General features: G+C 41.4%; 1 protein-coding gene across 1 annotated transcript; it reads right to left on the reverse strand.

The window, feature by feature from the left end:
• Window positions 1-6,316: 6,316 nt before the first annotated feature.
• Window positions 6,317-31,454, reverse strand: ISX (intestine specific homeobox). The gene is made up of 5 exons (XM_072331637.1): window positions 31,286-31,454; window positions 24,296-24,538; window positions 11,489-11,640; window positions 7,257-7,373; window positions 6,317-6,553 (listed from the first exon to the last, which is right to left on the reverse strand). The coding sequence occupies exons 1-5, from the start codon at window positions 31,452-31,454 to the stop codon at window positions 6,317-6,319; spliced, it is 918 nt and encodes a 305-aa protein (XP_072187738.1).
• Between the last annotated feature and the right edge of the window lie 40,635 nt (window positions 31,455-72,089).

Genomic DNA, 72,089 nt, shown 5'->3' on the forward strand with positions numbered 1-72,089 from the left:
TGATTCTCTTCAAAGACTGATACTTTGTCCAGATGACAGTTGTCGGTGGCAGTGACAGCAAAAAGCACAGTTGACAGAAAAGGCTGCCTCTGTGCCAGATTTCAAGCTCCTGCTCTAAGCATCATTCCCTTTTGAAAGGGTACCAGAATTTTGTCACAGTGAGCAAAACAGCATGTTTTCCCAAGACTCTTTCTCAAAGAAGACCGAATCACTTAAAGTTAATACATCAGCCTGAGGCAGACAGGTAACACAGAAAACTGTTAACTTGAAGGTTAAAATCTGGTAAAATTCGAAGCATCTAAGAGTTGCACAGAGGGGCGCTTGTTAAATGCCATCAATAAAAGATAGCACAAACACCTGCAATGCAGGCAGAGATTTAAGATTCCTTGATGGGAACCTACATTTCTTTAAATATAGGAGGGGGTAACGCTGGCAATCATATGGTAGACCCCGAGCACTGCACACTTATATACCCATAGAATTGTAGAATCATTTGAGTTAGAAGGAACCCTTAAATGCCCTGTGGTCCAACTCCCCTGCAATGAACAGAGATACCCACACCTAGATCAGGGTGCTCAGAGCCTCTCCAGCCTGACCTGGATGTGTCCAGTGATGGAGTATAACCACCACTGGGCAGCCTGTGCCAGTGCCCCCACCATCCGGATTGTAAAAATCTTTTTCCTTATATTCAGTGTAAATCTCACCTCTTTTATTCCTCCTTTTCCATAAAAATTGTGGAGAAGGCCTCTCCTGAGTAGCTTCCTACACAATCAAGAGTTTCATGGCAGTAAGGAGATACTTTCCATTGCCTGATGCCCTTCCAAGGAGCCTGCACCCACTCCCACCCCAGGAATCCTGGCAGTATTGTGAAGGACGGCCCTATGTTCAGGGCAGTAAAAATAGTGTAGCCAAGAGAATAAAGCAAAAGCAGCAGGAGCATTTGTTCTCTAAATGCATATGAGGAGGCAAAAGAAAGGAGAGAGGGAATAGCAAGGCGTCAGAGAGTAGAAAAATAGTGACAAGCAAGGTTGATCTTGCTGCAGGCCCTAAACGATTTCTTAGCTTCAGCAGACACAAACAAAGCAAAGGGTACCATCCCTGAATCAAGAGCGTGTTTCCGGCAGAGAAAGAAAGAGAAGTGTTAAATTAGCTCTTTTTATTGTTGAGGAGCAGATGAAACAGCTCTTTCTGCTGTTGGAAGTGTTTGAAACTGTTAAAAGCTGACAAGGCCTGGGGGGTTTGTAAATAGCAGCACCTACATTTAATTGAAGATGATGAAGAATTCAGTGAGTTTCTGCTCTGTAAACTTGACATTAGCTGCATGACAAAGATGAGGAATGCAACGGCAAAGAATGTGATTATTAGAGAGATTTGAAATGCAGAAAAAGGGGCAGCTGCTATGAATTCACAGCACGTGGTTGGCTGGCTGATACTCTTTAATTCTTTAACAGGCTGCCAATCATTTAGGTGGCCAGCATGTATCACGTGATATACTCATCCCAGAAAGGCTTGCAGCCCCAACACAAGCTGTCCCATGAAGCCACACATTCTCCTTGAAATAACTGTGAAAACAGCTATTTGGATGATTAATTCTTTGCTACCTTGAGATGCAGATATTTATTTTTTCTAGCTGATAAAAAAAATAAATGTTTTGATTTTCTTCTAAAGCATTTACTCTAAAACCCCTTAGCGGCTTTGACACCAGGTTTATTTTTGATCAAATGAATGAAACAGCTCTGGAATCTTTTGAGAATCTCCCAGCTCTGAAGAGATGGAATGAAAGACTCTTCCCCTTCCTGCCCTTTCCATTCTGACAGGGTTCGGGAAGGCAGGGGTGAGCTTTTATTGCTAGTCCCTTGAAAACAACATTAGTCTGTGTGAGTATCCTTGGATAGACATTATAAATGATGGATTTCAGACAAAGTAAGAGCACATACAATGGCTGGAGAGTGAGCTAAAAACTGGCCCAGGGACAGAGCAGGCTTGCCTGAAGATACAAGCAAAGAGAATGGACCCAAGCAACATTTTTGGAAAGAAACAAGGATCTCCTGGCTGGATGAAGGCCCACCAAATTGTTCCATTAACCACTATGTTTTGACTTAAGTTCTTATTTGCATCCAGACTTTCTGGTTGACCTCCCTGAGATGCACGTAAGTGTGATCATTTGGTCCCTGGGTTAAACTGATATAATTTTCTCAAATACAAAAACGTGAGAGAGGAAAAGAGGAGATGCTTAAGTGAAACCTTCAGACCAGGCTAAGATGAGATGTGGGGTGATGGAGGAAAAGCACACTGCAGTTGCTTAGCAAAGTCAGGTCAGAGAACAGAATGGGAAAAGGATACAGATCTTGCTCAACAAGCATGAAGAACCAGATGTTTAGCTGCTTTAAATCACAGTTTTTTCTGACCCAAGGTCTAGTGTGTACCTGTTTGGAATTGCAGAGCAGGCTGCACTCTCTCTGCATGTTCCCTTTCTGACTGTGGTAATCACAGGAAAGGAAAAAAAAAAAGAAACTCTCAAAAGTAAACAACTCCTTGCAAACCTCAGCTCTCTTTTTCAGCCACCCCCACAGAACAACAGCAGCACTGATAACAGAAAAGCTTTCTAGAACCCCCTGGGCTCTCTTACTATGGTGATGGTAAAAGTCTGCCAATTGGGAAACTCCAGCTATGAGGGAAAAAAAAAGAAGAAAAGGTACAGCAAAATTAGCTTTTGATCAAAGCAGTGATCACTGCACATGTTCCTCCTTGCTCTGCCCAGTGGTGTCAATTTCAGTCTCATATGTAGCCAGTTTTCCTCGTTTAATAGTTTAAATAGGAGTTGGGCAGCCTCATAATCCAGTTTCTATGTGGTATCCAACTTTCCTTCTGTATAGCCATGCCCTCTTCCCCTCCAGCAGCACAGGGCCACCTCTCCCCATTAGCTGTTATGTGAACAAAACTGATCCTGATCCTGCCAACTCACTGCTCTCCCTATTCCCTTCTCCCGATGCATATTCATCAACTTCTTTGGACTTTGTTCCAGTCTCCACCTTCTTGATTGGTGCTAATTTATGTCGGTTCTCGGACCTTGGTCATCCATCTAATTGTTTTTGATCCAGTTGAGAATCTTGCCCTCAATACCTATGACCCTGAAGGATTTACATGGAAAGATTAAGGACACAAGATATCTAGGTGAGCTAAGCCAGGGCAGTCTGAAGGCTCAGGGGTGTCTACAGTGTGCAAACATCATTGACAGGGTTGTCCTCCTTGTGCTGAAGAGGTTTTTATGCTAGATTCTGAAGCAGTATAGTAAGAAATGAACACCTCTGACTCTTTTTCCATGATAAACCCCCAGACACTTACAAAGTAAGGTGAATCGCCAGTGCTTCTACTCTGAAATTAGGATTAAACCATTGCTGCACTTTAGCAGGTATTGCTAGTGTGTGGTCAGCTTCCTCAGACAACTTGTTCCTCTGACAACCCTTTGTCAGGCAGGTTTAAAGTATATGTGTGCCCAGAACAATCCTATATGTCTGAATGACTTGGTGGGGTGTAGGGTACCCCTGAATCCGAGCATGTCCAGCATGGTACTTTCTGGAAACACTAAAGTATAAAGCAATGCAAGAATGGCATTCTGAGTACCACAACAGGCATGAAATAAGTGGTATTTTCTACTTCCTTAGAAGATAGGTGCAGGGTATGGTGGAAGAGAAGGATACCAGCATCCTGAAGATAAGATGAAAACTGGAAGTGCTGGAATTTAATGAGATGCCAATGACAGGAACTGCCCCACTCCATGATAATTTGTTTTGGATGCACTTCAGAATAAAATTATGAAATCTGTGAAAAAACAAACTGTTGATATTAAATCTCTCTGGAATTTGACCAGCTGTATCTACATGAGTGGTAATGCTGCACATTTCCTGAAATCTAGGTCTGCTGTCAAGTGGGAGATTTAGGAATTTTATAAATAAACAAGAAATCTCAAGCAAAACTTCAACATCAAAACAGAATCTCCAAGTATTGGTACTGTGAGTCAAAAAAAAAGTGATTCCTAGTCTTTTATTTTTTCAAGATGAAGCTGATGAAGCTTACTCAGCAGCTCTGCTTCTCACCTCTCTGCCTCAACACAGGGCTTCTAGACATGCTCTGAGGCAGGAAGCGGAGTTTCCAGATCTGGGGCAGGAATCTGGCCATGTAGGGATCCTGGCATTTGGTTTATCAGGTAGACATATGGACTGGTTAGAATGTAAACAATAATACAGGAAAGTTGTTTGATTTCATTTAAAAGACTGGTGAAATTAAAACACTCAGTGTCCTAACAAAGATAAGTAATCACATTATGACAATTGCAGAATCATCGTCAATGCTGCACAAATTATTCCCCAAGATGAACTGTGCTGGCTTGCAGCCCTGGTCTGCTTGTTTGGAGAGTCATGCTCATAGTCATATAAAGTCTTACCTTCATGTGATTACAATGCCAATGTGTATCCCATTGGACAGGGACAATTCAGACCCTGGAAGCTTCACTAATGTGTGGACTTCATCAAGCCTAGAAACCTAGATGTGAGCATTTTTCCTTCTATAAAGTGAGACCAGGGTGATGCAATGCGGTCACCTGAAGTTGCAAGAGGTGAATAGCATAACTAATTCCTCTTGATTTTAATCAGTTGGGTGCTTTAACCCCTTTATGGTTCTGAACTTTAAAGCTGTATCTGACTTGATTGTCCTTTAGATGACAGATAAGATGCCAGGGATGAAGAGGATGTAAAGATTCAAGCAAATGCAGGAAAAAGGGAATGAAGCACCTGTGGGAGATTGGACAGTGTATTTGATTTCTGATGAATAGTTGTGGCCTGGAGAAATTAAGTCCATACAAGGCAGGGTTTTTCTCATTCATGTTTTACCCTGCGACAGTCAACTACTTTGTTGTTTGCAGGTCTCTCAAATGTAAAATACAGGGACAACTGGTACCAGCCAGATGGCAAAAACGCTATGAATTCACTATGAACCCTATGTAACTATCAGTGACTGGGAAAAGGCTGAAGACCTGGCAGCTGGATTCTACCCAGAGAGATTTCTTAAATGTACAGCTTATACAGAGGCATTAACCTATCTGTAGTTCCACATGCACACAGCAGGCTCTTCAGCAAGCATCTGGGTGGTGCTTTGCTTTGTATTTGGACTGCGTCACAACTGGCCACCCTTACAAGCGATATGTCTGGGAGGGAGACCACATTTTACTGCCTTTGCTCAGCAGTTTCCCCTATTGGTGTGCAATGTGTGTTGTGGCTGCAAAACAAAAAACAATGCAACCCTTGAAACAATGCCTTCCAACAGCATTTCCCATGAGTCAGTGGGGACATAAGCAGAAGGAGCACTGGACCCTCGACAAGCAGGGAAAAAGCCATATGTTGGAAGGAGATTAATATTATGCAAATAATAGGGCATACAGACATTTTGTAAATGGGCAGGCCGATCTCATTATTGATCTACAATTAAGCCAAACTGTGGGGTCATAACATCCTATTATGTCTAGTAGATTAAACTCAGTTAGGCCGTCTCTTTTTGTTATTGTTTCTGATGGAGTTTTACAGCTTTCTTAATTCAGGTCAAAAATTGAGAGGCTTCTTCATGAGCATTTTAATTAACCAACTGAAGAATTCTCTTGCCCCCAGAGACTCACAGTACCAAATTCAGAGCTCAGCCCTTCTGCCCCTCTCAGACTGTTGTATTTAAACTCAAATAGTGTTTCTGTCCCTTTATTCAAGTCAAAAACACATCCATCAAACCAAACCCACCCCCTTCCCTCACCAAATGCTTTGGAAAACAGAAATATCTTAAAAGTCTGATATTTTGACCTAAATATGTTCTTTGCCCCTCCCCAAGTAAAGATCAGTATATCCACAGAAAGCAACCTATATCTATGGAGGAGGAAAATCCTATTTGGCCTGACTTTGGGGCTACATACTCCTCACAGCAGGAATATTTCCTTCCCCAAGGCATTGGTGCAATAGAGTCGTGTGGTCTTATCTCAGGGCTGAGATAAAATTCTTTTGCAGGACCACTCAGTTTGGTGCACTCCAGGGAGAAGTTCTTGGTTGAGCGGCTTGGTTTCTGCAGAATATGCTGCTCCTCTGGTCAACATGGATCTCCTTCCCAGTCCATGATGGCTCTTGCCAATGTTCACTAGACTGCAGCTTCTTGTGTTGGTACTGACTTAATGCCATTTGTCATCCCAGCACATTTGCTTAAGGAGAGCACCTGCCCCCTGCAAACTGCTATGGGTGATAAAAGCATGCTCCCCAACTCCCCCGCTCCTCCATATCCTCCTCTATGTAGAGCTGGCACAGATACTGCTCTGTTCCATCTTGTGGGAGTGTGGTGCACTGTAGGCAGGGAGGACGTTGAAAAACAAGCACGGTTTTGGGAAAGGCAGCAGCTCCAAGTGGTGGGGAATGTAGGAGAGTGTGCTGGGCAGCCAAGTAGTTGTCAGCTGCCCTTGCAGTGGTGAGTAGTATCCTGTGGAAGGGACGGTGGCTGCAAGCTTCCTCGGCATCAAGCTAGGAGCCTTTCAAGAGTAAAAATGAAGTCTTAGGTAAATCAATACTGACTTTGACTTTTATTTAGATACAAATTGCAGTCAACCTTAGTTGTTTCCCTGGTGCTCAGTAATTAAGGGAAAAAAAAGTAGAATAGGCTCCCTGAAACCCAGTGAAGTGCTGTCACTCAGGGATCAAGGCAAAGTATTCTTTGTTATAGCTATGGAAACACTACTAACAGAGAAGGACTCTGTGTGCCAGCCTAGTCTAACTGTCCTGGGCCTACAAAGGGCAACAGTTGGGGGCAAAAAACACAGATCAGCCTAACAAGGCTGGACATTTTTTATAGATACTGTCTAAAGAAATACAGCTTTGTGGTTGGAAATGTCCTGTTCCTTCTAGTTTGGGACATTGCCTGCTGTGGTAGAGATGTTTTGACCCAAAGCATGATTTACAGGGAATGTAAATCCATGTAAAAATGTTAGTAGTAAAATAGGGTAGGACCTCCTCACAAGAGAGACCTCACAGCATATTTATGGAACAGGTTTAGGGATAATACTTACTGCTAAAAAGAATATGTTCATTGACAACACTTGTTGGGACTTATCTGGATCATATCACCATTTTTTGTCCTTCTGACTCTCTCTCTTGGATAGTCCCATGTGACGAGTTGATCTGGCGAAGGATAGCTGTCTCCCCTCACTGGCTTTATACATAGCTACCAGTACTCACTGTGATATCTGACTTGGGAGCAGGAATGAAATCAACTTCTGTCAGATGCTGAAGGCCTCCAAAGTTGCCAAATTTTTCGTGTTTCCTCCACTTGGCTCTCTGGTTCTGGAACCAGATCTGGATACAGGCAAGAAAGGATGCAGAAATGAGTAGCTGTTACAGAAGGAATTGCTCACATCCAGCTAATTTTTCTGTTCAAGTGAGGTTCAGAGAACATTGACCTCTAGCTCAGCATAAACAGAGGCTGAACCTAAAGGAAAACATTGTGTTTGACACAGCACCTCTTGCATTTTGCATAGCAAGTAGAATCTCTGCATGATTGGAACAGCCACTTTTCTCTCACAGAATCGCATATTCTAAAAATAAATATTATAATATATAAATATATAAGGTAATAAAGACCACGTCACCAGTTGAGATACGGTGACAGGGTTTTTCCTGTATTTGGCTTGTGACATTCTGAAATTCATGTAAGGCTCCTAAGCAAAAGATCCAAGAAGATGCCACCTTTTGAATCACTCAGCGCTCTCATTGTTATCTGCCATATCTTTTGCCCACGGCAACGAGCAACCAGTTTTCTCAAGGCAGTTTCTTTCATCTGTCAGTTTATTTGACCTGTCTGGCTTCTGGCTGAGGCACAAAAGTATCAGCTGTGTAGCCAAAGTAGTAGATTTTGTTGCAATGTTGTGAAAGTTGGATTCCCTTTCCATTGTAGACCACCTGGCTTAGGAACTTATTGTTTGAATGTAAGCATTTCTTACTTGGCAAGTGGCTCAAGTGAACACAAGGTGTTAGGGATCAAAAACAGATGGTGTTGGTTGTAAATATATATGCATTTTAAATCTGATAATGAACAGCTCAATTATTTCAGCATCTCTTGCCCAGGAAGTAATGGGAATGCCAGGAGACCTGTGCTATATTGCTGACAGTTAGCACTATCTGAGGTTACTGAAAGGACAGACTTGTTTATCTGGGTTTGCATGTGTTTGAGAACTGCTTAGTCTGTATGAACTGCTCTATTCCCTTTCGAGCAGGCAGAAGTTATATGGTGAAACAGTACCTTGAAATGATTCCTCTTTATCACCAATAAGTGATTGAGGGTACAGCAGTGTACTGAAGCCAAAAATTCAACCTTTTAAGTGTTCTTTCCAAAGTCTTCACGTTGGATAAAGCACTCACTTGAGGGATTTCTTCTTATTATTTAATATTGGCACAGCTGTGCTTAGAACCCAAACCAAAACCATTTTGCCCAACTGGCTCTCTAACACCCCCACCCTTGGAATGATTTCTCAGTGCGCACCTTTGTCATGGTTTTGCCCTACTGGGATTTAAGCCTATTCCTCCAAGTTTTATCCACCACATATAACAACCTACTGATACTACTCTTTCTCTGCTTACTATTAACCTGCTGTTTTCCAGTGCTTTTGAACTGGCACAGAGACAAAGCACAGCATTCTCACGTGTGCTTGTGAAAATGACACTGGTGCTAAAGCCAGGATCATCTATCTCCTTAATCTTGCCTGAGACTTCACAAAGCACTCATTTGCCCTCTCAGCAGTAGCATTTGTTGGGAGCAGGATGAAGGAGGGTGATCAAACGGATATTTGAGGAAACAAGGGCTAAAAGAGTGCAGAGGGAGGTTGGTGTGCCCCATGTTGCAGGAACAGCTTCTGTCTGTTACTCTGTGCTTGTACCCATATTATTCTCCTGCAGACCTATGACTAATGAGACAGAACACGCTGTACTAGAGAATCAACTTTTTCCTTATTTACCAGTCCCCTATCTTCTTACTATTTCATAACTTTATTATTAAAGATTTTACTGATTATGCAGTACAAATTGACCTTTGTGTCAGTAAATGGTTTCTATGAGAGACCTCCTTTGAAATGTCCTCATTTGTGATTGGACACCTGTTGCACATTCAACTTCTTGTGTACTAGCACATGGCATCTTGATCTTAATCCAAGAGCAGCGTAAGACCAAGGCAAGGTCCTTGCAATCACATGTCCTCAATGTTATTAATTCTATCAATCAAATCTATAATTAATAAAAAAAAAGATGAGTTTGACAACATTCATTTTCCATAAGCCAATGATGAAAAGCATTAACTATATTACTCTTCTTTTAATTCATCATTAACAGAGGCTCATATCAGCTTTATCACTGTTTTGCCAAAATCAATGTTTGTCTCACAGGTCAATCATTATCTGGTCATTCTGTTTACACTTCTAAACACTGACACAATATTAGCTCTCTTCCAGGTCCTGAAATATCTCCTGGGCTCCAAGACTGACTGAATATCAAACTGATGACCCAAGATGCTTCTCAAGCAGCTTTTAAATAGCTACTAGAAGCAAGTCACACAGATTTTGGATTTCAAAATGTCAGGCTGCAGCTGCTGTTCAATGTCATCCCAATGGAAAGTGTCTCATAACCATCATGTTACCACCACCTCATCTGACATATTTCCAAGGACAGAGATCTGCCATTTCTGCATTATCCTTGACAGTCCCGCTATGTCTATAGAGTAGCAGATCAATATAATTGTTCACTTCATTTTTTATTTTTATTTTTTAATTCTTTTTTTGCTCAGAATTTTCTTTTATTGAGTTTCCTTTACTTTTTTGACTACAGATTCGGCCTGTATAATTTTGCACTGCTTATTCATTTTTATAACTTCCTGTTTCTAATATTTACTCATCTAGCCTTTTTCATTTGTGTTGCAAGTAGGCACGCACATGTATAATATTGTTTTTCCATTTGTCCACTTGAACTGTTCTGCAAGAATCACAGATTTGTTTCTAGATTGGCTTTTCACACGGTTATGAAATGTTTCACATGGTTACTGCTGTGATTTCTCACTTTTTTTTTTTGGTTAAATTCTTCGAGGTGATTTGATTTATATCTGATTTTAGCCTTGCTAAAGCTTTCATTTCAAAGCATAAAGAACGTATGTGAATTCTGCACACTCCTTTTTTTGTTTATATATAACAAATACTATCAGAATTAAAATAATCTCGTACTTAAGTTACCACTAGTTCTTAGTCCTGTAGCCAATTTCCCTTTATCAGTCAAGAAAGATGGAGAACTTCCATGCCAGATTCCCTGTCTGCATAGGGAATTTGCTATCTGGAATTCAGATGGGCTTTTTCTTCTTTCTTCTACATTTCAGGTTGACGTTTCCCACAATAACTGAGCTTATTTCCTTCTTTCTTTTTCTCTACAGATTATAAATTATTATTATTATTATTTATTTATTTATTTATTTTTTACATGGAAGATGGTTCTGTTCTTTCATGTGGTTTGATTTTCAGGAACACTGGCCAGTAGCCCATCTCATGCTTCATGCCATTGGAGATGTGTTATGGGTGCACAGATATTGCTAGTGGGAACACTGCAGCTGTGCTGTTCCAGTGTTCCCTGTCTCTTTACTCTGAAGCAGTATCATCACAGTTAGTCCATAGTCCCAGGCATGTCATAGTCAATAAAATGCTCTATGGTGAACTTAGATTGTTAGAGTGGGATACATACATAGAAATACACTGGTGACTCCAGAATTATGACAAGTACAGAAACTCCAAAAATCATCACAACTGTTCTAAATAGAATACCAAATTCCAAAATCCAGTGATATGTATATTTCAATGCAGCATATTTCACATACAGCAGACATATGGGGTCAATGTTAAGCTCTGTCATCAAGATGATATTACAGCTGGGGGAAGCTAGATTAGTTTCCCTGAACTGAAATTACAGTCAGGGCATTTATAGTCTGTGATCTCAAATTACAAGACATTAAAAAACATTTTCATTTGGGTAGTTATTTTCACTTTTTTGAAAACCTGTGGAAGTGGGACAATGTGAATTGCAATGAATTATGTTGCCCTATAAAAGGTTGATAAATCGATATATATTTTTTTCATAAATGGCTGTTCCGTTGCTACAGAGTCCAACAGGTTGCTTATAACCATCTGTAACTTCTACTTGCAATGCATTTAATATACTTAAACCACCTGTTAACCCTTTGATTAATCTCATTTGGTTAATCCCAGCTGGGTGACAAATGCTTTTTACCCTATTTGTAAAAGGAGAATAATGACTCTGGCCTCCCATGTAAAGCAACACAGAGATCACATATTTCATTAACGTTGTCACTCAGGCATGGCATATTTAGAATATATCCTGAGTGAAGAATTGATGCAGTGAGCTTAGCCTCTGGAGACATAATGTACCTGAACTCTGGCTTCTGGTAGGTTAATCTTTGCTGCCAACTGATTGCGAATATGGACATCTGGGTAGTGAGTCACTTGGAAAATCTTCTCAAGTTCCTGAAGCTGCTCAGCTGTGAATGTTGTCCGGATTCTCCGTTTCCCTTTTCTCTCAACTGTGCAAAGAAGGAAATATATATTGAATTTCAATGGAAATAGCCAGAGAACCACAAGAAGATTCAGAGATACAGAAATTTCTACAAATTGCTGTGCAGTTGGGATGGCATCTCCAACACCTTCTAGAGATGTATATACCTCCGATGTGTGTCACCTGACCCAACAAGAAATGTGGACTTTAGCATTCAAAAAGAAAATGAACAGTGTCCACATGCAGTGCTAATTCCTCTGATTCACTGCCTGTCAACAACTGCAGAAATAAACGTATTTTAAAAACAAAATGCATTTTAACCACGTTATCTCTGCAATGATTTTGTCATCAGAGTCCTTTAGTGTTGGATGAACCTTTGATCTTTGTTGCTCATCTGTCACATGCATGCAACAATTGTTGCTAATTTGTAATCCTTTATTAACTATTTGTGAGCAAATTCTTAATGTAAAAACAATAAATAAGTAGATACTCCATTTTGTCTTGGTGCTGTTCTTGTGCCTGTGACATATCACCATTTTTCTTCAAGCTTATAAATCTTCCATGACTATCTTTTACTGTCATTCTGGTGTTACTACAATTTCCCTAAGCTCTGAGGTGGTTTGAATATTCAAGGTCATCTGCGGCTATTTGTTAAATAAAATAGAAGTCCGTATTTTCCTTGGACTTAAAATGTATTTCTCCCCACTTGGGATGCCATGAATCTTGTTGGGCAGTGAAGGGATAATGAATGAATGTGGAAACCTTTGTCCACAGATAAACTGTGTCAGGCCTGGCCTGCTTCCCCTCTCTAGACCAAGGCCCTTGTTCTCAAACTATTTCTTCAGGATATTTATCTAAGTCTTTGCAAGGTTACTGAGATCTACTACAAAGACTGCAGTTGTTCTTTGCTTCCTTATGCTCCTTGGCTCTGTTTGTGTGGACATGTTCACTGTTGCCTTAAAAGTTGTTGCTGAATTATTGTGGATAGGGACTGACTGTGAAATTGAGCCAAGCGGTTTTTAGACTACTGTAACCTTTGTAAGCAGAAAAAGAACTGCTGGGCCTCATGACAGTTACCTTATAATCAACATCTCCATCTTCCCTTTACCCCAGAGCACTAGTAACTTCTTTCCCATATCACCTTGTCACTGCACATCTCCAGCAGTTTCTTGCCCCATAACATTCTTTGCCAGTGCCACACTAGTTCAAGCCACTTTAAGCTACAGCCAGTGTTGGAGTGATTCATGGTTGGAGAACAAGAACATTAGAATAGCCAGCTTCAGAAACCTGTGGCACACTAGGTCAAATCTGCTGAGAAATTACATATTTAAATGAGTTTTTAGACTGCTCCAGTGTGACCTCACAAACAGGCTTTCCACTGAGCACTCCTACAGTATTTTTAAAATGCCCTCCCACATAAGGGTATTTTATGTAGATCATGAACTATGTATGCCACCTGATGTAAGTTAGAATAAAGTCTGGATTGGTTTTAAATGATGCTGAAGGACTGATGTCTTGCATGGAGTGTGAGAACAGAAACTAAACAGTAAGTCAACTGATCTGCAGAACATGGAGCTCAGCCTCATCCCATGTCTGGAATCCTCTCTGATGCACAAATGGAGAATGTTCCTGCTGACACTGAATGAGCAGTGCAAAAAGCCATGCCCCAAGCACTGTGAGTCACAGTTATTTCTTCTTCTGACCTGACTGCAGCTTGGTAGGAGGATAAAATTTCAAACCTCAGTATTGTCCTTGATGAACTTGCTACTCAACAACCTGAAGTAATTGGCATTGACACAATGTTGCTGAAGAAAACCCCCTTTTTGAATAACTGCTTTTGGCTATCCACGATCTGATGACAACTACCAATGCATATGATGTAACTAGATGCATTCATTTCTTACTGGGAACAGTTACCCAAAGACAGTTAGCTTACTCCCTCGACAAAAATTACATTTTATTCCTTTTTAGCATTAGCGTAAACTATTCCTAGTTGGGTCTAAATCAGTGAAAAGGTAACTAAACACCTCAGACAATATAAATCAGGACCTACCCCAACCAGAATATGACATTTTCCATTCTGTCGTGGAAATTTTATTGTGATTCTGTTGACACAGAGTATAAGGAATAAAAAATTCTGCCCATTGATTTGTAGGAAGATGCCTGAGATGCAATATTTGGGAACCTGTAAGTAAGTACGATCCATTCTGAATGCTTCCCCTTTTTAAAATACTTCAGTTATATTGATAAGGAGATCATTCATGAAAGAATAACTGAGGAGAGTCATTTATCATAAACACTGTCAATATTCCCATATCTCAGGAACAACCTAATAATGCTTATGTCCAACTGAGTTAAATCCATATCATTAGTCTTTTCACTGGCCTATCGAAGTACTACTCATTAAACAGCAGACCTGGCTTCAGCCCCAAGGGAAAAATGTCATTTAAATTGAATCTTGCTGATGCTACCAGGGAAGAGATTTGAAATGAGAAGTATTTTTTGTATATATACTGAAGATAAAAATGGTCATCCTCTTCCAGAAGCTCTAATTACAAAGTTGCATTGATCGAACCTTCCCAAAAGATGGCTGTAAGAAAAGAGGGATTTATTGCAGTATGAATTGAGAAGGGCAATATAAACTATCAGTACTGAGAATATGAATTTCAAGACATGTCCTTGAGGATAAGATAGTACTAAATTAGTCCACAGCATTTCTTGCGTGAAAGATTTTCACCTCACACCTCTCTGTGAGGATTGTCTTCCATATCTTCCTTGGAGATACTGCAGACAGGTAAGATTGAGTACCAAGGTGATATTTTGTCAAATACATTATGTTCTGTCATACAGTAATGAATCTCTCTGCTACATTTTTATCTTTACAATATACAGTATTCATATTTCTATAGCACAGGGCAATTCACATAGTGGGTCCAGAAAACAATTTTTTTGCCCTGATTTTGTAATGGTCTCAGAAATTTGAGGCCTTCCTGCAACGTCCTGCATGTCTCACTGAAAACTGATCTGAGCTCCTGCCTTTTGCTGGAGTGAGAGATTGTTCTCCAAACCTGGGAGAAACTGCAGTCTACCTCCAACATTTACATGGGGGGAGCAAGTGATCCAAGCTAAAATGTAACTACCTCCTTTTTTATATGGTCCCAACATAAACTTCTGGAATACTAGCAGAGTTCATGTCCTGCCAAGCTTTGTATTGCATGTCAATCTATGTAACTTCTAGCAAACATAAAGCCTTCAGGAGAAACAAACAAACACAACTACCTCCCCAAAGATTTCAGAATTAGCAAAGAAAAAGACCCATGTGTTTTTAGCTTAGGGTTTTTGTTTTTTTTTTTTTTTTTTTTTGTCTGTTTTTTAATTCCTATTTCAGTGAACTACAATATAATTGGATAACTATGCAGAGAAACTCCCTACATTTTTAAATCTAACATGTTATCTCAAATGAAAAGTGTTTTTTTTGTTTTTGTTTTTAGTATTCCATCAGAATACACAAATAATTATTTAATCCACTATAGGCCCTTCTATCTCATATGTTGACCAGACTCTATAGAATAAGAATGGCAAGAATGGCTGAAGTGGCCCATGATGAGAATTAAGTGATTGTCAAAGGCCATCTGGATCTGATCCCACCAGAGTGGACACCATATAAACAGCAATCAGTAGTTCTTATCAGTAAGCACCATACAGGTGAAATAAAAACTGAAGGCAAGACCTTTAGTTCCCATACCAGAGAATATTACTTGAGCTAGAAAAGAATGTTTTACATTACCTGACCTTGCTAGCTGCAGGACTTCTCCCTTGACAGAATATTTGTACACATTGTAGACAAAGATGATGATGTAAATATCTGTCCTGGGCTATCTGCTTAAGAATTTCTGGGTGCTGGCAGGATAGCTGGTGCAGAGTTTATTGGATTAATCAACCTGGACAGATGCAAGAAATCATCTGTAACAAGCAATACAATACTATCTCTACAGGGATGGGATATAGAAGACTTGGTAGTGAAGAACACGAGTCTGGAAGGAGCTGCAAAGTCTATCCTACAGAGAATATATGAGAATGAGAAGACAAAGGATGCGCATAGGAGATGTATATGTGAGAAGAAATGTAGTGAGAATTGAACATCTTATAGTACCTGTAAGTCTGATAGACTGCCTTGAACCATTCAATATTTCAAATTGTGCTATAGAGGGGACAGGGAAAGGATCTGCCAGATTGTCCTTCCCACCGACAGCTAAGAGACATTCAGGAATGGACAGTGCAGTTTAAAAGAGAATGGGTTCATGAGTTTTGAGTGTCTCCTCTCAGCATTTTTGATATGAAAACAACCCAGATATCTCAATGACAGGAAAAAGAAACACTCTGTCTCTCATCTTTTCCATATTTTTCCTTCTTGAAAGGGCATGTTGAACTGTTTCACAGACAAGACTTTTATGGAAGGGAAAGATCTACATAGTGCTCATAAGTGCCACTTCTGGAACCTGGTTTTTCAAAGTTTGCTCTCATCAGATTGAACAAAATAAAATAACAGGAGGTCAGGCATTAGGACAGTAGAGACTGAAGGACAGGCTTTGATTTCAAGTGGAAATGAAATTAAATTGCTAACAATAGAGACTCCTGTGAAGTAATCAAGGCTTCTGCCAGTATAAAGTGCATATTTTTCTATAAGTAATCAGTCATTCTACTTTTGATTAAAAAAAAAAAAAAAAAAAAAAAAAAGACAAAAAAAATCCATGAAAAATATATAAAAAATCTGGGCTTGTATGTTAACATTTTCTCTTGCAAGATGAAACTTTCTGTGACTGTAGCTTTGATACTTCTCTTTGCCTTGGGACCTTTGCTTAGAGATCCCATAGCAAACAACGGCATTCAGAATTACTGTCTAATAAAGAATGTGGGTGGAAGATGTAAGACTAGAAAGTGTTGGAAGTCTAACATTGGCTTTGCAAACGTAGCTTTAGAGTCTCTGGGGAAATAAGACTTTGTCTGAGTTTCCTGAGCTATTTTCTATGTAAAAGCTGGGATATTCAAGTGTGCTTTTATGCTCTGTGAAAGTCATTTACAGGTTAGCTGACTGCTGAAACCAAGCCTGGAAATACCAGGCAGCTAGATATGTCAGCATTTGCAGGTGTTTAAAAATACAGCTGTCTATACATTGCCTTACTGTTGACATTGGAAGGGCTAGATGCTCCACGCTGATAAAGCAGTACAGCTTCTTTAAATTCAGTAACAGGCACATTTGTCCTCTGCAGATCTGGCTTTATTACTAGGTCAGACTTGGAGCAAGTTGAAGCACTTGAGCTTTGTTGAAATACCGATTTTTCTTAAAGGCATGCTGTTAAAGGATAAGATCAATTGGTAGAAACTGCAGCAAGGAAAATTTTGATTAGGTAATAGGAAAAAATATTTTCACCATGATGTAGTGTGATCTGGGGATATAGTCCTGCAGAGGGTCTGAAGTCTCTATCCTTGGAGATATTCCAAGCCTGACTAGGCAAAGGAGTGAGCAATCTGACCTAAGCTGGTCCTACTTAAAGTTGGAGTTGGACAACTTGGTTTCCAGAAGTCATTGTGAAATTTGGTCATCAAATATCCGCCTCTGTCACTCCTTTCCTAAAAAGCAAGGCAATTTAAGGCTTTATACTACTCATAGCTGAAGGAGTTTAATTTTCAATTGCTTGTTTACATCACTTTAGCTTAGCTTAGTGTATAATGGCTCATTTTCACCACCCACTGTAACACAGCTGCAAGGTATTAAAGGTATGAGCAAATAAATACTGAAGATTAGTGCTTGTACCCAAGTTTGCTAAGTAAAACCTTTGCATCCACACTAACACTACTTTGGCAAATCCATTCTGGACTGTGGTTTGTAGCAGACAAATAGACTACAGCCTCACCTGCATACCCAAAACAGCTAAACAAGTGTTATCTCTGCAATGCTGCAGTTGCAACTCCCATTTACACTTAGCCTCTTAGCAGGCTAAGACTGTATCAAGCCTACTTGATCTCATTACTAGGAGCATTCGCTAGAGAGATAAGGAACAAAAATCCCAAAAAAGGGCTACTAGTCAGTGCCGACGCATGTGTTTTGAAGTATGTAATCTAGGCAGGTGAAAACTGGTGGGATCAGTTTATCTTGCTGCAATCCTCTGTCATTTCCAGACAGACCCTCCATCACAGTATGTGATAACCAGCTTCAAAGATTTTGCTGCTGCTTTGACAAGAAGAGAGAAAGCAGTTACATAAGCAAGTGGTGACTTCAGCTTCATATCCTCGGAAATATGTTTTTCTCAGTGTAACAAAAATTCCTACATCCCTTGTTTCTCAGAAGGAAACTCAGGAACCTTGACAAAGAGCTTGATTATATCTTGTTGAATTCTGTTTTTTCTTTCAGCCTCTTTGAAAGAAAAACACTCTCTCTTCTTTTTAATTTGATCAATTACAGATATTTGAGCCACCCAGCTGGTCCCTTCCAGTGACTTTTCTGGTCACTGTTCCCCCATGGTGACATTCTGCTCATGTTGGTCAAGCCAATAGCAAAGCAATTGTAACTCTAAAACAGAGTTACTACAGTGTGCTGATGGCATCAGGACAAAACATGCTTGTCTGGGTACTGCCCTGGCAGTCCCTCTCCTAGCTGAAGTGGTGTTTCAAGACTTTCAAAAGTGCTTGTGCTGTATTTATTTAGGTGGGAATGTGGCACTGAAGCTAATCTTTACTAAAGTGGTTTTGTTGCCACATTCAAGATGGACTGGCACAGCTAGTGAGATTGATCCTAATTGTATGTATACACTGTGCTCTGGATAGAGACTCCTGCCACTGAAATGTAGCATTTAGCATCCAGCTGCTGGCCACTGAGGCGTGGCAGAAGTCAGCGTACAGCAGCAGGACTGGAACTTTTAAAGGCTTGACTTCCCCCTGTTCGGTCTGCAATTCCCTGACAAAGAGCTGTGCTCACTCTACGGCACAGTGCAGTGCCTAATCACTTGACAGCAAGGCTGAAATGCAGAGAGGTGCAGGCTGTGGGCAGTGCAAACAGTTATGCTAAGAATACTAAGCCAGCAGTGGCTGCAGGAATTTCTCAGTCTGATTTTTGGAGGAGCTGGCAGGGAGATAGAACAACATAATCATTAAGGTTGGTAAAGACCTCTAAGATCATCTAGTCCAACTGTCCACCTACCACCAATCTTGCCCTTAAATGACACACGTCAAACCATTCATGTGGACAGTTTGTTGTTGGGGATGCTACTCACCATCAGCCTGACTCCCTTCCAACTTTAACCTATCCCATCCACCAGCAAAGAGATGACGATAAAGTACAGCACAGTAATTTAGCAATGGCTCTCAGCGTTGCATACAGGTTCCCCATTGCTCTCCCCCACACTCTCTGGTCACTGACCTTTGTCAGAACCCAGCTGTCTGCCCGTGGAGAAAAACAAGCTTATGTCAGGTTGCACTGACAGCCTGTTTTCTGCTTTATTCCTGCTCTTTGTGATTACTTGTATCTGTGCAAACCTCGAGACATCAATCAGGCACACTTGTTTACATCCCTGCCTCAGTGTCTGTGCTCCCTCCAAGAAAGCCTATTTCCATCATTATTTCAGTACACAGTGTTTGCTGTTTCTAATTTCAGCATCAAGCATTTGGTCATACAGTAGGTAAAAGGCTTGCCATCAATATTAAAGAACAGTAATTAAAAGCACCAGATCCTAGGGGTGTAAAGAAAAGCTCTCAGACAATTTGGGAGAAGCCAATAAGTACTTCTAAGACCTTTGAAGTAAATTTATCAAGATGTCCCATCAACTTTACAAGTGGTCACGTTACACAGATTGGACTTGCAGGAGCAAATTAACCTCTATCTCCTATGTAATGTGCCCTTTGGATCTGAAATTCCCAGAAAAGAAGGAGCTGCTTTTCCTCTTCATTTCAAATTGCTTCATTTCATTATTCAGGACAATGGGATGATTCTGCCCTTTTTCTCAGTCCCACTGGCATATTCTGGGCAGCAGATATTTATCTGGAATTGTGATTCTACAGTGCTTCAGTGTCTTTCAGGAGTTTTATAAATGCGTTAAGATAAGTCAGCATATTGGGGAAAGGACTGTTCTGTGAGTGGTAAACATGCCATTTCACAGAAGTACATGGATTTGACCATATCGTTTGCAAATGAACAGAACAAATGAATTTATGGCTTCAGAGAAAGCATAAACACCAAACTAAAGATGCCTGACACTGGCATCAATGCAGAAGGGACATGGCTTATGCCGGAATTTTTCCAGAACTGGGATAATCTCCGTATTTTCTATTGTCTTCATGATAATGCCTCCAGAACTTGTCAATATGCCTTGGGATCAAATATTTTATGATTAAAATTAATCTGTAAGAGTAATAAAAAGATCTTTGAGTTTCCAATCAGCAATGAGCAGAGGGTTTCTGCTATAGAAATACTTGAATAACTTTTACTCACGGTGGCAGGATCCTCTACAGTGAAAAATGGTGACGTGAGCTGCATGAAATAACACTGTCTCGTTGTTCCATGTCCTGAATTCCTCAGTTCCTGCTGAAATTAGGAGCCAGCCTCATTTGTGGAAGCCTGATCTACCTTGTGCTTGAACTACTGCCCAGAGAATAAGTCCCAGAAGACTGGGCATCTGCCAGTGTATTAAGATGATGCTACTATCTGCCTTCTTTGAGGCAATGACTGTTCCCTGGCTGGAGCAGAGCACTGAAATAATTACCCATGCTTAAAACCTTATGAAATAATTGCATTTCTGGGAACACTCACCCACTGCATTTGGTTGTATAAAGTTACAGGAGACACACAAACACAAATGTTATATAGCCAGACTCAGTCTGAGTGAAATGCACTGTAGAAGAATTGCCCACGAGAAACCGAATCAAGCTGGGATTCTGCAACAGGAGCTGGCATAGGTTAAATGTTAAGTCACAAGGGTTTCATACAGGGTGGAGAGGAGGAACTGAAAAGAAAATGAGTGCTCAGTATTTAACTTGGGTGTTGACATGGTTTTGGTGCTATGATGCTGACTGATGGCTGCAAGAGTTTGCTCTGCTTGTTCCTAAGAGACACCAGCAGTGACGGTGGTTGCATATAGCAAAATGGCAGCCATCTACAACTACAGCTCCAAAGTAAAGTTTCTCTCAGTACGGTCTCTTTCTAAATTGGGTTGTGCCAATGCTGCTTCTGAGTTCTGGGTTTTCGGAAAAGGTTTCACTGAGTTTTTCATGCAGTTTGCCACAGGTGGAAGTATTCATGTGCTGGATGAAATCTTCCAAATTCAAATGGGGGCTCAGCAAAATTAAATGGCACTGCTTGTGTATCTCTAACATAGGAGGGATCTTTTTTTTTTCTTCTTTTTTTTTTTTTTTTTCACTTACAACACAGCCTCTGAGTTCAAAGTGCAAGAAGTGCTTTGTGATAAGGGCATAAATCTATTTGGTTTAAATGACACTGCATTTCTAACCCATTTAGTTGCAGAAGCCATCTTGTGGGAAAAGCAAGTTTTTAGGAATACTGCAGTGTTATGGACTTGCCTGGAAATATACTCCAAATCCAAACTCAAGGGGCACTGTTGGAGTCCTCCTGCTATCTCAAACTGTCTGCTCATGAAGTATGTACTGTCATACTCCCCTCCTCATCTTTTTCATCCTATCCAAAGAAGCATCAAACAAAACCCATCTCTCCCTATTTTGAAGTGATTTTATTGCATGCTTGATCTCTTCTGCTCCCTGACATCTGCACAAGTGTGTCTATTCAGTCAGAGTCTTGTGCCTTTTCTCACAAATTGTGTAGATATTTTATACAGATAGAGGGGTGAGAGACTCATCTTCCATGTCAGAAGGCTCTCCTACTGGTGAGGCTGATGTTATCCTTTGACACCACCAAGATGTCTTCCTAGCAAGCTCTGTACTTGGCACTCATGAGGTCGCATCTCATGTGCAGTGTTGTTTTTGGCTCCTCACTACCAGAGAGACATGGAGGCCATGGAGTGTGTCCAGAAAAGGGCAACGGAACTACAAGGGGTCTGGAGCACAAGTGTGATGGGGAATGGCTGAAGGAATGGAGGTTGTTCAATCTGGAGAAGGCTCAGGGAAGACCTCACTGCTCTCTACAACGACCTGAAAGGAGGTTGGGGTGAGGTGGGAGTCGACCCCTTCTCCCTAGTAACAATGACAGAACAAGAGGTAATGGCCTCAGGTTGTTTCAGGTGAGGGTCAGGTCGGGTATTAGGAAAAATCTCCAAAAGAGCGGTGCTGCAGTGGCACAGGCTGCCCAGGGAGGGGGTGCAGTCACCGTCCCTGGAGGTGTTCCAGAAACTTGTGGATGTGGCACTGAGGGACATGGATGATGGACATGGTGGGGATGGGCTGATGGTTTGACTGGGTGATATTAGAGATCTTTTCTAACCTTAATGATTCTATGATTCTATGAGTGCTTTCAGGTTCTATGTAACCAGCCTGTAGTGACTGTGCCAAAAGCACACCTGGAACACAAAGTCACTAGACATGGTAAGAGAAGTTTGTTTGCTATTAGCTGTTGGGGATGATGCCTGCCTACCTCTCCTGGAGGATCTGCTGCTGACCACAACTAGAAAAGGCAACTCCAGCTGCAGCTGAGGCAGGAGAAAAAGAACTGCCTGCTCTTTTCCATTAGCAGAGTGGAGGATGGAGACTGGAGCTTATGATGCTGAAAAGGATTTTAAACCCAGGCCTCCAGCTCTCTGTTAAGAATGACACAGTGTGTGAACAGGATCCGAAACATCATTGTTTGTGCACTGTGGGGAAAATGCCAATCCAGTGCTTTTGGTTCCTCCCTCTCCTTCAGCCAGTTTCTATCAAAGACTCAGCAACTGCAGGAACCAGTAGCCTAGAAAATGGCACATCATTAAAGCTCTGCTTGGTTTCAAAACCCCACTGCCTCCAGGGAACAGAGGGATTTTGTTTAAAATGCCTTTAAAATACAAGTTGTCATTGAAAGGGTCAGCTCAACCCAGCTCAGTTTTATACAGGTAATTACATGCTTTCTCCCGCTTTGCTTATCAGGTGGGTACCAACCACTGTGTCAGTCAATGAGGCTAAATGCTGAGCTGGGACACTTGCCTACCTCCTCTGCCACACTGGGAAAGTATCTTCCCCATGGCTGGGGACTCCCTCCTGCCCAAAATACTCTCCTTTTCAACATTCACAGGCAGCTTTGTATGCCAGAGATGAGCTTCCCTGACCCCTCCTTGAGGATGCAACACGGGATTTTGCCTTCCTGTCATTGACTGCCTGCAACTTATAAGAAGAAAGTTGGCTAAAATATTCACTTATCTTACAGTGCTCCTCTCTGCATCAAGACAGGCTGTCTTGTGGAGAAGGAGGAGGTGACAGCAGGTTCTCACAAGACAAGCCATGTGGGAAAGAAAGATCTTGCTACTGTTACTAAGAGGCTGTTTTCTGAAGTGTAGTACTATTGTCCACATTAACCTTTCTGGAAACTCAACAAACTTAAAGCAGCATTTGTCACATCCTACATGCCAGAACTATTGCCCATTGCCTGTTTGCTTGTGTGTGTGCTGCTGACCTGTTTACCACCTGTGCTATGGGTCCAGGGTGTGTGCAGGGCATCAAGCTGATTCGGCATGTTCGGCAGCCTTGCTCCTCAAGTTGTGCAATACCTGTGTCATGGTTTTCCTGCTAGCTCTGTAGATTGCCACTCAAAGTAGGAGGGCAATAAACCCCCAAAGGAGTCCTTGTCATAAAAACTGATAGGGTTGACAAGCCTGAGCTACAACTTAGCTCAGAGGGCAGGCCCTCTGATGGTTAGGCTGAAGAATCACACACAGAATCACAGAAAATCATAGGGGTTGGAAGGGACCTCCAGAGATCATCAAGTCCAACTCCCTGCTCAAGCAGGTTTCCTACAGTAGGTCACACAGGAAAGCATCCAGGCAGGTCTTGAACATCTCCAGAGAAGGAGACTCCATAAACTGGTTGGACAGCCTGTTCCTGTGCTCTGTAACCCTCAAAGTAAATAAGTTCTTGCCTGGAACTTCTTGTGTTCCAGTTCCATTGGCACTTGTTCTATTGTTGCATACCACTGATAAGAGTCTGGCCCAATAAACTTGACTCCCATGCATTAGATATTTATGAACAGTAATTATATCCCTCCTCAGTCTTCCCAGACTAAACAGTCCCAGAGCTTTCCTCCTGAGGGAGGTGCTCCAGACCTCCATCATCTTGATGTCCCTCTGCTTGGCACACTCTAGAAATTCCCTGTCTTTCTTGAACTGGGAAGCTCAGAAGTGGACACAGAACTCCAGATGTGGCTTCAGCAGAGCAGAGCAGAGGGGGAGGATCACCTCCCCTGACCCACTGGCCAAGTTCTTTGTAATGCACCTTTATTTACCACTGGCCTTCTAGTCCACGAAGGTACAATGCTGGTTCATAGCCAACCTGTTACCCATCAGCATACCCAGGTCCTTCTCCTCAGATCTCTTTTCCATCAGGTCATCCCCTGAATTGTACAGGTGAATCACACCTGTGACTCAGGCAGGATCTTTGAGTAGAAATATTAGTGATGTCTGTTGTTGCATATCAACATGTGGGATAACAGCTATCATTTTGAGTACTCTAGGAAAACGTTTTGGTCTGGAGGCACTCACCATGAAGTGGATGGTCCACTGGGAAATCACACAGTTGATCTTCCTCTTCCTCATGTTTTCTTTTGCCTTCCAGTTGTTCACGTCCTATGTCCTCACCCAGGAAGGAAGCTGGGCTGTCAGTAGCTCTCCTGCAGTGAGCTGACTGCATCTTCTTTGCTCTGGCCATGGGGGTAGCACACATGGCAGGGAGAAGCATTTTATCTGAGGGGAAGTCATTCTGTAATTGACTCCTGCTGCTGAACTCTGTGAAGGACACAGTACAACAAAGCTTTGAGAAATCAAATGTAATTAGGTGCACTTCCCTGTAAGGGTGAAAGAAAGAAACATGTCTGGTCTAGATACCATACCAATACAGCTAGATCATAGCTAAAATGAACTTACTCTGTGTTTTACATCATTGTTAGGAAGACCCCCCAGATTGCCAGGGGCGTGATCCTGGTGAATTCATCCCCCAGATTCTAATCTTTCCCTTGCTTTCTTCATGTTCAAAATATGAGTGTAGAAATAAGGAGACACAGCCAGAAGATCAAGAAAGATCAGTCTCCATGCCAGGAATCAAGCCACCGGCTACCTTTTCTGAAGAACCCAGAAATGCAGCAAATGTGGAGCTGCTCTAGAAATCTGTCAGCAAGATTGCCATAGAATTTTCTGGATGCCAAATGCTTTTAGATTCTAATCCTTTCTTTAACAGCTGTAGATATATCTATTGTATAGGAAGACAGGCCGTAGAGCAGGTTAAAAGTCAGTGTCTTTCCTGGTCCAGGACCTTTTGTCCTTTTCTGTACCTGTGACCAGCTTGCTGCTCAGATTTAGGTATCACCTCATTCTAATGGTAGCCTTTGCCCAGGCTGAGTCAACATTTCCCATCTACCTTTGTGACAGATGACACTGGTGCATAGTGCATTGCAAACATTCAGTGGAAGTTAAGGCTAATCTCAAGGCTCAGTCATGACTGTCTGGAAATAAGATAATTGGGTCTCTGCTGCTTGAATGGGCAAACCTAGATTTTGATCTGATTTTCCTCCTTGCCTGGACTTCTTTGCTTGGAAGGGCAGAGTAAGAGGCAACGCATAAACTCAACAAACTTTGTGAAATTTAGGTTCCATGGTTAACACTGCACTGAAGCTAATGTTACAGCACAGATCAGTTATTAATACCAAAGAACATTAAAATATTAGCATAATCGTGGACTGAGCAGTCACTCACATCTAGGCTCTGGGAGTCCCAGCACATTAAGTAATTCTGCTTGCCTCTCTCGTATTCCAACAGCAGTGGGCATGGCCCCAAATAGGCTGTGCTGGCAGAAACTCAGATTCTAATACCTACTTCATTTCTGGTTCAGGATATAGCTCTGGCAAATCATCTAACTTTTTAGAGTTGTCAAAGTTTTATTTTCTGAACAAATAGCAAGTTCTATTTCTAACCAGCCTTGAAGCAATGATAATTATAACATCTGGAGATGAAGTGGCCAAATCTGCCCTCAGTAGAAACATAGACAATAGGAACTGTACAGAGGGATGACACTGACATGAAGAAAATGCAGTCACAGGAGCTCTGGAAATTAGCCAAAATTTCTTTTCAGTGATGAATGCTTATTCAAATGTTATCTTTTCAAACTATCTCAGATCTCCAGGGAAACTGGGGAAGTACAACTGCATATGTCCAGCCATGCTGACCTTAAAAGTGTGGTATAAGTCCCACCTCTGTTTTCCAGGCATATCACGCAAAATGGGACTCCTTTAATTCATTTAGGATCAATTCATTTAGAGTTTTCTGGTTGGAAGATATATGGAGTTGTGAGCGACATTCATGGGATAAGGGAGAAGAATAGATCTGGAAATGGACACTGGTATGGATCTGGGATTAGATAATTTGCTCAAAAACTAAGATGATGTCAGTGTTAGTGTATATTCTTAGGATTTCTATCTCAGTCCTCCATCACTAAATTAAGGTCTAGCTGCACTCTGTTGCCAGATGGGATGCTGTAAAGACAAAAATGTTACAAAATTGACAGCACTTTCATCCTACAGTAATGAAGAATACAAGGGTGCCTGAGCAAGGTGCTTTTAGAAGAAGTCATTAAGCCTTCCTAAGAATTACACTGGAATTTTCCAAATTATTATTATTATTTTTCTCAAGTCTTTATCTTCCACACACAACTTTTCCTGCTTGGAGTATTTCCCTGATATACTCACATACCGTAATGATGGACATAACAATGGACATATTAATACATATAGAACAATCATAGACTGACAAAGACAAACCAAGGAGGGAAAGGGAGACTGTCCAAGGCAGATGGGAAAATACCAATGTCTACATGAACTGGTAGAAAGGAGTGGGAGTAACTGCTTATTAAGATCAGAGAAGCAAATTATAGTGGTATAAACCTCACAGAGAGGTTGGAAAAATCAAGGGAACTTTCTGGAGGAGGGGACTGAAAGTGGATGAAACTGAGTTTGAGGCACAGATCTAAGAGTTAAGAGTTCCAGAATCTAGTCCTACTCCTCCTACTGCAGCTTTCTATGGTACTTGCTCATCTCAACAAGCAAGGGCACTAGCAAGTGGTAGCCCTTAAGGCCAGCTAGTATTTTTCAATGCATATTCATATGATTATAGCAGAGAGCTCAGAAAAGTAATCTGTGAATTGGCATGGTAAAATTTCCTACAGGTACTGCAGTTTTCTTCATTTCTTCTGGCTGTGGAGATGGCCTGACGCAACAGGGGACATTTGCTACTGCTGTGCACAGAAATGACTTCGACTCATGGCCCAAAATGGCCTTTTTGGTTTGACTTTCACTGTGTAGGAAAGGATGGAAAATTTCAGGAAAGCATGTAACATTTGTTTTTGAAAATAGGAGGTTATTTCCAATGCTCTAAGTTCTATTTAGGCCTCTTTGTGGAATCACTGGAGAGAAACTGACTTGTTGAAGTCCTCAGGCATTTTAGGGTCCTACTAAGATGGTGAATAGGGACCAATCTGTCACTGAGAACTGCAAGCAGCTTTTTTTGTTTGCTGTTTTTCTCTTGCTTCTTTTTTTAGGTAGATATGTTTTTCTTGTGAAAGGTGGGGTGAATTGTTGATATTGGCCAGATGGTATCTATTCAGTTATATGCCTCCATCTTCTGTTTACTCTTTCACAACAAATCTGGGTGGAGTGTTGCTATGGGTGAAGTAAATATTCACCATATTGACACTTGTGTGTGAAGCGGCAGTTGAATTCATATTAATTTGCATATCCTTAACACAACAGGGCATAATGCCGACAAAATAACATAATTACTGCATCTATTACTGCTTTTACTATTAATTTCCCAGGTGTAGTGTACTTAACCCAAGCTCTCCTTGCCTTGACAAAAGACCTCCTGTTGGTGGAACCTCACTGACAGAAACTGGGGGAGTAATGAACAATTATTTCAGATGTACTTTCAAGCACATTAAAATCAAATTCCCAGGGATTTCAGAAGAAGGGCCAATTCACTTAACAGATGAGTGACTCGTTTAGCAGACCAGCCCTTTTTCTAAAACACACCTGTTAGTCTGTGCTCATTAAAATGAAAGATTTGACACTAGGGAGGAGACCAGTACTTGCTGAGTGTTTATTTGTGCCCCTTGCAAAGACCATGGTTACTCTTTCCAGGCACTGTGAAAAAAATTAGAGGGGAGAAACAGGCTGAATACTAAAACGTCTCCTTGTTCACCATTCCCTTTTTAACTTTGTAGGAGTCTCTCAAAAACTCAAAACTTTCAGTAGACTTCAGGCCAACAACTGCAGTTCCAGGACACCTGGCAGTCATGTTTTGTGTAGTAATCACACAAATACCCAATACTTCAAACAGGCTTGTTGGAAGACTACACTCGTTATTCCAAATCACAATGAAGATACCATTACAAAAATATGTAAACTTAGGAATGAGACCCAGAAATCTTCTTTGATGTGATCAACTACTGCCCCAGCTTTCCATGAGTTGCTGTCACTGTACACCACATTCTTTTTGTCATGCAACTTAAGTTAGAACTAACTTCTTGTGGGCATCTGGTCTTGTGCCCTGAGTTGCCTTGGAAAAGGACTCCAGGGTAAACTATGACCGTGTCCCCCATTTCTGACATTCTGAATCTTCTGGTTCTACCAGAAGATTCTCAATTCTTCTCAACACTTGAACCCAGAGTTAGGATCAGTGTGACCTTGGTCTCCAGACTGCCTAGATCAACAGACTGGCTGGACAATTGTTTCTAGCCTGGGTATCTACTTCATGGGAGATATGGGTATGTGTATGAGACATCTCTGACTCTCGTAAATCATAGCTTGGCTCAGACGCATAACATATGGGAGGTGGGAAATCTACAGTAAGATGTGACTCAGCCCTGACCTTAGTACTTCCTTCTTTGCTGCTGTTGAGCTGTTCTGAGAGAGCAGCTGGATTTGTATCCTATCCTGGAATTTCCACCTAGTTCCCTAGCTCTTTTCATTTCCCTGACTTCAGCCAAATTATACATGGCTAAATACTTACATAATTTGTTTAATGCCAGTGTTAAATGACATGAAGTTGGATGACTTTGATGAAACACAGCAAGTATCCTGAGATGTACAGTGCACAGTGTTACGATGTTGAAATAAACTCTATCTGCAAAACATTGGCAGTTCTGCTGGGAAGGTAAAGAGTAATAAGCTTAGGTATCTCTTTGGTGTTAGCAATAAACTAACAGTGAAAATCTGCTTTTTCATTCTATATTTTAAGTTCTTTGATCAACTGCAACAACAATGTAGAACAAAACTTTGGAATTTCTGTACATCTTTCCTATGTTTTCTCAGTTTTAGAGAGAGGTAGGTGAATATTCATGCATATATGCATGCCTCTTTAATTAGTCAATGTTTTACACTGCCTCAAGTAAATTAATCCAGCCTTACTTTCCAGCAGAGAATAGAAGGGACACTGTATTCTCTTGGTAAGCTAGCCCCTGGCTGGATGATGATGTGAAGTCAAAGGCAAATCCAAGCTGTTCTGTCTGCATCACTTTCAAAGTGAAAACCTGACTCCACTCTCATGTGGAGCAGTTTGGAATCAGACTACACTGTCAGTACAGTAAAGCAATTCCCAGAACCTGCCATGTTCCACATACTGTTTTGTCAGTTCTTGAGCATGGAGTGGCACACTTAGCTGAGACGCACTGCAAAACAGGGCTGGTCATCTTCAACTTACTGATCATGAAACAGACTTAGTTTAATTGATCCTGTCTGCAATGTTCTTTTTTTTTTTTTTTTGTTTCCGGAGAGGAGTCTCATGTTGTTTAAATGCAATTTTGTAATCCATGAACAGCACTGTCTGTTTTCTGTGATATTGTATGTTTCACTCTGGATCCAATAGAGCAAAGTGATGGCCATGGGCCTTTTGGAAAGGACTTTCAACTCACAGAATCCCGCTCCCACAATGCTCATAGAAGCACTTCCTCCCACTAGGCAATCTGGTAACTGTTCTCCTTTGTCATGTGGGTCCTCTTATGCTTGTACCAACATCAGCTACGTCCTTGTCCACTCCTGCAGTCTAGAAAGTTCTGTGTTTCAGGACCATAATGAAAAAATAGCCTGGATCTGGTGCTCACTTTTCTGTACCTCCCTTCCTGATTTAGATCTTGTTTTCTTTCCCGTCCAGATCAGAATTCCACTTGGACATAAAAAGAGCTGAAACTATGTGAATAAGAATCACAGAATCACAGAATTGTAGGGGTTGGAAGGGACCTCTACAGATCATTGAGTCCAACCCCCCTGCCAAAGCAGGCTCCCTACACCACGAAGCAACAATTACTTGAACCATCAAGTCCTTAGAAAAAGACTATCTTACTGATAGTTCATCCAATGTTCAGGGAAATGGGGAAGTAATCCACAAAGAATTTCTTTGTGTAACAAAAAATAAAGTGCGTCATTTAGCTTTGTTGAAGGCAGTTAAGCAAGAAGTGAATGAAAATCTTCCATCAAAACTTATGATCATTTTTTTTTTCAGTTAAGTGAAAATGCCTGCATACATAAAACACCTCTGTCTCATGGAAAGTGTAGATTAAAAAAGGATAATAAATACTAGATCCAGAAATTGCTGGTCATTGATCTTTATTAAGAAAAAAAACGGAGACAGTTTCAGAAGGGGTAGAAGTTCACTGATAGCCGAATTAACTGAGGAAACTCAAGTCAAAAAGGCTAATGTACTGCTGCTTTGCTATGGTCAAAGTCATGCCAGTTAAATACTGGTTGGTTTTATTTAGAACATGAAAAGGCCTAGTGTCCTTGACGATAAGCAAAAATGATTAAACACAAATGATTTTTCTTTTCTTGTTCTAGTGACTGAGTTCTAAAACACCTTAGCTACCAATACCCTTACAGACCATTTCTCCTGTCTGAGCATGAGTGGTCAGATTTATCAGAAAATGATACTAAATGAAATCTGACTAACACTCCAGACCACAGATCTTCATATAAATGAAACTCAATCATCTTCATTAAGTTGCAGCACTTTTAGGGCAGCTTCCTGAGTTTCAATCTCTCTTTCCTTGTGAGAAGCAATACTTTCCTCCTCCCTGCCTCCCCCCCCCCCCTTTTTTTTTTTTTTTTTAAAAATTAAGATTAGACCTATGCTTTTTAAAGGGAAATGAACAGGATGATCTATTTGTTTTCAATAAGGACACCTCACTGTTACTGAAAAGAGCTACCTGCAATGACTGTTCAAGTTGCGTACCCATTTCTCCACTGACACTGGATGGTACAAAATCCCTTCAAAGACTGACAGCAGAGCCCAATCTGCTGGGAGGTTAAAAGGAAATTAATTCTTAGCGATAATTTCTGTAATGTAATGAATTATTTGCGTCTGACTGGGGAAATTCCAAATTCCTGAAGAATTTAAGAATAAAAATTCTATCTAATCAAACCAGGTGGTTTTAGTGGTTAAAAAAACAACAACAAAAACCAAAGGTAAGTTTTCATTATGTGAACTTGTACTTACCAAAGGTCCACGGTGATTCTGCTTTTAGAGCTGGAGATCTCTCAGCATAGTTATTCCTGTTCCTGGTTTCATTGCTGGTGGTACTGGCAGAAGGTTTCTTTAAGATCTCCTCAATGGAAAAGGATAGGCTGGGCTTCCTCTGGCTGGCACATTCACAGGGGTCCATCATCTTTCTGCCAGAGCAGCCCCAGGGTAGACAGCCTTCTCCTGCTCACCCTGCTCTCGATGAACCCCAAGAAACATGCAGCTGGGAAGGTGTGCACCTTTCCCTACTTGTGCCTAGTCAACCTGCAGGAGCATACGAAGAAGAAACTGAGGCAACCCTGAAGTGAGCACACGTGCCTGCTCCTCTCTGCTGGCCAGCTTGGGATCTAGAGCTGTGCTTCCGTGCCTGGGGAAGCCAGCATCAGAAGCTGGAGGTGAAAAGTCTCACCAACCCCACCCACTTCCAAACAGCCCCAGGTCGGAGCAGATTTACAAAGCTCTGAGCAATTGCATTGCCATCCCTGGAGGAGGTGTACTTCTCACAGATCCAGGTGAAAAAAGCCCTTGAAGAATTGTTTCATGTTGGTAAATCCTGTTCCTGGGGCAGTTATCTTCCTTTTCTAGTTTCAGGCTGCAATCCTTGACGACTTGTTTGATTTTGTGCTATTACGAACTTAAGAAAATAGTTGGCATGACAAATACTTGTCCTTCGTGCTGCTTACTAGCAAACCAGACATTTGGTAAACTTCTCTCACATACAAGGAGGTATCACACATCGAAACCTCCCTTACCAGCACTTCACAGGTTATCCTTCAGCTCTCCCTCATAGCCACCAGCTTTGGTTCAAATTCTTTTCTCTCACTCTGGAAACCCTTTGAACTTTCCAAACAGGTGCTTTTCAACATCGTCCCACCTTATCAGTCACAAGAGAAAAAGAGGCTGTTTGCAACACGCTTAGGAACAGGAATTAGTGCCCTCTACCCCCCACCTCTACTCCTAGAGATAAAACATGATTTTCTTTCCCAAACAATCTAGCTGTATAATCATCCCACCAGCTGTCTATGCCTCCCAGCCAGGAGTCCATTGTGGGGGTAGAAGATTCCCCAGAGATTGCTGATAAATGCCAATGATTCCACCCCTGAGGCCTCTCTGTCTTCTTGTTAATTTTTATTTTGGGAAGAATGTGTGGTTAGACACACTCCTGTTCCTTCCCTCTCTCTGTCCCACCGTGGTATTTTGTGTGTCCTTCTGGGATTGCCCCTCACCTTTTAGATTGTTACGGTTGTGTCTTTCCTTCTGGTTCTCCTCTGTGCCTTCGTTATCAGGTCTTATTACTGTATCGGCAGGCCCTGCCTTATTTGTCCAATGAACTGACAATTCTTGAGCTGATATCCCATCATATGACCTCTTAATTGAGCGGAGACCAAAATTACTGTGTAACCAGGGGGCAATAAAACACATCTGATAAGATGAAAGGCTTTCGGCTTTTTCCAGATTCCAAATACTGGTAAAGGGATGGGGGTGGGTAGTTAAGTGGAAGAAGAACAATGAAAGGTTAAAAAAAAAAAAAGTGAGGCAGACAGTTATAACAAAGTCTGTTTAATTAACTGATTTTATTAATCAAGCTTCTCCCTGGGCAACAGGTTAGACAAGAGAGAGTCTTTTGTTCTGATGAAATGGAAAAGGTAGAGAAGTGTTTTTCTTTGTTCCCAGCGCATCCTTCTGCATCCCCAGTGCCTCACTGGTGACATGTGTGTGAAGGAAGATCTCACTCTTCTCACTGCCTGATGAGGAGGCAGCTGCTGCATGGATGCAAGAGATCTTTTCTTGCAGGAAAGACACCTTGCCCATAAATTCAGCATGCATTGAGAGGTGCTGCTCTGGCCAAAGGCAGCATCACCATCTTCTCTTCTTTTGGGTTCTGTCAGTGTCTGAATTTCTGAATGGGATCATATTGAATAATTTCTTCCCATTTTCTGCTTAGTCAGAATGAGAGAGAGGGTAATTTGTGTGCTGAGAGGAAATGAGCATGCTATTGAGGGAAAGAGAAAAAAAAAATGATGTCATGAATGTACACCTGGGATGGAAACAGCCTATTTAAGAAAAGGGCTTGCCTTTTTGCTCACGATTCCTGATTTGAAAATCAGTTGGAGATTGAATGGCATGAAAGAGCAGAAAGAGGAACTCAGCTCATCCTCCTACAAATGCCTCCTTTTCCCTACTTGCTTGCCTAGGACACTAAAACAGTGACCAGTCTTCCCGTGCTGGCTTAAAATCTTACTCATTTCTCAGATATCATGAGTCAAATGAAATGTCCTTGACCCAGCCTATGGTGTATTAGTTTAGCATATATGACAGCATCTGGACTCTCAGCTATTTACTGCACTATCTATTACCTGGAAGATTTCAGGCACACAGCAACCATCTCCAGGGACTTGGAGTCTGTTTTTTTAATCTCCCTCTTCTGCCCAGCTTTCCAAAGGTTGTAGGTATGTATGTATGTATGTGCAGGTTGTATGTATGTAGGTGCAGGAGTGAAGCACAACCTGTAGATTTGTCTGCTTCATCTGAAAGAAAGGACATGCTTTCCCTTACTGTGGAAAGCTCTCTTTGGTTTGTTATTAGAGCCCATTGGTGTTCAAGGGGCTCATTTCTTGCTGTAGGAGGACAACTCCAGGAGGAAGTCTAATGGGTTCCAACACTCCTTGTGAGAAGACTTGGATCTTTGGAGGATACTGGCTAAAGACTCTCAGGGCAAAAAATCTACTTCCTATGCCTCCTCTGCAGCCCAGCTCTGTTTCTGCTCAGCTAAACACAAACCATTTTGAAAAGAAGAGACACAGCCTTCTGGCAGTGATGTCTCTATGAGCGCTCACACCAGCTTCTAAAGAAATACAAGTGTCTGTGTTAAAAAAATATTCCAAAGAAAAAAGAGGGGAGACAGGCATACTCTGAGTTTTCATACCTCTATGCAGTGATCACACTGACAACACGTAACAAGTGAAACTGGAATCTCTCAGTATTCACAAAATATACACTGCCTGTTTCCACTGCTGACTCTCTCCAGATAGGCACCTGCTGAGACAATGCTGTAGTTCCATGTTTCAAAATCAAACTCTGCATGGTTGTGTAACTATTCTGTCTTAGCTTGTGACTCTGCACCTCCCTGCTGCTCACAGGGGCAGGATGATTTTCTGCCTATGTTTGAGTTTAAATGGGATGCGCACACACAAATTTATAACTTGAAAGCTTCCTCATGAAAGCTTTATTTTTGTTCTGTCTTATTGTATTGTTCTTTTTATTAAACCTGAAGGCAGTGCCAACCGAGAAATATATTTTTGTTCTTCCATATAGAAAAACACAACAAGCTCTAAAGTAGGAAAGAGAGTGAATAAATGACAGCTCTTGAAAGGGGATTACAAAGCATCAGTGTAATGATGCATAAATCCCATGTTTTGCATACAAAAGTTTCTTCAGAAAAAAAAAAAAAAAAGTAGATTTGATGTCAAAATGTTTAAGTAATACTGGAAGACCTTAGTGTTTTCATATTTCTTTAAATAGCAAAATGGAAAAAAAAGTGATATGTACTGCTTCGTTAACAAACAAATTTGAACTCTTTTTTTATTGTAATGATTGCTATGTTGGATTTTCTTTCCTTTGCATTGCACTACAATAAAGAAAAGGGTAAAAAATAGAAGCTTGAAATGCAAATGAACATTTTACAAATTAAAATATTTCTGTCGACCCCTTTTTCAAATGACGGAGTTGCTGAAATGTAACAAATTATTTATGTACAAAACAAGGAATGATTTACTTTTAAATTACTGAAGAATGAAGAAGTGATTTTTTTCTGCCAAATTCTAATATGATAGCTTTTGTAGGGAAGTTTGGGGATATTTTTATGTTTCTGCTTGACCTGGAAATGTAGATGATTCTCATTTGTTACAATTACTGTGCTACCTGTCTAATTCAGTCAATAAACACCTGCAGGTAGGAAACACATCTTTTCTTGGAGCTGCTGAACTCTGAAGGCAATTCCTCACACCAACAGGCAGCTGTCTACAAGAAAACCATGCCATGCTGATTTTCTCAACTCTTCTTGGCTATGTCAAGCAAATCTAGAAATCCACAAAGTGAGTGAAATTTTTTAAGTACGGTGTGCTTTCTGAAAGCGAAGACTCCTTAATGTGCTGACTCAAAATCATTTTGAGATGAAACCTTGGGAACTCTTTGTGCTATATTGCCTATCTCAAAGAGGAAAACAAATTGCATTTATACTGTTGCTTAGGAAGTGTGCCCTTTTATACAACCATATATTCACAGAATGGATTAGGTTAGAGAGAATCTTAAAAGATAGTCGAGTCCCAAGCTGCTGCCATGGGCAGGGCTGCACACCCCCTCCCAGCTCAGGATGCTTAGGGTCCCATCCAACCTGGCCTTGGCCCTCCAGGGATGGGGCCCCACAGCCCTCTGGGCAGCTGTGCCAGCACCTTACTACCCTTTGAGTAAAGAATTTCTGTCAAACATCTACCCCAGATCTTTTAGTTTAAAGCCATTCTTCCCTGTCCTATCACTATCTAATCATGTAAAAAGTCACTCCCTTTCCTGCTTATAAGCTACCTTCAAGTTCCTGCCCCTGTGGTCTCTTCTTTGCATAAAGACAGTAATGGGGCAGTGTTCCACCTGGTTCATGAAAGTGCCTCCTTCAGCTCCCACTTCCACACGCGATACATAACCAGAGCAGACTGGTGCTTATGTTCAGAACAGAGGCCACAGCTCACAAGACCTCCTCTCCCAGGGCTAGTGCTCAGCCAGTAAATACAGAGCAAGTATAGGCTTGTAGTAAGAGACCCCGGTGCTAAGGTTCACCAGAAATTTCTATCTATGGCACAGCTGCAGATTTCCATGTCACCTCTGGAGCTTCATGTCCTTGTAGGTTGTCTTCCATGCTTTATGCCTTACTGGACTCTAACAGCCTCCTCAGTGACAGCTGCTCCGATCTTCTCAAAGTTCAACAGCTGGCAACAATCTAGCAGAAAGCCCACACAGACTGCCTTCTGCAGTCCTTTTAACCTCAGATTTATTAGCTTTGTTGTCTCTGCAGATTTCTCAACAAGCCCATAAATTATAAATATTAATAAAAGGGACACTGTGGGTTTAAGCTGATAACGTTTATAATGGTTCTATTTTTTTTTTTTTAATTATTATTTATTTTTATGGCACAATTATTATCAATTGACATTTAAAATGGCATCATAATCCATCAAGGTGAAATGGACTCAGAAAGCCATTTCTCTCAGGCCAAAAATAATAACAGCAGCAGCAGAAGGACTGCAAAACAGAGAGCACACAAACAGTTTGAGCCCAGGTCACTGATTACATATTTTGAAGGTGTTTGTTAAGCAGTTTCATCCTCTGCTTAACCCATTCTCATACCTCATAATGCTGCTCCTCCCCTGTCAGTTCCCTCAGACCATTTATAGAGGTTTTTTTTTCTGCCAAAAATATTTACCTAATCCATGACTGCGAGCCTGGCTCTTTGCTTTGAACAAGCAGGAGCTGTTATATGTGGGAAGGGCTGAAGAGATCAAAGGTTGGCCTTTTTGTAGCAATTCAGGCCTCTGAGCAGCAATTGCCATGGAGAACTGTCCGATGTGGCCATAAAAGTGGCTTTGATCTGTTGTTTGGATGGTAAAAGTTAAAAATAAGGAGAGAATTTGCTTAATTTAGCCCATCCTTGCAAACACTGGAAGAACAGCTCTCTCCCTACCTACTTAAGGAGGCTACGGAGACTGCTTGTTGAGAAATAAAAGCAATTCTTCAGAAAGGGGGAAAAAAAAAAGATGAAAATGCTGCAGGAATCAATAACGGAGTAAAACAGAAAGTTCATGACCTCTAACTCGTTATTTCAAATCAGCTGTTGTTGCACAGTGAATAAATGTCATTAGTGATGCATGAAAATGAACTTCCTGTCCTAGAAGAGTTCTTCATCATCCACATGTGGAGAATGCACTGAGTCTTTCCATTAATCACTAGCACTGTACTGGACTGTTGTTTTGAAGTTGTATCTACAATTAAAGAAGGAGGTCTTCACAAATTTTCTAGCATGTAGATGCCCAGCAGAAGCTAATCTTCTGAACAGTGCCATGCTGAGTTGTCTTGTTTTCCAAGAGGAAGAAGACTGGCACTTCCAAATGGGCAAAATGCCTGAAAAAGGTGTTCCCACCTTATCTCCACTGTTGTAGAATCAAAGAACCACAGAATCATTAAGGCTGAAAAAGACCTCTAAGATCACTCAGTCCAGCTGTCAGCCCATCCCCACCATGCCCACTGATGATGTCCTTCAGTGCCACATCCACATGGCTCTGGAACACCTTCAGAGATGGTGACTGCACCACCTCCCTGGGCAGCCTGTGCCTCTGCAGCACCGCTCCTAAGAAGAAATTCTTCCAACATGAACCTCCCCTGGAGCAAATTAAGACCAATACCTCTCACCATTTTCAAGAGGGAAAGCCTTGACAATTGGTTTAGATAAATAATCAGAAAGTTAAGTGCCTAGAGTATAGAACCATCATCCCCATCACTTTCAAGTTCAATGCATTGATTGCATCTGCTTCAAAGCGTGAGACTTATTTTGTCCCATATACTTAACCACATGTGCACTGTATTATTTTGTTTTGGCAGATGCTTTTCTCAGTATGCTAATATGAAAAATTACTCACAAAGTTAACCTAGAAGTAGGCAGATGTCAGTGAGGTTAAGATGCCCCTCAGTGTCATTGCTATATAGGAAACGTTTATGCTGTGCTGTTGTGGTGGAGCTGCCATCTATTGTCATCATCCTTGAGAAGACTGGTCCAGAGTCATTCATATCCTGCATACAGGTATATGCAAAGTAACTTTACTGTCCTGGGAGTATTTTGAGATTTCAGGTGGTGCTCCCAAACCAAATTAGGATGAAAAATTAAACTGTCAAAGACTCCAAAAAACCATTAGAGAGCAAATTTTATTTTTGGTTGTTTAGTATTAGTGCAATAAAATTGGTTCATTTTGATCATAATGAAATGCTTTGTCTTGCTATTTATCTTTCAGTTATAATCTCACTATAATTAATGCGTTTTTAATAAATACGTTGTCCCAAATGTGGTAAACTAACTGTTTTTTTAAAAGAGCAATGTGTTTCAACAACGAGAAGGGTTTTCAAAATATCTACAAGAAATGAATAGTGAATTCGGCCTGATGGTGCAGTGCTCTGTGTGCAAGTTGTAAATGCATATGTTTGCTGCTGACCCAGTTTCTTGGTCACTTAGATGCAACTGAAAAATCAACTGTTTGCTAAATGCGTTCAGGAAAAGTTACATTATGTATGCCTTATATAAAGCTGCTGTCTGCCCTGATTAACAGGTGGCGCAGTTAACCGCCCAGTCACGTTACACCATTTTTCAAAGCCCTTTCCCCTATCTCCTTAGCTATTTCCATAATCCAGCAGTCCAGTCTGGGAGACATCCTGGAAAGGAGTAATTGCATATGTGCAGATAATTTATGTGGGAATAAAGAAATTCTGTATTGCATGCATAATAGGGCTTTAATCTATCTGAGATGGTCACAGATAAGCAAACTTGACAATCTTACCTTTCTCCAAAATTGCTTTGATTTTTACAGGGAAAGAAAAGCACCCATGTTGTGTCATCAAGTTCCCAGAGTGCTCTGACACCCTGTAAGGACTTTAATTAGTCAACACCTTTCACACAACAGGCTTTGCAAATGGTTTTGTGAAATAGTGTTTTCGTTACCAGCAATTAATTCTGTGTTAAGTGACAGCTTATGTTACATGGTCACTCCTTGAACTGTTTCTTCCTCTCAAAGCCAAGGAGAGGGCACTGTGCCCTGTGGGACTGCATATCTGGGCTGCTGCAAACCAGGTGGGGAAATGAAAAATCATCTTACATTCTTGTTCTCCATTCTAAGTCAAGTCATCCCTGTGGTGAACAGATGTTACTGGGTGGAGAAGTGATACTTTTATCCACCTGATTTCTATGCAAAGATTTTCCTGCACTTACTTGACATAGTAAATCCCGTGATTTACAAGCCAAGAACAACCTTGAAATTTTGCATATAAGGGCTTCTGCAGCTTTGAAAGTCTTTCTCAACTTGCATAGAAAAAAGAAAACCAACAGAAAAAAACCACATAGATTCATTCTAGAAATCTGAGAGTTGTCCCGGTTTCTTTAAATGTCACAGTTCCCAGGGTCTAGATATATAATTTTGAAGATATTAATAATGGGAAGAGTGACAATAATTCATGAGTACTCATGTAGAATACCTCAAGCCTTACTCTTTCTAACAGTGTATAGGAAGCAAAGTGATTGCGATCCATTCTGTTCTGGGCCTCTTGCCTGATAATACCTTAAGTGTGATTTCAGGATGGGAAAGGAGTTGGGATGATTTGTATTGTCAAATTTCTCTGTAGGTCCTGAACAGAAATGGTAAGAGGACATGAAGATTTGTTTTCAGGGTTGTACAAATGGGGTCCCAAAAGAAGAATAAACTGTTTTGACAGAGGAATGAGAGTAGTAGACAAAAAAGACTTGGAGAAGATATTGGTCAGGAGCAAGATAGATTGTTGGAATATACTGGGAGATATTATCCTTGCAGCCTGTCTTGTCAACACATCATCTTTGTCATTTGTAAAATTCAGGTCAAACTCCATGAAGAGGGAGCAAAAGAGATTGCACTGTAGTGATTCATTAGTTCTGCTTACAAAGCCTGGAAAAAATGTCACTTCTAAATTTAGACAATACATCAAAATTTCAGCCTCTGCCAAGGATAGTTGTGTCAGACTGACCAGATGGCAGGATGGCAGAGCAAACAGACCGTCCACTGAGCCCTGCAAAATCCTGGGAGAGCACAGGATACCTGAATACAGACCTGAGAAGGAAAAACATCACCTGCAGTCACAGCAACAGAGATGTCTATTCACATAGTGAGGAGATATGACCCACGCTTGCCTGGCAATGCTATCCCCTCTTTGAGTCAGTCCTCTCTCAGGCTCCTCCCCTTCACCTAGGCAGCATTGCAGCTTTCCCCCTCCTTTCCCTGGGGATCCTGAGAAAATGATGAAGTGCACAATATTCCTATGCTTTCAGCATTTTTCTTTGTTTAATGGGCTCCAGTGGGAGCTCCTATTAATCCACTCTGGAAAGAAGAGAGTTTTTGTTGTTGTTGTTGTTATTGTTTGCCCCCTTCTGCCTGAGGCAGGTCATGAATTATGTGCCTGATATTCCTCCTTAGCTCCTGGACTTCCCTCTGTTGTCCCATGGGGGCCCATTAAGAGCTTTCTTGCTGCATCCCTCCAGAGAAAGGCCAAGTGCTGAAGTGGCAGATGTAGGGGAAGAGAGGAGCTCTTGTGGCTCAGAGAATTACAGGATCTTTGGAAGGGAGCAGCAAGTCATAGTTAAGATTTGGATAAAACCAGGACGTCTCCATAGCTACAAGGGCTTGTGTGGGTCTGATGGGGGACTGAGTTGCATACCAAAATACACTGTCCCATTACAGGGCAAAAAAGTGTGGTTTGGGTGTTTTTCCTTCTCAAATTGCCATCTGAATCATCATATTTCCACTCATTTGGTTGCACAAGAACTCAAACTTTAGGGAAACAGACACTGTTGACCTGGAGGTGATTGCAGGTCCTTTGGTAGATCTGGCCCCAGAACTACACACATCTAACCTGAAGTATAGCTCCAGCTGCCAAACCTGCCTAAATCTTTGAGGCAGAAATGCTCTAGCTCAGTATTCCTAAGTAACACCTAACATAGCTGTTTTCATGCATTTCTAATCTCCCACTAGGAGACAACCCATTCCTTTTCATAACCACAGAATTTTTAAATGTATTTCTGTAATTTCTGATGTGACATTGCCATATGCTATGAAAATGGTTTGTGATATATGGATGGTGTACATTTGTTTGTCTTTTTTTAAAAAAATTATTTTTATTTATTATTATTATTATTTTTTCCCTCACTTTTCTTTCAGTCTGTAGTCAGAAAGCAACCATTCTGTAATTGTATGCCAGCCTGGCCTTTCTTCAAGTGTACTATCTGCTTTTTAGCCATAAAATCACCTACTGGAAAGTCCCTCTCAAGAACATTATTAGCTGAGGCTGCAGAGTCAAGTACTGGAAAGTTAAGGTAATGCCAGACTTAAGATTGCTTCTGCTCGTACATTAAGTGACAGGTGCATTAGGACATAATAAAACCTTTTGGAGATGGTCAGACTCTTGCAGAAGGCATGAGGATCTGTCTCACAACTAGCACTGATCAATTATGAGTTATTTAGCTGCATGAACTGTCCCTGTGGTACCCAAATATCCTTCTCTCCGTGGATTTGCCCCATTGTTTGTGTCCTCTGCAACATCCAGGATGTACTAAAACCACAGTGTCTGATGCACACACCACAGTGCTCTGCAGCAGACAAGGGGAAGAGGAAAAGGAGGAAGAAGCATCTGGTTTTTATTTCCCTGCTTCCAACAGTCTCTGAGAGGAATGAAAGGGCATTCTTTCAGCCCAGAAGGCAACCGAGAGTTTTTGAGCTCCAACACTCCTGTTTGAGAACTTCTAGGTAGATCACAGCTGCCTGTGGTTTGATTTGTTCATGGCTTATTCAGTTTCCTTTGGTGATGGGATGTCAGTCAGTGCAGGGAAGGCACTGAAAAAGGGCTGTAAATGTAGTGCTATTTTCTGGCTCACCCTTAAGGTAAATTTTCCAATCCCATTCAATGGAGTGCAGAGCAGCTGAACTATGTGTGGATAGAATAAGGCAATGCAAAACCCTCTTGACTACGCACAGGGAAATCTTGCTGAGGATGGGTAACAACATTTATGAAAACAGCATTAAAAAATAAACAATCAAACAAAAAAAGCGACCCAAAAACAAAACAAACAAACAACAAAAACACAAACTCTTTTTCCATCTTGTGTATTTATTTAGGAAAAATAAAAGTCCCTGTAAAAATCCCTTTAGCTTTAGGTACATCCCTTCCTTCTGCTGGATGCTGACAGCAGACTCAAGCAGATGTTGCTATATCCATGACACACAGGTTGCCATTTCCAGCTTTCCCCCATGGCCAGGAGGGCTAAAAGCATTTCTGAGTAATGAAAAGAAAGATGTTGTCATCAAAGCAGAGCTGGAGCCCTAGGCACATGCCTATGCATTAATCTACCCTGGACATCACATAGATTTGTTCCTTTTGCCTCTGCAAAGGCAGGTACAGCCTTGGATGTGCTTTATCCACAGGAACTTGCCTGCAGACACCAAATACTGATTGTCCTCCCTATGTTGTAGACATGACTGGATGAATTCATCTTTCCTTTTCTTTTTACAAGTACTTTTCTAAATTTGGTTTACATGCTAGTACATCAGTGGTGGAGCTGAGGATGACATTCAGTTCATAATTACTCTTCATTTCCCATTTTTATTAATAAATTTCATTTACTCCCTTGAGGAACTGTGATGAACAAGGAGAACTCGTATTACTTTACAGCTCCAAACCTGCCACTTTTCAGTCAGTGCTGGTCGATAACACATGTAAACTCTCACCTAACAATAGTGGCACAACAAATGCATCTAGCTTTTAATAGAGATATCACATGAAAACAAAAATCCACCACAGACACAACAAATTAGATGGCAAAATATTCACCCAGCTCCACCTTAATACATCAAGGCTACACAGCAGTAAGAAGATTGCATGGACACACAAAAACATAGGGTCGTACATTGCCAAGAATCGTTTTCTCTTGGTAATACAAAGTAATAGCGATACAGATGGCATTACACAATTCACAAAAAATGATAAGACAGCTGGCACTGAATGTGTTTGAAATTGGGCAGAGAGCATACAGAAAGGGTGTAACAGAAGAGACCATGTCAGTGCAGACAAGACTAACCAGCAGTGCCAATGTGCCACATGGGACTATACAGCAGCATGCAGATGGCCTGTCTGGGTGTGCAAATAGCAAAGCTGTTCGTGTGGAGCATCCACAGGTGACTCTGCACAGTTAATAGCCACTGAATAATGGACATGCAGAGAATGAAGGAGAGCTGCAGCATAATCTCTTCATTTCCTGCTTCACTCTCAGAAAAGACACCCTCAGACTTCCACAGAAATCCTTCCATTAAGAAATGTTCACCATGCGTCACCGAGCTATTCACATCCAGAACACTTCAGTTCAAAGAAATGCATGAGTCTTCAGTTTGTGGACCTGCGAGATCTACTTATTTTTCTAATAAAGACGAATGAAAGATGAATGCAGCTTGTGCACCTCTTCTACTTGCATACAGAGTGGGGAGAAAGATGGGCAAATAATGCCTTAAACATCATGTCCAAGCTGGTTGCTTAACCCGACTTGTGCCTGCCTGGTTCACAGTTGCTTTTCCATGCTAATGTCCAGCGTCTCCTCCCTATTTGGTCTCCATATTAAATTGCTGAAAGATCTTTCCTGTGACCTTTTAAAAGATTAAATACACATGAAGTGTTTTTAAAAGTGAGAAAGAGAGAGACAGTGAGAAAGTCTATAAGGGCTTGTGTCTGTGATGAGGAAGCTGTGATGAATTTAGCTTAAGAGTATTTTTACTTACTGAGAGAGAGAAAAAAAAGGAGAGGGAGGGACAGAGAACAACAATAAGCACATACTTAGTCACCTTTTTCATGACAAAACGCAGCCTGTAAATGATCTGTCTATTTTCAATGTACATACAGCCAAGACTCCTGTCTGGGGTGCTGCCTTACTTACTTGTCCAGCGCTTACAGCTCAAGTAGTGGACTTCAGGTGCATTGGAGACCTTTACATGTGGAAGAAATTGGGCTAATGCACTTTCTGGCTCTGCTTGTGTAGGCTTATTTTATGGCTGAGAAAATCACTGATGTTTGGCTCACACTAACATAGTGGGAACATTTGAGAATATGCATTCAAAAGGAGCTGAACCATTTGCAGTTTGTGCAATGTACCTGATTCTTGTGTTGACTGGCCTGAAATATTAATCAGGTAAATTTTTGCTTTTTGGCTTACAATAGCAGCTTTTACAAATCTTTCAGACTGAAGATGATTTATTGCCTCATTTAGCACCTGAAGTTTCACTCATGCTAAACAGTGCATGTACTTAGTCAGAGGAAAAAGAAATGGCTCAGTATCTGCCCAGTCTCTCCTTCATATCATGGCTGCGTTCAACCTTGCAATAGATATTCTCCACACAGGGTTCAAACATGCAGTCTTCAGACCAATAATGTGCAATTGCAAATAAAGACTGGAAGTTGTGGGTTGGGAAATGTAATTCAAAGTATGTGATGCAATTTTCTACTAATGTGCATACTGTAGACATTATTTACTGGACTTGCAGGCTGTGTTTGTGTAAGTCTCCTAAATGTAGCATAAATCTGGACTTCTCAAAGCGCTAGACTGAGATTACAGAGCACCTCTTCTTTACCACTTAGGAGCTACATTGTGCTAGGTGTTGTACAAATATAGAACAAGGATACACTTCTAAAAGATGAGAGATATCCACATGAAAATAAAAATAGTAGAGTTTTTGTTGTTTTTTTTTTTGGTTTTTTTTTTTTTTTTTGTCTTCATGCTTCCTCTGTTGGGCTTCACTGAGATGAGCTAATGCATGGCTGTAGTTCAACCATTTGTATCTGAACTTCCTTCTAGTTTCATCGGGGCATGTCAGCACCATGCAGTGCAGAGATGTACAAGCTAGCTTCAAACACGCTGGTTCATTCATGTGGGATTTTGCTGAACTTTGCTGTGCTGAGATTCTACTTCTAAGACCCATGAAAATATCTGGGTTAGCACAGTATTCTAAACAGGCTACTCAGTCCTGCTCCAAGAAGTGTGCCAAGTGAGTGAGCTACCTTTTCAGCATTGGCTTTTGTATGGATACATAATGCTGTCCAGGGTGAGGGAGGTGAACCCACAGCTCTCTGTGCCCCCCCTCAGAGCAAGTAAAGAATAAATCATAGAATCATATCATAGAATCATAGAATGGCCTGTGTTGAAAAGAACCTTGAGATCACCTAGTTTCAACCCCCTGCCACTTTCCTATGGGAGAAGTGCTCCAGCCCTCTGGTTATCTTAGTGGCCCTCCTCTGGACCCATTCCAAGAGCTCTGTGTCTTTCTTGTGCTTGGGCCCCAGGCCTGGATGCAGTACTGCAGATGGGGCCTCATAAGAGCTGAGTAGAGGGGGACAATCACCTCCCTCTCCCTGCCGGTCACCCCTTTTTAAATGCAGCCCAGAACACAGTTGGCCTTTGGGCTGCAAGCACACACTGCTGGTTCATTTCCAGCTTCTCATCCACCAGGACCCCCAAGTCCTTCTCCTCAGGGCTGATCTCAAGGAGTTCTTTCCCCAGCCTGTATAAATATGTGGGACTGCCTCAGCCCAAGTGCAGCACCCTGCACTTGGCCTCGCTGAACATCATAAGGTTCACATAGGTCACTTCTCCAGACTGTCCAGGTCCCTCTGGATGGCTTTCATACCCTTCAGTGTATCGACTTCACCCCTCAGCTTGATGTCACATGCAAACTTGCTGAGGGAGCATTCAGTGACATCATCTGTGTCATTGATAAAGATGTTGAAGAGCACCAGTCCCAAGACCGACCCCTGCGGGACACCACTTGTGACCAGCTTCCATCCAGACACAGAACTGTTGATCACAGCCCTTTAGCTGGTTGATGAGAAAGCTGCTTCTTGCTGGCATTTCTCAGTCTGCACCATACACCACCGATAGATACCCTGCCAGCAGTTAGCAACATGCTAACAAAAGCACTGAGGTATGAGTTACAGAAGAGAAGTTCCCAGACAAACAGAACTAATAGGACAGGGTTCTGGACTCCCTCTTCATTGCTCCTTTTCAAGAGCTCAAGTTTCATTCTCTTCTCTTGTCTCCCTTTGGGAAGAGCAAACCTTTTTTTATTTTTATTTTTATTTTTATTTTTATTTTTATTTTTATTTTTATTTTTATTTTTATTTTTATTTTTATTTTTATTTTTATGTGTGTGTATGTGTTTTCTGTTTATGTGCTTTTGATTTCTTTCCCATAAGTGTGTTCATTTCCTGCTGTAGCTGGACCCCACATTAATTCTAAAAGCACTGCTATGGTGCCACAGTTTGCCTAGGGAATAGACCAGTGAGTGCAGCACAAGTTGGCTGGCACTGCTAGCAGGACTGGGAATGGGGAACTGTGTCATTGACAAACTCCCTTCCAAAAGCTTCAAACTTTAAGCTCCGGAAGTGCTTCCTGCCCTGCCCTTGCAATCTGAGAGCTTTATATTGCAGCCATTTCTCAGTCCCCTGGCTTGGCAGCCTTCCTCCTTCCTTCTCTTCTTTCTAACAGCTGTCCGTTTCTTGATCTCGCCATAAACAAGCAACGCGGAGGCACTTACCGCGCCGATCCGCCTGTGGCTTCCCCCTGACGGCTATGCTCACTGGTAGTCGCTAGAGGGAGCCGTGAGCACGGCCGGGACGCGGATCTGCGGATGGGCTGAGCCTCGCCGTGCCGAGCCGGCATAAGGAACCGGGGCATGGGGCAAGAAAGGGGCTCCGGCAGCGGCGTAGCGAGATGAACCTTTATGGAGAGGTTGGACAAGACGCAAAGAAATTTTGTTTCTACACACATACACACATCCCTTGCTCGCTCTAGGACCCATATTCTCCCCAGGATCTGAAAGCATGGCTTTTGGGATGGACAAAAGGGGTTTTGAGATAGGAAGATGTGAATGAGCATGGGTTTCTATAAGCAGAATGAGAAATCTATGTGGCTGGTGTACCCCAGAGATATGGGGAAGCAAGGGCACTGTCAAGATGTTCCAGTGCTTTAACAAATTAGGAGTTAGAGGCAATTTCACAGCAAATAGGTGTTGCTGGTGTGGCTCCCCAGGCTCTGCTCAGCCTAAATATTCTCTTTTCAGAAAAGAGGAGAATAGTGAGTTGGCATAGCCAGCTGCTGACACAACATTATTTACAGCAGTCAAAACTAAAACTGTTTGTGAAGGCTTGCAGAAGGAGCTCAAAATACTGAATGATTGGGTAATAAAATGGCAGATGAAATTCACTGTCAATAAATGCAGACTAATGCATATGGAGGAGAACAACCTTAACTATATGTGCACAGCGATGGATTCTAAATGAGCTATTACCATTCAGAAGACAGATTTTAGAATCATTAAGTATAATTCTTCCTAAACATCAGCTCAGAGATAGGAATGGTCAAAAAGACAGATGGGATATCGTAAATTATTAGGAAACAAATAGAGAACATGTTAAAAAATAATAATTCTTTTTGTTACCATGAGGTGTTCACATCTTGAATACTGCGTGCTGTTCAGGTTTGCTGTCAAAAAACAAGCTAAATGAAACAAAAAGAAAACCAACAAAAGACAACAACATCAAAACACCCTTGTGGTGGATGTGGATAATATAGAACTAGAAACTTAGTAAAGAAAGTGACAAGGCTGACAGCAGGGAGGGAACAATTTATTAGACATCAGGTTCAGTAGGAGCCCTGTAAGTATTCAAGAAACAACAGAATTTTGGAGCTCATTGCCACTGGACATTATGAAAGACCCAAATGTAATTAACTTAAAACAACAACAGTTAAATAAAATTGACGACATTAGGCCAAGCAATGGCTAAATATTTGGAGTGATGGAGATACAGTTCAAGCTTAGGAAATAGTGTCGTTTCTAGATGCTGGAAATGTATATGGTGTCAGCATAGACACTGTTCCAGCTCTACTTCTAGCACTCTGTTATTTATCTGTTGGTCTGAAAAGACCTTGGCTTTGAACCTGCAAGGACATATTATATCATTAAGCTAAAGATACAGAATTGTTTTGGTCCTAAAGAAAATCAATGGCAGAATTCATTAATTTAAGGAATAAGGAAATCAGTTCTACCGCTAGCTGGGTCATGTCTCACTGTGTGAGGTGTTACATTGACTGAAACAAAGCTGCTGGCACAGCATGAACAGCTTATAACAGGTAGCTCTGAGCTGCCCAGAAAGTAGCGACTGAGATTGGGATTTGTTTCAGCTAGCCTTAGTTGGTGTTGAGAACTAGGTCCTTACTTTTTAGTCAGCTGAGGTTTTCTTCCTGATGCAGTGTTTCCACAGTACCAGATTTACCAGAAGAAATGAGGACAAAACACATACTATGTTCCCAGGGTGAAAAGAAGCGAGAGCACTAAGAGCATAAATCACCTTTCCTGCTTTTCGAAACCTGAAATAAGAAATGAAGGTAGTAGGGTATGAACATCTTGGAGTGGAGTAAAAACATGAAATAAGCACTTAATTTCCCCAATGAAAATAAATCTGATGCTTTGCCCTTGGGATATAACAGAGTGCCCATACTTTTCAGATGTCTCAGAGAACGGACGAGTGAATAAAAGCCATAAATGTTATTTGCTCTAGAAACATAAATATTTTAGTTTACCATGGGGCTGTAGAATAAGGATCCCTCTTTAGGGCAGTTGTGAACTACTACAGAGTTGCAACTGCCTTGACTAGACAGGATTTTATCCCCAGAAAGAAATTCTACTAGTGAAGAAGCATCACTCCTCAGAACTGGGTCCTAGCTACTGCAGCAAGCTTGAGTTAGATTAATAGCAGGCAAGAAAAAAGTAGTGTGTTGCAGAAGACAATATAAAAGAAAGGATACTTGGCAGGAAGAAGAGTGCTAACTGGGGAATGTTAATGAGAAATTTGTTCCAAGGATATAGAATATGTCTTTTTGCCTTTTTTTGCTGTTGTTGTTGTGTAGTGGCTGATCTCCAGTTCTTCTGCTTGCAGTGAGGTTTTTTTGTTGTTGTTTGCTTTTTCAAGAGACTTGAGCGGCAATAAAAGCCTACCATATTTTTCTAAGGTGTATTTTATTTTATTTTATTTTATTTTATTTTATTTTATTTTATTTTATTTTATATTTTTAATGGAAGATAGCATTGTAGAATCCTGAACAATACACAGTTTTGAACCAGTGCTCCTATTCTCTCCAGATCTCAAGCCTCTTTTATGTTACTGTATGAAACACAGTCAGTAAAGTTTTTCTGGGGGAAGAATATATTACACTTATTTATGTTTTTCTTAGCAGAAAGAAAAATAAAAGGGTAATCTTTTTTAGTATGGGTATGCAAGGCCTGTCCTTCATCTGGTTTCTTCAGTTAACTTCTATTAATTATCATGTCTTGCAGTGGTGCTTAGCAGATGCCACTAAAATTGAAGATCCCTGTTGCTGGATCTGTACAAACTCAAAGGAAGTTTCCTAGCTTTTAAGCCATCAATGCTTAACTAGACAAGAGAAGCCATAACAGAGGATCCTTGGTTTTATTTCCTTGACTAGCTTTGTATTTTGTAAGGGAACATTCATCCAAAGCAGTGCTTGATTAGAGATTCCTGACCAAGTTAGTGCCTTGTAAATGGCCCAGAGTGGTAACATGCAGAGACTCAACGTTGGTATCCAGGAGATCCTCACAGATGGTGTGCTGAGCCTGTGTTGAGTCCCTCCTCTGCCTCAGGCCAGTACATGATAGCTGACTTGCTGATATGGCTTCCATCCTCACAGTAAGTCTGTAGAGCACCATCACTCATCTTGCCTGGAGTACAAAACAAGCACTTGAACCTGCCTACATGCCCCAAAAGAAGAACTCCCATTACAGCACATCTTAGCCACAAGTGTTTTCACATCTAATTCCATATTATGTACTGTGGAACATCAGCTTTAGGAAGAAATAGTATGTTTTTTCAGTGTATGTTGGTTTTGACTACATTTAGTGTTTCAATATGGTTTCTGGATGTTACCTTTTATTTGTTAAAAAATGCTATTAGAATTCAGTGTCATTTCAAATGATAGTAATGCATGCATTAAAAATGCATAGGTGTATTAGATGTTTAACATTCAGCTGTAGTTCTGGCACAGTCTGAGGGCATGAACTGTAGCCAAGAATATATGGATTCTTAAAACTGTTTCCTGTGCTAAATCTTAGCATCAGGCTGTCCATAAGTAATGAGGAGAAGGAAGGTGTAAAATAATGGCATTGTTCAAACAGTGTCACCTCTCCCTCCCCCGCATTTTTTAAAGTAATATATTGCAAACATTCATAACACACCTGGCCATCTTTCTCATGTCTTTCTTTCTTCCTTATCCTGATAGAATCAGTGCTCTATATTACTCCTTAGATTCAAGAGATTATAGCAGTCTCATCTGTTTTTTCATTAGTTGAACTGATTCTGCGCAAAAGCTGTTTAAGATTCATGAGTGATTTTGCCCCCATAAAGAATAGGAATGCAGCTGAAGTGAAAATAAAAAAAAGAAAAAAGAGAGGTTTTCAATATTCCAGTCTGACCATGGGATACTGATGAGAAGCATGCACGCAATTATCTTATGATGCAATGCAACAATTTCCTGCTTCAAGACCATCCCCACAAACTGAGATGTGTCCAGCTGACCACATCCAAGCCATTTTCATCCTCCCTCCTGAGCAGAGGGCTGTTGCTTAGCCATATTTATGCTTCACCGGCTCCCTGCAGAGTCATAAGCTTCCAGCAATTATGACATTTTTTTTTTTTCTTCATGCTGAGTCTGTTTAGGTTTGTGATTTCTGCAGCAAGGCCACATTGCTTCAGGCCAAAGTTTCTCATTTCTCATAGCAGACTTGGAGACAGGGCAAAATTTCCCATTCTGTAGGCTATTGGTCCTTAGAGGCTGGAGACACATGAATCCTCTGTCTGCTCACAGGTCAGCTACACTGGCTATCTTGCCTATGTATGGGGTGTGTTATATAGGTGCCTGGTCAACTGTCCAATCCCTAGCAAAGGGTGGGCTTGGGCTTGGATAATTCCTAGGTCTTGCATCTGCCTGTAGTTGCCACTTCACACTTCTCAGTGGATGCAGGGGTCATTTTAACCAAAGTAAGCTTACTAACATAAATACCTCATGAGAAGAAGAGCAGAATAAGTAACAAGAGCTTTGCTCCAGTGAACTTATCATGCTTACAGGTGCCAGTGTCAGCAGCCCAATGTGGTGCAGTTCAGTTCAACACTTTTGTGCTTCCTGATCCTCCACGCAATGGAGGAGACTGATACAAATAGTTTGTATGTCCTGGATCTGTTCAGCACTGCATAACGTCGACTTTTTCATGTGGGGATCTGTTTGTCAAAAATGTTTGCAAATAACACAGATCTTGCCTCCCTCTGGGCTCTCCCATCCTATGACTTTCTGCAAGATACTTGGAGAAGGAGTGTATCACTGAACAGATAGGCTGAAGAATTACCTCCAGGCTTGCATTTAGGCACATTCATTACTTTCATTACCTCATTACTTTCTTGGATCGGGGCCTTAGCACCCTGCAGTCACCAAGTGAACAGCCCTATTGTGAAGCCAGTGCCAACTATGAGGGTCTAAGCAACAGAACTGGCACATTGTATTGATGCTATCTTCTTCATTAAGAAAGATGATTCAAATATCATTATTCCTTGAAAACCGTCCAGCCTGTGAAAAGATTCAGACACTGTTGATCAAGTTACCATGGATTTCTTTTGAGACATTCAAGCTATTAAGAGCAAGAATGTTTTGTCTGAAATACTATACAGAAACCTACTGATAGAAATAATCACTTGCTAGCTGTTAGCTTTCATCTTTTGTACATGAGTAGAGGTTTACCATGTTCCTAATTAGAGTGAATTAGTTGAATTTGTCCTGGCAAATCAGGCAATTCAGAGTGTGAATATATTTTTTTTTGAAAGGGAAGAGCAAAAGAGCCTTCTAACAGTGAGTCCAGAAGAAAGGACTGTGATATGGACAGACATGAATTGGGTGTCCTTCATAGCTCTGTTGAATGCTTTTTCTTCTTGTGCAAAGGCAATAGCACATCTTCATTTGAGATCGTAATTTATTGGAGCTTTTAAGAGAACCACTCATGAGTTCATATAATGAGGATAGAAGCCTTTGAGGCACCCTGGAACATGCAGGATCTATCAGCCACAGAAAGGTTATTTCTACTGTCTAATCTCACTCCAGAAGGTTTCCCAGATGACCCCTGTGACACAGCTGTAACTCTGGAAGTAATCATTTTCTGTATATGTTGCCAACAAAACTAAGAGAGGGACTTATATAAAAAATGTTTTGGGGGTTTGTTTCTTATTCATGAAAAGCTCTTTTTACAAATTAAGGTAGTGTAAAATCGATCAAAACGTGACCCCAATGTAAGAAAGTGGGGAAGGATGGGCAGCGGACTGTGACTCATGGCTAAGAATTTACATGGCACTGGTAAATGCTGTAAGCAGACCTGCAGACCCATCAACTCTCCTCCTTATTGCCCTAGCCCTGATGCAACAGCAAAGGAAAATGTATGAAAATTATTTACTTTCACCTTAAGGCCCCACTCTTTTGCAAGGATAATGGAAATAAGAATTGATGTCTTCACACATGAAAGTGCTACTTGTTACTGTAAAACTCTGCGCTGTCTTCCTCAGGGTTAGAAGAGTAACTGTGCCTGGTAGCACACTGCAGAGTCTCTCTCTGAAGCTGTTTGAGGTTTGAAAATTGTGTCAGTCCTTCCCCAGGTTAACACAAATATCTCCACTCTAATTTATGATCCAGAGGACACTGAAATACTGAAACTGAGAGAAGCCCAGGTTTCACTCATCTCTCTTGCGTGCCACTTGTTCTGGGGCAGAACACAGTCCCTTTTTAACAGGCTGTAATGCATCTGCTTAATTGGCTGGGGCAGGACAGGAGGTGACAGAAAATGTAAGGATAACTCCTTGGTGGGTGCTCCCTTCCACTCTCTGTGCTGGGGCAGAATCTTTAAGTCTGTTGCAATTCCTTGGGAATCAAACAGCTGCATAGGACAAGCTGAGGTAGAGAAAGAGTCGTCACATTTCTGCACGTCACCAAGGAGACTTAGAGATTCATTTTTTAAGCTTTATGATCCCACTGGGACTTGAGAGGAGAACTGCGACCTGTTCTTACTGAGAGCAGGGGGACTCAGCTAATAATTTCTTCATTCAGCTTCTCAGAGACTGCCCTCCTGCCTGCAGCCCAGCTTTCCAGCTTGGTCTGCAGAGCTACGAGAAAGTTGCTGGTATGCTTCATGTAGTACTGGGCCTAGTTACCAGCAAGAAGAATGAGAAGATTGGGTTGTCTCTCACAAAGGTGGTACTACTTATACATGTCACCATTTTGACATGTTATTCATAGCAAACAGTGCATAGCAGCAGCATCTTCAAACAGCTGGTGTTGGGGAGGGGAGAGAGAGAAAAAAACAACCTGCATCATATCCTAAGTGAGAAGTGTTGCAAGATTTACTGTTCAGTCACTGGCTGAAAGAAAGCATGTGGCAAAGGTTCAAGGTTGGATATCAGGATTTCTCCTCAGGAAGAGCAGTGCTGCAGTGGCACAGGCTGCCCAGGGAGGTGGTGCAGTCATCGTCCCTGGAGGTGTTCCAGAACCGTGTGGATGTGGATGGGCTGACAGTTGAACTAGGTCTGGCATGTCCAACCTGTGGCACCCACCCTTCCCCTGTGCTGTCATGGTGGTGCCAGCCAGCATGCATTCACCGCTCATCAGTGGCCAAACATCAGTGTAGTATTCACCCTACCTGGGCTGAAGCCAGGACAAGGAGAGGAGACAGTGCAGTGCTAACTCAAATTATGGCAAATAGCCTAATGCAGTGTGATACCTGAACAAAACACAGTCCTGTGAACAGCAAAAAATTATCTTTCATTATTATTGTTATTATTATTATATATTTGTGACTCCGTTTTCAGTCAGCATAAATAAATGACCTGAAAATTTTCAAATGGAATGTATAGAGTTGCAATCAGACATTCAACTCAAAAATCTGATCATGTGTATCTGCTGGACTATCCCTGTCTTAACAGAGAGAAGTATCACTCGTTTCACAGTTATGCCTTATTCACATTATTGCTTTTGGACAGTATTTATATTTGTGAAAACCTGTTTTCAAGGATGAAGCACAGAAAAAGTTAAATTTTATTGAAAATCTCTGAAGAGCACCTTGAGACCTCACTAAGAATGTAAACCACTGCCATCAAACCAGAGTGATGCTTTAGTTGCACAAAAACAAGGTCAAATATCCAACTAGTTTAATGACATCGGAGAAGCAGGAAAATGATCAGATTAGCAGGTCAGGAATATGGGAATTACCAGTGCAGTGTCCTGCTTTTATTTTATTTTATTTTATTTTTCCTAGCACCACAAAATGACTAATTTTGTCTGATTTGGATCTTTACTTTTGTTCTTCACCCAAGCATTTTAGATATCCTCCTTCTCAGATCTCAGACCACTGCCTGCAGGCCATTCATTGTTATGTTTTTGCCCAAAGAAAGTGGCTACAGAATTGCTGCCACTCAATATTTAAACTAATTAAACAAACACAGATTGTTTTATTTGGCATAAATGAAATAAAAGAAATATTGACATTAACATTTGTAATCTCTGAGTCAAAAAGGTGCTAAACACTGTGGGAGGGAGGGGCGGGAAGAGGAGGACAGGTGACAAAACAGATGAGCAGTTGAAGTAGTAACATCCAGCAGCACAGCTGGATCTGAAGGAGGATGTTTGTCCACAGACTCTGAAAGCAATTAAACCAAAGCCTTGGGTGGTCTGGCACATCTCAGAATGAGCACAACTTATTTCATTAATTAAATAGAGATTTGGCTATTTTTCTTTATTTCCCGATTGCAGCATCCATGGCTGTGTGTTTGCTGTGTAAGGGTTGAAGGACTGGCTGTTTTAATAACCTGGTAATGGTCCCTTCATTAGATGCTGTGTATCATGTGAGAAGATGGTGGTGATTTCCAAGGCAAAGTGGTGGGAGGGGTAGTTCTGTCACAGCTTCCAGAAATCTGTGATGTGTTTTTTTTTCCAGACCAAATCATCTAAATTCAATGTGACATGGAATTTCTTGAAGAGTTCAGCTTCTTAACAAGTCTTTTCTTCCTGCTTTTTTTGCACAGTTGCTACTTTCCTAAGGTTTCCATTGAGTGCTGTATTCAAGCTACTCAGGGCATCCTGGGAAATGCATCAGCCATAGACAACGATCTTTCAAACATGTCTTAATATAAGTTGCATATATATATCTGTTGTACTGCCTCTTCTCTACCTATGATACCCAATGCGTAATCTCTTAACCAGCTTGGAGATTTTTTTTCACTGTTTTCTTTTTATACTGCTCCCTTTAAGGAAAGGAGAATGCTAAGCAATACTGCTTAGGACTGCAGAACATGATTTTGGTTTTCTATTAGATAATAACAATTCACCAAAGTAAAAACCTTTTTTTTTTTTTTTTTTTTTTTTTTTTTTTTTTTTTTTTTTCAAGAATGTATTAATTTAATCTACATCATCTTGTGTGAAATTACTTTGGTGAGAGTAATGGAAATGTTTTGGTTAAGTTTCATCAAACCAATCTTATCTCCAATCTAATAGCTGATCTTTGATTTTTAATATTGAAAGTTTGTTGCAGCCTGTCATGCAAAACTGAAATGATGTGGCCAAAATGGCAATCTTTATATCCATATGATACCTGCCCAATTTACCTGCAGATGTGGTCACACTGTCCAAGTTGGAACAGACTGTCCCAGAAGGGTTCACACAAAACAGCTACAATGACTGGTCATCCCACCACTGGTGTGGACTGTGATGATGATAGTCATGCCTAAACTATAGAAATCAAGACAGGCAAGATGATTGTTCAAGACCAGGTTGGACAGGGCTCTGGGCAACCTGATCTAGTAAAGGCGATGTTTGGTGGCCCTGCTAGGCAGGGGGGTTGGAACTACATGATCCTTGAGATCCCTTCCAACCCGGGTCATTCTGTGATTCTGTGATTCTGTGATTAGAATCATAGAATCATGAAATATCCCAAGTTGGAACAGACCCATAGGGATCATCAAGTTCAACTCATAGCTCCACACAAGACCACCCAAAAATCAGACCCTATGTCTGAGCACTTTGTCCAAATGCTCTTTGACCTCTAGCAGCTTGGTGCCATGTCTGTATCCCTGGGGAACCTGTGCCAGTGCCTGGCCACCCTCCAGTGAAGAACTTTTTCCTGATGTCCAACTTGAACCTCTCTTGTTACTTGCAGGTTCCTTATACTCTGGAAAAGGTGATAATAATTTCCTGCTGATCAATGTAGAAATCTCTGTTGTCTCTTTGAGATGGTGTCCATAATCTTTTCAGCATAGTGTCTAATCCCACCAAGAGACACTCCTTCTGCAGCTTCAGGCATGGTCAAGTTGGTAACTTCTACTTAGCCCTGCGTGTACTCATGCAAAGCTTTAATGAAAAAGGTTTAAGCAGTCTCCTATAGAGCTTATAGCAAGATTTGCTGGAGGCCTTTAAAGAGCATGGCTATGATCTGCCCAACCACCTCCAATCCCTGCCACCTTTCCTGCCTTCCCCTAGGCACAAGGCCAAAGGGTCAATGCTATACATCCTTCTTAAAATTAAAAACGGGCAATGTTATCTACAAGTGTAACATTCTGAGACATTTTTGTCATTTACAGTACAACCATAGCAAATGATTTAATTGTGTGACACTTCTTTGCCCCCCACGGCAAGCACATAACACTTATTAGCTTCAATAGGAGTTATGTGCACATAACTATGCAAGAAATGAATATACCCTTTTGATTACAATAAGGTTATAAGCAGCAGGAGTCCATTATGACTAGCAGTAACATCAAGAATTTTTCATCAGTCATAAATGTTACTTTATAATTTCCATTTCTCCTCATCCTTTTTCTCTGTGTGCATCTACAAATTTGTATTTTTGTCCTAATTCAAACACTTAGCAATTGTTGTGAATGCTGTTATTCAATAGAAGCCAAAATGAATTTGCTGAATCCTTTCTTTAATTTCTAAAGGATCAATTATACTAAAAAGGAAGGAAAAAAAAAAAAAAAGGCTAAAAGCAACAAATGTATTAAAATCACTCAATAATATTTGCCTGAATTGGCTTTCTGTTTCTCTATCCTAGAGCAAGATCTTGCTTGCAAAGTCTGCCATATCCTGAAGTCCTCATATTCCTAAAAGTGGCAATGAGGGCACTGTTAGCACCTCAACTGCTTGTATTAGAAATAGTGCAGCCAGCAGGAGCAGGGAGGTGGCCGTCCCTCTGTACTCAGCTCTGGTGAGGCCGCACCTCCAGTGCTGTGTTCAGTTCTGGGCAACCCACATGGAGGCCCTGGAGCGTGTCCAGAGATGAGCAGTGGAGCTGTGAGGGGTCTGGAGCACAAGTCTGATGGGGAGCAGCTGAAGGAACTGGGGTTGTTCAGTCTGAGAAGAGGAGGCTCAGGGGAGGTTACTCTCTACGCTGACCTGAAAGGAGGGTGTGGCAAGGTGGAGGTTGACCTCTTATTCCAGGTAAGATCAATAGGATGAGAGGTTATGGCTGCAGGTTGTGCCAGGGGAGTCACTGTCCCTGGAGGTGTTCCAGAACTGTGTGGATGTGGCACTGAGGGACGTGGTCAGTGGGCATGGTGGGGGTGGGCTGTCAGTTGGACTTCATAAACTTAGTGGTTTTTTTCAACCTTCATGATTCTATGATTCTGTGGATAAAGGAAAGGAAGCAAATGCCGCTGGTAATAGTACATTTACAGCTACCATTCCAATAGTGCCTAAGGTCTGCCTAAGGTAGTACTTTCTAATGGGGCTTTTTTTTGTTGTTGTTGTTGTGATCCTCTATTCTGGAACAGTGTTTTCTTAGGTGAGGATAAATGTAGTAGGAGTATCTTCCAGTATCCAGGCCTGTGGGGGTAGAACAGTGGACTAAGTACACTGCAGGACTACCATGCCAATTCCTGTATTTCAGACGTATCTGCATAAAATAACAACTCAGGCCAGTGCATATACTGTGCAAATGGCCAAGAATTACATTCTTCTTTGACATTACACGAGACATTTGTGCTGGTGGAACAGGGAATTAAAAATCAACAGAGAAAATCTGTGGTGCTTCAGATGGAGTTACGTATCTCAGGAAAGGACATAGCATTTCTGTCCTGACATACAAAAAGGAGAAGGTAAACTTTGTTTCCCAGGAGCAGATTCAGAATGATATTCTCTGTTACCAGCTATTGATCAGCCATCAGAAAGGATTGTTAAGATTGTTGGTAAGACTGTTGCTTCCATAGCTGCTTTGTTGCTGGCTGAGAAAGTGCATCAGACATGTTGGAGTTTGAATGATATTGTGGAATGCAACCAAGTCTTGTTTCCGGAGGGCCAAGACACCCTAAAGGGCAGCTCTGTTGCTATAGGGAATCAGTCAATATCTACTGTGAGGCAATATAAATAATTCCTACCAAATGCTACATGGTTCCTTGTGGTTGGGGGCTCCTCTCCTTGGGCTGGAGCTCTGGCTCAAGGCTGCTTCTGCAGGGCTTCCCTGGGCAGTACTGCTGCTTTCCATGGGCAGTACCTCCTTCAGGCCTCATCACTGCTGCACTGTGGGCTCTTCCATGGCTGCATGGGGAGATGGTATGGTGCCCATGGGCTGCAAGGGGACAGCCTGCTCCTGCACGGACCTTTCCTGGGCTGCAGAAAACTTCTGCTCTACTCCTGGAGAACCTCATGCCCTCCTTCTGCAGTAACCTCGGGGTCTGCAGGGCCCTCTCTCCTTTCTTGCAGTTATGCAGATTTTTTTCCCTTTCTTAAATCTCCTGTCCCAGAGCACACCAGAATCACCCATGGCTCAGCTCCACAGAGTGGTGGGAGCATATTGGAACAGCTGGAGATGGCTTGGATCTGATGTGGGGCAGCTGCTGGGCTTTGCTCTCAGAGGACATCCTGAAACCCTCCACTACCAAAACCTTGCCACATAAACTCAGTACTGTTGGCAACAAGTAGCAAGAGCAGTGTCAACTTGACATAGGTGGTCTATCATGACCAAGCAGGTAAAATGCATATTCATCTATATGCATACAGACATATGGACACCACCTCAGAAACAGTGAACTATATCTTGCTCTCATTAACTGTGGCTGGAACATGTGTAACCAGATTAACTGTCCAGATAACGCTGCTGTTTTGTGCTATTTATCACAACATAGAATCATAGAATCATGAAGTTTGGAAAAGACCACTAAGATCATCTAGTTCAACCGTCAGCCCATCCCCACCATGCCCACTGACCACGTCCCTCAGTGCCACATCCACACGGTTCTGGAACACCTCCAGGGATGGTGACAGCACCACCTCCCTGGGCAGCCTGTGCCACTGCAGCACTGCTCTTTTGGAGAATAAATTTTTCCTAATACCCAACCTGAACCCCTCCTTGATGCAACTTGAGGCCACTCCCTCTCATCCTATTTATCATTTCACTTCAGGTCTTTTCCATAAGGTTGAGCAGTTTCCATTCAATTGGTAGGAGTTTTTCCATTGACCTCAGCAAATGTTAAATCTTATGAGGAAAGTAAACAGTCTAGCTGGAACACAGCAACATGAAAAAATGATAGAGTTGATAGGGTTTCTCTTCTAAAGCTTTTGCAACGCAAGCAGAAACCTATGCACAAGCTGTAGAATATGGTTATTGATGATGACTCTTCTTTTTTAGTGTAGGAAAAGGCAAGAAAAGCTCTTTTATGTTTATCATTGTTTCAAATTCTTCTTGATTATAGCAGAATGATCCCACTCTAAAACCAAGTAAGCCAGTGCCTTACCAGTTCTTCTAACACCTACAGTCTCTAATACCTTTATGATTTCTGTGCTTCAGTTTTCAGAAGTGAAAGGAAAAAGGCCCTGAATTTTCATCATGTTGCTTCCATTTAGTTCCTTTTCTTTTCCTAGAAGAGTTGAAAGCCTATATTCTAAGTACTAGATGCAAAATGATATATATTTGTATATTTGTAAAAACATATTGTTGGATATTAAAGTAAGTGACAGGTAGCTCTATATTTAAGATTTATTATAAAGCTGTTTTTTCTTATAGTTTTACCTTGTGAAACATCCACATTCCAGGCTAAAATTTGCCATGCTTAGTGAACAGTTTTGAAAAGTTTGCTTATAAAATATTCAGACCATTTCCAAGCGAGAATGAGAAGCAGAATGCATTTCTCCCATTTTATCTCGTGACACTTTTTATCAACTGTTATTGGCAAAATGGCTAACATTTGAAAACTGTGATTTGCCATGGAAATAGTTCTGCCTAGGTCCTAGTGTTCAGCTTCATTTTGAAGAAAACTGATTTTTATTTAACTGTAATCAATGTTTGAAATTCTCATACCAACCATGCATGCTTCATTATCCTGATTTTGGGAAGGCTTACACGAATGCTTAACTTTACGTGCTCTGAACACTTCTACTGGCTTCAACATAATGACAGCTATATCAGCCTGTGTGAGGAGCAGGTCTTTATAAAATAATGTTGCATGCTTATTTTCTAATTACTGACATACACTGTAGTTAATCTCGGTGTATAATGGCCTGGCTACATTTCAAATGCTTTCACAGATTCACAGAATCATAGGATGGTTTGGGTTGTTGAACTACTTAAAAACAAGTCTGAAGCACCCAGACCCCCAGCAATACAAAGCAAACTTCTCATGGTGTACACACACCTTTTCTGTTCTCATGATCTATGGGAAACATACCCAGTGTAATGAAGAATAATACTCCTGGATTTTATTCTGATCTTTTTTCATGGTTGGACTTTAAAACCTTCTGCCATTTATGGCCTCTTTTTGCTGCACTCTGAAAAAGGGTGGGATCTAATAGGTGAGTTCCAAAAAGCTGTGGTTTGGGATGCAGGTTGACTTCATTAAGCAGCCATCCCTCTCCTTGTTCTTGAGAAGCATTTGGCAGTTCACTGAAAAATGAACATTTGCAGTTCCTACTCTGAGGATGGAACAGCAAGATTTTGGCAAGCCTGGTTAAAATACTAACAAATGTGTCCTATCCCAGAGGGAATAAGGAAGCCACCTACTGAAGGAAAAAAGATGGGAAGGTCTTTTTATGAAGAATTGCCTTCTAGTTAGTGGACAAATCTTGCAGGTATATGCAAAAGGAGGAGACAAGAGGAAGTGTTAGCAACAGGTACTGGAAGGTAGGAGATGAGCAAGAGATTACTTAACAGAGCAAACATGAAGAGCTTATGAATTATATTAGTTTGCATTTCTTGTGAAGATCTCTAGAAGCAGTGGTCAGAGGGGCTGTTGGAGCACTTCCACTCACTTGGGCAATTTCAACAAAGGAAGGGGGGATACGGTTTAGATATATGCTCAGTTGTCTGCTGTTGTGTGACACTTCTCCTCAGAACCATTGCTTTGGTTATGTAGGACAGAGGTGCCTGAGCCAGTCATTTGCCATCTGGGTATCTCCACAATGCAGCAGTGCATTTAGATGCAATCTCCAGTCTGAAGGCATTTGAGTCATATTAATGTGACCAAGCTAATAAGCTCTGCCTCAGGGAGTCATTACCTAATGTTTCAACAACTGTTGAGGGTAAAATGCCAAATCCAGACATTCTCCCTTCCCAGGCAAGTGCTGCAGTCACTGCAGTAGAGAGCAACAGTCCATTTTGCTGTTTGACTTGTTGATCAGTCGTTCCTACCCTGCTCATGGCTTGTTTTTCATATGTACCAGGAAGGCTTCAATTTTGGACAAGTTGTTAAGCACAAACAAGTGCTGGGAAAAATATGTATGAACTTGTCTTTACTGGGCAGGGAAGAAAACTCAAGTTTCCCACTAGAAGAGAATGCTCCAAATATGTTGCAGTGCCATATTCTGGCTGCTGTGCATACTGACCCCCTCTCCCACAAGACTCGGTAGTCGTGGGCCCTTAGCGCATACCCTGAATGCCAGTCATCCCAAATGTTTGGTGCTACTGCTTTGTCTTCTCCCTTTAGGAACACCAGAGCCACATGGCAGAGCTGAGGATCAAGATCCCTGGGCAAACTGCACTGTCCCTGACTCACATAACAGCCCTTAGGAAGAGAGGGAGTGGATGGGGAGGGCTCTGTGCCGATGCACTAGGTGGGTACACAGCAAGATTGTGCTGAGCACAAATGCAGTACATTTTCATGATGTGCAAATGGCTGTTTGTGATCCATTTTGCAGAACTCAAGTGGAAGCGAAAGAGTGTGTGCATCACAGCATGAATGCTCTCAGCCTGCAGTGGAAGAATGTGCCAGACCAATTCCTCCCTTTTAAAGGTTCACAGGCAACAAAGCCACCCTATCTAAACCAAGAGGTGACTGTGTATTGCACACATATCATTTTATCCCAGGAGCTATGATGACTCAAGCTTCTTTTTTTTTTTTTTAAGCTGATGGCATCATTAGAAGGTTCTAAATTAGAACAGAAACCCCTGAAGATATAATAGCCTCATGATTCATAGCCTCCTGTTATTTATTTGCTCTATAAATTACTTAACACCATTGTAGAGAGCTCAGGGTGAGGCTGCGTAGTGCCGGGGCTGCCTGTAAGCATTAAGGCCTCAGACAGTGGACTGTCAGGGACTGAGACATGAGCACATGCTGGACTGTCTCTTTAGGGCATGCTTAAATGGAGTGGCAGCTTTGTTTGGTGCTGGAGAACTCACTACCTGCATCTCTTGATGGTGTACATTTTTCACCAACTTTGAAGAATGGTGAGATGTGTTGGCATCACTCCAGTTGAATTTAGTCACTCGTAGGTCTTCTAATATTTCATAGTCTTGGTGGGTTGTAGAAAACTGTCATTAAACATGCAAAAGCAACGCTGACGTTTACTCTGCAAGGAGGAAGAGAACATATGGAGTGAGCCCACGCTTCGTGCACTGCAGCACTTCAGAGACCGGATTAGCATCTCTTTTTTCAGTTGTAAGTCTGGCCTGGAAGATTTGCTAATTGACTGGTGTTGTTAGCATGGCAGAAACATCAGTGTGCATCCCAAATGCAGCTGCAAGCAGGATTCTAATGTAATTTTCTACTTTCTGATGCTTGATTTCTAGTAACTTTCAGTAGATTATCACCAATATGCATCTGTTGACATTTTAAGTGAGGTCACACCTGTTACCTAAATGGCTTTTAATCGGTGTTTCTGTTTTCCATCTCCACAACCTCACTTTGCTCCCCACCAAACATTCAGTGGTTGTGTAATAAGAGTGTTTGGTTTCATGGTCTTACTCCATGCCATGTAACTAAGGTAAAGAAGTAAATATCATACCTATAAAAATTCCATTAATAATATATATATATATATATTTCTGATCAAACAATAAATCTATTTACAAGTACAATTCACAGCATTCACATGGCAGTAAAATGTTCTAGGAATGACACTGTAAGCAGAATAGGAGTACCTTTCTTTAGTTCTGTTTACACCTTGTATTTCCAATATGGAAAGCACTGAAGTGAAAATGTAGGTGGTAAATAATCATTCTCTGTTCTAGGGAATTATTACAAGGAGTACTTTGGAACCAGTACTTATGGCAGATTGTACTATAAATGGAAGAGATGTAAGGGGAAAAAAAACATTTATAATTGACTCGTTTTTTTACAGTTGCTTCATTTTCTCTTTGTATAAGTACATACACATATGCATCTGTACTGAATATACTGAACTATTACTTATTCATGGCTCCCTTCAGTGTCTTCCAACACTAGAAGAGAAAAAATAGTGTGAGCTAAGAACATCCAGGTGTTAGGAAAGCCATGGGAGAATCCTAGGATTGCACCTAGGCTCTTCATTTGCAACATCTTACATAGCTCTTCCCAGGATGATGCAAATGGTGTGGGTGCAGTGCCATTGACTTTGGAGTGAGCTTCAGAGCTTTGTTTCATGCTAGAATAAAGTTGGTGGTGGATGGGCTAGACTTCACCTGCAAGCTGCATTCCTCACCTGTGCAATACTCTTATTCACTTCTCATTTCCAGAGGCCAAAAATTTAGGGTTATTTCTTTGACAGAGGACATAGAAACTCAGGATCAGGTTCTCCTGCTTCTTTGTAGAGTTTCCTATTGCACCCATTACTGTAGCCTCTGAGCACTTTTTCATGTCAACATTCTCCCACCCAAAAAAACTACAGAAACCTCATCACTAAATCCCTCAGAGAGTTCATGGGGCAGTTTCCTTTTTTTGGAGTCAGCACTCTTGGTTGATGTTGTTTTATTTGGAGGGAGAAAGAGTGAGGAAATGAGGTGGGAAGAATAAAAAATTTGGATACTTTTGGGACCACGAATAGCAATGAAGTTCTCTCCAACGCAAGCCTGGTGACATCTCTTAGAGGCTTCCGGAGTGGAAGTGCACTTGCTCCCCTCTAGAATAATTTCCACAGAGACTTCCCTTTGATCAGAGCTGTTTTGTTGTCAGTTCTCAAAGGCATTGACTCAGACGAACCCAGCTGTCACCAGGGGTCACAGACTGAAATTTGGTCTTTCATGGAGCAGGGATTCAATCCTTCAGCTTCTTTGAAAAATGAGGCTTTGAATTAATGTCAGAGGCTATTCATGAGGTAGGGAAGAACTACAGTAGAAGCTTTGCACATTTTCTGCAGCTTCAGCCATACAGGATGCAACACGATATACCAGTTGGAATTAAGTGGCATCCTTAAGCTGAGGTCCAGATATGGTTTATTCTAATGATTCATGCTGATGCTGACAAATATATATAATGTGTTAGCTATGGCCCACCCTTGGGAGGAAGAAAGAAATCTACTTTCCAAGATGAAGATGAAAAACAAGCATTTTAAGAAATTAATATGTGAGCTGGTTGCCCAGGTTTAGTGAGAAATCTGGCAGGACTCTGGAGCTTTGCACCATTCCTGACAAATGGACTTCAGCAGTGGAGCCTCCCTCAAAGTGAGTTTGGCCCTGAAATGCCAGCAGGAGGGGCATTTCATTACAAAGCTGTATCAATTCAGTGAAACCTTCTGTCTCCAGCCTGGCTTGAACTCTGCAGGCTACAAATGCTCCAGCTGTGGTGTTGGATGTATTACCAGAGAAAGAGTGAAAGTGTTTTGGATATAAAAATGGGAAGAAATGCTCTGGTAAATAGTGAGTGGGAAGGGTGTTAAGACTGACTCCCATGCCGTAGGGTGATGTACTGTCAAACTGTACCATATGTTAGGTGTTTCTGGGCATAGATAAAGCACAGCAAAAGGCAAATGTTCATATATTGTTCATGTGCTCCTGGATCAAGAGTTGATCTCTGTTTAGGAGCTGCCATTTTGTCCATGCACTGGAGGGTGCTTGGATGCAGTCATGAGCACTAGGATAGCTGAGGTGGGATGGGGAAAGCAGGCCAGACACTTCCCCAAAGACAAATAATGTAAGGTTGCAGAGGCTCAGTGAAGAAAATATTTCCATCATTATAACGTGTGTGTGTGGTTACAAGAGAAGAGTCCTGTCTGAGCTGACCTCTCTGGGTCTAAATGTCCCATGCTAGCTGCTTTTCCAGGACAAAGTGTAAGAGAAAAGCATGGATGGCTCACAAGTGGGAAGTGCACAGTGACAGGATTTTTTCTGGTGTTCCCTGTGCTGCCTCCAGTTGTTTCTTACCAGGGACCATGCTGCAGGAAAAAGTGGCCAAGTAAATGTGGGAAAGGGTTGTCACTGGGGTGAGGGTGACATTCTTAGTGCAGAAGAGATGCTGAGGAAATCCAGAATTACAGAATGGTTTGGGTTGGAAGGGACCTTTAAGATCATCAAGTTCCAACCCCCTGCTGTAGGCAGGGACACCTCCCTTTAGACCAGGCTGCTCAAAGCCCCATCCAGCCTGGCTTTGAATGCCTCCAGAGTGGGAGCATCCACAACCTTGCTGGGTAACCTGTTCCAGTGTCTCACTACCCTCACAGCATAGAATTTCTGCCTAATATGTAATCTAAAAGAAGACTGTGAGATGAAAGAAAAGTCCTAAACATATCTGATCTTTTGTCTAATACAGGACAAATGTTTTCATGGGAATACTTCTTGTGCAGTCTGTCATCTCACGTTGAAAGCAGCTTTTACAGAAAGGTATTTGTATACAAAAATGGTGAGTTGGACATTTTCTGGGTACTTTTTTTTTGCAGTGATTAATTGTCTGTACTCCTAAGAAGCTGTGCCCCAGTGCTATGCTGGATTTGCTGGACTTTACCTTTGGGTAATTAGTCCTTGTTATGTTTCTCTCAGCTAGATTAAATATCCCCTTTGTAGACAGCATTTTCTCCCCATGTGTGTAATTATACCCCGTAACCACATTGCTTTTCAGCCTTATTTTTGATTAACTAAAGCAGATTGAGATCCTTCAGTCTTTCCTTGAAAGGCAGCAGGTTCTTCTGTCCTTTCTTCACCCCGAGCCCTTGAATTACATTTCACGACTCTTCCTTGTCCTTTCTAACAAATGTGTAGCAGAACCTGACTCAGTGTTCTTCAGTCAGTACTAGTATTAAGTGTGGGACGTGAGCTGTGCCAGAACTTCTGTTTTGTTTTGTTTTTTTTTTAAAACCAAACCAAACGAAACAAAACCCACTCTGAACTCCAGGCATCTACAGATACTTATATATCAATGTGTGTTGATACCACACAGATCATGTTCTGCTGTTTGTCTGCTATAAGTCTCAGTACTTTCTATGGCTGATACAGACACGATAAACTTCACAGACAACCCAGAGCTAGTTTTCGATATTGTTTTTTTTTTTGTTGTTTTAAGTAGCCCAGAGACTCACATTATTGCTTTCTTAACTGTCTGTAATCTAGTCTTCAGGTTGTGATACGGAATTGCTCAATCACTGGACAAAGGACTAGAAGTTCAGTACACATTGTTAACCAGAGTAGTTCAAACACACTGACTATTTTCTATTCTAGATTCATTTGTTATACATAAGATGTTGTATTATCACTTTTCTTAGTACATCACCATCAAATACAGAGGGTGCCTGGGCATAGATGGGCTGCTGTTACAGGCACATCATCATTTTTCAGGATCCACTAATTTTGGAGTACTGAATTACATGCCTTTAATGTTGTGCTAAACCAACAGGCTTATGCTGAGGTATAAATATACAGGAATCACAGTGTGTGTTTTACAGGTGAATCTAATCTACAGCAGCAGTCACCTAATTCTGAAATAATTAAAAACAGGCAGAGAGGATGACAGAGAAAAATACTCTGGCTAACCAATATTTTGTTGATGACATACACTGAAGGAAACATCGGAATAAACAGATCTAAGCACATTTAGGGGCTTAGATCATATATTATTTCATTCTGTCCGTAACACAAAAGGAAAGAGTCTCCCTGCCAAGCTTGTCTGATTGCTTGTGACGAGATTTGGAGGGTTGCCTTTTGAACAAATGGAGGTTTTTCTCTTCAGTGATCCCAGTCTGGGTGCTTCAACTGGGCATCAGTGAAATGTGACACAAAATTCCCTTGATCACAGAGCAGGCTTGTGAAGGAAGATGAAATGAATGGTTTTGAGACAGGATGAGAGAGGCACTTTTGTACTAAGGAAAAAAAAATAAAGCCATCCTGTGCTGTACGCTAACTATCCTGTACATGCCATAAAACTGGGAGCTGGGGTTGTTTTTGTCTATGTCAGTTTCCACAGAAGGGCACAGAGAGATGGGAGCCTGTTGAGATGTACTCTGCGTGAACCATTTCTGGGCTAAGCCAGGTGAGCACAGCTCATAGCTGGAAGGAATGATTTCTCTTAAAGGGTTCATGTATAGGGATGGAGCAAGAAGAATGACACCCCCACTGTACAGATGGTGAGTTGATACACAAATGGTGGTGGCCAAAAAAACAACCATAGTGGCATGCAAGAAAATTATGATTGATCCAGGCCTTGAGTGTAGGTCTTCCAGGTCCCGTGCTGGAAACGTGGGAACAGCATGATGGGAGCAGGGAAGAAGAACTGCCAGGGACAGTGTGAACGTCTTGAGTCAACCCCAGGAGGTGAAGCAAAGTTAGCAGTGGGAAGGGACTTAAGCTGGGGCACCAAGGACACATAGGCTGAAGCTATCTTTGCTGCACTTAATCAGCTTAGATACTGCCTTTGCTGCAAGCCAGCACCAGGGTATTTGAGACTCATCTGGTCCAACCTATCAGCCTCATGAGTGCTTTTGTGACCACAGTCAGCTCCTGTAGGCTGTCAGACACTGTTATCTGAAGTAATCAAACAATAGAGGATACAGGAAAAGAAAGAGAAGGAAAAGAAAACAAGGTAAAGAAAGAAACTGAGAAAGCTCTTTGATCTAAGCATTCTCTGAATGAGATTTATTATTATTATTCTAATACCTTTTACCACAGCAGTGTGCCTTTCTCAGGCAGGAGATGCCAGCTGGGACAAAACAGGTGCAAAGCTGGTTCACTTTACAACGTGGATTCTTGCCTAATAGGGTCTGAACTCCAGCCATCAAATGAATTTCAATTAGATGCTCAGTTTTGTCCCTGAAATATCAGACGCCTCTGTGATTCAGCCAGCTATGCACATCTTCCAAGCAAAGCCTTTTACACTGCTCTAGGTCTAAGCAGGCTGTGCCAAGACCCACTCCCTTCCTTTGGCAGGTTCACTGCTCCCATACGAAGCAGATTCAGGGAGGGAAGTACAAGCACTACAGAGTTTCTGTGGAATGGCTTTACAAGAGGAGCGTGCCAGCCCCTACCTCCTCAGCTGCCTCCTTCCAACAAGAGGAACACCAAATATAAGCATTTCTATGCTTCATGCTAGTGATGTGAGAAGCAAACTTGAGGTTCTAGAACATTCTCCAAAGACCATGACTAAGCATCACCAGCTTCCTTGGAGTCTAGAGCAGGTCATCACTGAGGTGGATTCCTGAAAATGGAGTTAAATCTGGACAGCTCAAGTTATCACAGAGCACGGACTATATTGACATTAGCAGTGCTTCTGCTGGAGCCTGGTGTCTGGAGAGAGCCTCAACCATTTTCCAACATGAAAGTAGTTATCATTTATACTGACATAAGGCATGAAACAGCAGAGTTCAGGATACAAAGAGAAAGCAGCTGGGTTTCATGGGGACTAAGAAAGAAGAATTTTTTTGTCAGGATTCAAATAGTTCCAAAGAGCCAAGGGCAGGACTGTCAGGCAACAAGCTGGTGGGCAGCAGCAATGATATCAGTGAAATAATTTCTCATCAACTGACCTTATCTTCCTGTCTACATCATCTTTCCTAGCTGAGTGATATCTTTCCAGCAAATGAGGCCAGATGAAGGAAGACAGAAACAGTGAGGGTTGCACACTGCACCTGACTTAGACTTTTCCAGGCTAAAATGTCTCAGCTCCCTTTTGGACAGAAATGGATATTTTTATTCTTGTTTTGCATATTATAATTTCAGCTAGCTTTTCTTAAGTCACATACTAAGCTTTGGCCACATCTGAAATAAACAGTAGCTTCCATTTTCTTTTAATTGATCATTTTAACTATTATTAAGTAATAGCATTATATGAAAACCTAGATGCTATGGAGATGCGTTATGGTACATTGCCTCCTAAGTTTTCAATAGAGCTATAGACATTCTGGATCTAAGTAGATAAGATGGAAAGAAGGAATATTTTCTTAATAAGACCTAGCTATGAAATGTCCTGTCTGAAAAGAGTTTTTGCACGACTGATATTTTGCCACGAGAAATTTTAAGTTTGACAACAAATTCCAATTTTCCACTGAGAAAATGCAAATGACAGCTCTGGAGCTGTCCGCCTGGCAGGCGTTTGTCGACTTTGTTTTCTGTCTTCTGAGAGGCGACGGAATCAACAAGAGCCCTTCTGACAGACAGAAAGTCAGCGAGCCAAAAAATAAAATAGTAAATTCTGTTTTAACTTTCCTGAAGTTTGTGTGTGGTGGGGACGTGGGTGTCCTCCATCAAATTTCACTTCTATGGAAATCGTTTGTATGTATTTAATACATTCCTTCCAAGTATTCAGGGAGCACAGCAGCGTTGAGCTCTGTGGGTGCTGCACAAACTGAAGTATTGAGGCACAAAAGAAAGTGCAAGCCAGGATTTCCCCAGCAGGTGTGTTTGCTAAGCCTGACCCACACTTTAGGAAAAGTTTTTGAGCTTTTATACATCAAAATAACCAGCAATATTATTATTATCAGTAATAATAATAATGAAATTCAAATAATAGTGTAATTTAGATCTGAAAAGTATTTCTGAGTCACCTTGTTCAACTTCAGAATTAGATCAGGTTGCTCAGGACTTTATCCACGTTGGCCTTGGGAATGTCTCAGATTACACAAGTTCTTTGGACTGCTGTTCTAATGCTTAACCACTCTCACAGTGAAAAGTTTTCCTCGTATTACGTGTAAATTTTTGTTGTTGTGAATTGTGAACTCTGCTTCTTGCACTTTTGCTATACATGCTTCTTGGTGGTAGGAGACAGCTATTAGACCTCTTAAGCCTTATCTTCTTCAAGATAAAAATAGGTCAACCTCTCTTTGTGTGATCCTCAACCTTGTAGGTGGTCGTCCACTGAACTCTCTCCAGTTTGTATCCTTCTGTCTCCAAACTGAATGTAGTACTCCAAATGCAGCTTCAAAATTGCTCAGTAGAGGGAAGTAACCACTTCCCTGGACTGAGGTGGGGATAGTGGCTGGAATGGCACATGTGTCTTAAAAGGGTCTTGGGTGGGTATGCAGAAGGCTATGAAAAAGGGTCTGCTTGCAAGATGGAGCTCCAAAGAAATGTCCTATTACAGAATATTGCTGTAACATGCAGAATGGAAATGTGAAGGCAGCAGCAGAAGCTGCATTGCTTTGGATGTTTTAGAAAGAAATAATTCAAGCAGAATTGGAGAGGAGAACTATTTCAAGCTCAAGTACCAGCTATTCAGAACTAGCTGTAGAAATGAAGCCCTCCCTTTTGGCTCAAAAATGCTACTTTAGTGCTGGACACTGCATAATGAAACATGTTTTATGGTGATTGCTTCAGTTCAGCTAATCTTAACCTGATGTAAAGGTGTGCAGTGTAACAGAGAGTGGAAAAGTAGCATCACTTGTCAAGTCTATAATTCCCTGGCAAGTTAGCAAAGACTACTCACCATAACTTATGTATTCCCTGATCCTTAGTTCAAATAAAGCTCTTCATAGTGTGAATTAAGTCTATTAACTGTTAATTTCCTTATGGTATGGTATGTATTTTTGACAAAGGTATATAAAGATGCCATTGTAGTTTATTGGGGTTGAGTATAGGCACTGCACAGGATACCCAGAGAAACTGTGGGTGATCCATCCCTGAAGGAACTCAAGGCCAGGTTGGATGGGGCCCTGAGCAGCCTGATCTGGTGAATGGCAGCCTTGCCAATGGCATGGGGTTGGGACGAGGTGGTCTTTAATGTCCCTTCCAACCTAAGCCATTCTGTGATTCTATGATTTCTCTGTAGGCAACCACTGATTCAGTAGTGTCTCCAACAACAACAAAGGAAGTGAAGCCAATAAAAGGAGAAACACAGAACCATCAGAACTGTTGGCTGAGTATGGGTATGGGGTTTTAGGAAGTGGAAATGTTTGTAGTGGGAGATTTCTTACTACCCAATGTGATCAGAACCATAAATGCAACATACTATGCTCTTGCTCTCTCTCTTTCCCCTTTCCTTTTCCCATCTCTCCTCAGAGAAGGATAAATCTAACCAAGTGTTTTCATAGGAATGATGCCAGTAGAGACCCTGTAAGGACAAGTCAAACTAGCACATCCCTGGAGTACCTTGAATAGTCACATGCTGCTTTTTACTAGGCTGAGCAATGAGAAAGAGAGAGCAATCCATTACTTAATCTTGCTGCCATTCCAAGATTGTTCCCTGCAGTAAATTTTACAGCACTTTGTCCAGGTTGGTTTTA

The sequence above is a fragment of the Excalfactoria chinensis genome, chromosome 1, assembly GCF_039878825.1.
Source record: "Excalfactoria chinensis isolate bCotChi1 chromosome 1, bCotChi1.hap2, whole genome shotgun sequence".
Taxonomy (NCBI): domain Eukaryota; kingdom Metazoa; phylum Chordata; class Aves; order Galliformes; family Phasianidae; genus Excalfactoria; species Excalfactoria chinensis.

Excerpts from the sequence above, each read along its gene's own strand:
- ISX (XM_072331637.1), bottom strand. The coding sequence starts at position 31,454 with ATGATGGACCCCTGTGAATGTGCCAGCCAGAGGAAGCCCAGCCTATCC. Across the intron at positions 11,641-24,295 it reads AGTGGACCATCCACTTCATG|TTGAGAGAAAAGGGAAACGG; the intron begins GTGAGTGCCTCC and ends TTCTTTGCACAG. Across the intron at positions 7,374-11,488 it reads TACCAGAAGCCAGAGTTCAG|ATCTGGTTCCAGAACCAGAG; the intron begins GTACATTATGTC and ends GCCTGTATCCAG.